General features: G+C 47.0%; 1 long non-coding RNA gene across 1 annotated transcript; it reads left to right on the forward strand.

The window, feature by feature from the left end:
• The first annotated feature begins 33,659 nt into the window (after nucleotides 1-33,659).
• On the forward strand, nucleotides 33,660-37,833 carry LOC140256281 (uncharacterized). The gene is made up of 3 exons (XR_011904676.1): nucleotides 33,660-33,746; nucleotides 34,028-34,130; nucleotides 35,162-37,833. It is a non-coding gene; the product is annotated as an uncharacterized lncRNA (long non-coding RNA).
• Nucleotides 37,834-60,948: the final 23,115 nt, after the last annotated feature.

A 60,948-nucleotide genomic window follows, 5' to 3' on the forward strand; every position in this document is an offset into this window, starting at 1 on the left:
AGAGAACTCTCTCTGCAGCTAACACATCTCCAGGTGTTCTTGCCACAACAATAGTCCCCGCTGTTCGTTTTGTCTCCTTCCAGGGAAAATAAAACGCTTCCTTTTGGTGGGCAGAAATGCTGATACAGAAAAGTTTTTCAAGCCCAGACTCTACTCCTTTAATTTCTCCTCCTCTTGCACTGGTCCCATTTTCCTTCTCTGATTTTTCCTCAAACTCTCATTTTCCATTCAAATTGCCTTCCAAACCACAGAATAAGGCTAAAGAAAAGCACCTCAAGCAGTGTTGATTTCCTGCTTGGTTTCTGAGACATGAACATGCAGAAGACATCTCAAGAGAACTGCCAAGCCTTCTTCCAATCCAAATCTCTCTGTTCTGCAATGAGGCACTGACCCTGACACTGCAGGCAGTGGCACAGACACGTGTGGCACTGATGGCTCTCTCCAGTTCCTTGCAGGTTATTTTTCTCTCACGCATCTACTGTGCAAATTCATGCAAGCTCACTGGGTAAATCCAGATTTTCAACTTTTGTGCAAAGTCAGCGGAAGAAAAGGAAGAAAAATCCCAGCCCCCTGCTCTCCAGTTTTGCTCTGTATGCAAAACCTGTCTGCGCAGCGCTGCCGAGCGCCGCTGCCCTACTTCTTTCCCTCACATAGCTCAACTAAAAATACACCCAGATTTCAAGCGAGGCCCTGCTGTGACCCGTCTGAGCGTGCAGGCATAGCTGCAGCCTGCCCAAGTGTGGATGTGCCCATGCTCTGCTGGGCTCCTGGGGCAATGTGTACCTGCTCTTGGTGCTAACAGGGTGAGAAAATGCCCACAGTCTTCTGAAAATCGATAGCTCTTCTCCCCATCGGGTCAGCTGAAACATCCTGATGTGGGTTTGCAAGAACAGTGTTGGAGAAAGATGTGAGAAAACTTCAGAGCTGTGTTCTACTGTGGCTACTATTAATGCTATTTCCAATAATGTTAATGCTGGATACAGAGGGCAGCTTTAGGCAGTAGCACGTGGGGTTTTTGTACAGCTATGGAAATAGGTGACTGCCTCCACAAAGGCAAGAAATCTGGAGCCCCTGCAAGCCCTGTGCCACCAGGGTTGTATTCGGACCCCAGTGCTGCTCCTCCGGGACTGAGCTGTGCCAGGTGCCGTGTAAAACATGAGCAAAAGCCAATCCCTACCTTCAAGAGCTTCCAGATTAAGGGTTTTTCAATTTGACCACAAAGAGGGCTTCATATTTCCAAAACTGCTCCCAGTGGCTCCCATGGGCCAAGTGTCAGATGGCATGAAAAATGGAGAAGTCCATTTAAGACCGTGGCTGAAATTCTTAGTGCTAGACGTCGCATGCATTTTTATGTGCTTAAATAGAAAGGCAACTACCACGCATATTTTGTTTAATTTGTGTGGTCCCAAGAAAGCATGATAAATAAAGGCTAGCAGAACCCAATTTTAAAAGCAGTAGAAGCTAATAGAGATGATTTGTGTTGAAGCGATGGTCTATAAATTCTTCCACCCTGGAAAAAGTGACGAAACATTACCAGCTGGCTTCTCACGTTACCCTGTGCTGCATTCTTCACAACCACATGTCCTGCTACAAGGCTTCAGCCTGACGCTCACTTCGGCTTGCTTCTCCTTAACTTGCCTTTGCATAGGAAGGGAATTATCTGATGAGACAGGGATTATTTGCAAATGAGGGTGTACGTATGCAGGACTAATTTATGTGATGAATGGCCATTCCTGCTGCAAGTCAGTTCTTTGCACCTGCAGGTGCACTGGAAGCACAGGCTCTTTGCATAGAACTTTTCCCTGCTCAGGACCAGCATTTGCAGTGGCTGGGAGCTGACCCCAAATGGTCCTACAGGTCTCAGGTGTTGGTGGGCTGCTGGTTCCATAACTGTGTAGCTGCTTGCTGCCTGGCATCACGTCCTCCTTCCTCCAGAAACCTGTTTGCAAGGGCAAACAGATATTATTCCCAAAGCCTTATGACAGTTCCTTGTCTAAGAGGGGGATGGGGCTCTGAAGAAAAGCTTGATGTATGGTTGTGCTTCACAGGGCACCCCCTGTTGCAGAAGCCCCTGTGATGCCATTCTCTGGCAGCCTCAATGATGAATAAAGTGCTAGCAAGAACCATAAAGGTATATGGATTTAATTAAGGCTTCTGAGAGCTACTGCATTTTTTCCTATTAAATATTAATTTCCTTTTTAAAACTTTTGAGCTACTTTGACAGCACAACTGGTCCTTTAATACCTTCTAATTAATTAAAAATTTCATACAAATATGTATTAACAGCTTGCTGTGACTGCTGAGGACATTTCAGTAGTATTTGAATGCACTGAACCAGAACAGATTGCATGAACTACGCCAGACCATACAGCCCATGGAAAGGCTCACCCAGCAGTGAGGTCTGGCTCCCTGACCTCAGCATCCTGACAGTGCTCCAGACAGGATTTCAGCCCAGGAATTGGGACATGGCAAGGAAATGGCTGTATCTATCCCTTAATATAGGGTGGGAAGGAGCAGGAGCGGGCTTTGTGAGGCCACTGGTGACAAATGCAATCTTATCCATTGCAGTTGGCAATTGCTGACATCCTTATTAGCGGCACCGTGTTTATCTGCTGAGCTGTCCTTTCTCACCTGTCTTGTTGATTCTTGTGATGTGTTGTTTTATTGGAGATGTTAACAGGAGCTCTGTGACACCCAGAGTCAGCACGAGGACAGAGCTGGTGGCTGGGGACATGGCCAGAACTCGTGTCAGGGTCTCCATCACTAGGTCCATGTTGCATGTGGGGTGTTCAATCTTCTGATGGCCCCAAGGCTGTGTTGAAAATAGGGGAAAGGCAGGGGGAAGGAGGAAGTGGGGTTTTAGCCACAGGAGATGGATGTATCAGTAGGATGTGCTTTCCTTTATGAATTACCTCAGTCGTTTCCATTTTCAGGACGAGTTCCCAGCACTTACGCATTACCCTTCGCCTTGTCTAATGTGGTTCACATTGATTTTTCCCCTTGCTCTCTGCTGACTGTACAGTCTGGAAAACCAGAGAGCTTAAAGTCAAGGTCAAGTTTTTATTCCCTCAGTAAACAAGCTGGGGAGAAGGAGTGAGGGAGTGAGCACTTAGGGCAAATATACATTCAGAAAGCTATGAAACAAATATATCCCTTTTAAAAAACCCTCAGAGGAAGAAACCATACAAAAGATGAATCCTTTCAGTTTGCAAATTCTGCATTAAATAAAATCCCCACTCTTGAGGAATAAATGTTAAGAGGAGACCACTCTGTGTGTGACCAAAACAAAGCCATCCTGCAGTGTTTAACATCAAACACAGCATTAAATGCTGCGTAGCCAGGGAACAGAGAAGCATTGAAAATTTTATTTATTTTTCTGGCTAAGGAGCTTAAATTTTGTCCAAGCACCGAATGCTTTTATTTCTCATTATCATTTAGAATCATTAAGTTTGGGATAGACCTCTAAGGTCACCAAGTCCGACCATCAGCCCATCCCCACCATGCTCAATGGCCATGTCCCTCAGTGCCACATCTCCACAGTTCTTGAACACCTCCAGGGATGGCGACAGCTCCACCTCCTTGGGCCATCTGTTCCAATGCCTGACCACTTCTGAGAAGAATTTTTTCCTAATATCCAACCTATCAAAATATCCAACCAATATCTAAGCATTGATTCCACTACATCATATTCTCACTGTTATTTTTACCAACTGATGACCGCATATATTATGTTTGGCCATTTGTAATTAGAAGCAAAATTAAAGAGAAAAAGCCTGGCTGCTTATCTATAATTCATGAATTCTCCTGAGTCTGTGCACTTGGCTGGGAAAGTGGTAAGAAATGAGTTTGGCTAAAAATTTTGGATGTTTCTAGCTTCACGCTGAACTGGAAGACAAGGAGCTCAAGTGTTTTGGGGCTTCTGCTTTGAGATTCTTCCAGACAGAGAAATGGGTCAGCATGCAAATGATGCTGGAGCTAGGTGGAGATGCAGAAGCTGGTTCCTTGGGCCAGACCTGGCATCATCAGGCACTGACAACGGCAACCCCACAGGTGCTGGTAGCCACAGCCTTCTGAGCATTGGCTTTGTCCCTCCTTGGCAAAACTCCCTTCAAAACCCAAAGTCTGATGATTTCTGCTTTTTGCATTATTTTTCATCAGATTTGTTAATATGTGTGCAGTAATAACTGTGACCTGATGTTCTCGCTCTTTGAGAGCAGTCTGGAAGCTGAAAGCTCCAGTTGGAGGCAGCACCGCAGTCTGGGGACAAAACAAATTATCTTAGGCAATTTGGTTCACCTGTTTTTAACACTAATATAATTAAATGAGACAAAGTCTGCAGGGAGAGGTAATGCCTTTTATTATAACAAACTGATATTTGTTGAGAAAAAGCAGGTGCGTTTTCAGGCACACAAGCTCTTTTGCAGGTTTATTTGCCAAAAAGCCTATCGGTGCATCATTTGGTCCAACCAATGGTATTGCTTCTGTATATAAGTCTTGCCTCAGTCATATCCTTCGACCGTAACAGCTACAATAACACTGCTAATATAATTAAAAGCAGTTGAGGATGACAGAATGCCATTTCATAGCAGAATTGGCTAAGAATAGCAGGGTGGGGCTGTGCTGCAGACACATGGATATTTGTGGTTTTTCCCTTATCTTCACTCTGTAATTCTGAATTGACCTATACTAGTATTAATGGAAGTCATGGGGTTGCCATTGGCGCAGCACTAAAACAGACTTTGGGTTTTGCATACATATTCAAAACACACTTCCCACCTTGTGAAATGTATCTCTAATGCAGAGGATAAAAGTAGGTCATCCATTTTCTCCAGCATCCTGCTATCTCAGTAACATTAACCGAAGGGAACAGTGTGTGCAGATTTTAGCCAGCATCACCGTCACTGTATTCCATCAAATTATGACCTTTTAGTTCCACTGTTGGAGTGATTCCCAAGGAAAAGGAAAAAACAAAAAACCCACAAAAAACAAAAAGCAATAATGTAAATGATGCGCAGATAAGAGAGAAGAAAATAAAGGGGAGAGAAAGAAAGAAAGAAAAAAATGAAACCTCCCAAGGTGGAAAATGTATTGACAATAAGCCAGCTTAGCTTTCCCTGATGGAGAATGCAATGCTGTTTATTTTCATATGATATTTTTAAAGCTAATTTTCCCAAGGCACCTCACAACCAACTTCACATGCAGATACAAATAGAAACAATTTGTACACTGCAGTAATTCTTACAAGTAGCAAATCAAGACTTGTAAGAAGGGAGTCAAGACAGGAAAGATAAGAAGTAGAGAATGATTAAACGAGGTAATTCAGGAAATTTAGATATTAGAATTTGTTCTCTGGGTGAGAGCAAAACACGCCATCAAAGAGAAGAAGATTAAGGAGTTTTTACATATAGGATTAGGCAGGGTGTGCAAAAAATTGTCTTGTAGTGATGGAAGCGGTTGCTGCAGGTGTTGCATGCAGAGCTTTAGTTTTTTTCTTCTGTCTTTTTTTAATTGGGTTTCCAAGGCTGCACTGTTCAGTCCCCAGACAAAATTGCAGGCTGCCTCAGTCTGGGAGGTAGCATGCTGCTGACATGCTCAGAAATGCTCCAAAAACTCTCTAAATAAGCACTGCCAATATTTATTTCTAAACATCAGAGAAGCGGGGAAATAGAGTAGCACTTTGGTTGCATTTGGAAACATTTGTGCAGCTCCAGCACTTGTCTGCAGCACCCTTCTGGGATGGAGCCACAGAGGTACAGCCACTGCCAGAAGTGCAGGCAGAGCAATTGGAGGGGGAATTCCAAAACTCGATGTAATTTTGAAGGAAAGCCACTTAAAAGATAAGACAGAAATGCTGTGTTTCAGACCACGCACTGCCCCAGGGCTGTAACTCTCTCAGGAACCTCATGTGTCTGCTGCTTCTAGGTAAAAATCTGGTAAAAGCACTGTGTTTAAAACTTCACAATATCTTTGAGTTAGCCACGCTTTAGTCATTACCTACTAAAAGACACTGCATGCCCTATAAGTGATGTTATATGACTGGTTGTGTGCATGTGGGTGAGGGTTTAAGGTTACCTGTGTGCATGCTGAGAAGCTGCAAACCAGAGGCAATTCTACTCCTCTTTAGAGCATTTAATGTTAAGCCAGATTTGCCCGGCACTGAAATCCTTAAAACCCAATCTAAAGAGTTTAGTTTAGCCATCATTATTAACGCAGCCACCACAAACACATCAGCACCAGCAGATCTGATGACAGATGTACTTTGTCTGTTCATAGAGCCCCAACTGTGTTAAAAAACAAACAAACAATAAAAACTGGTGGTGTTTGGTTGTGTTTTTCCGCCAGGTTTTTGTCCTCTTCTAGTACTGCAGAGGAATTTGGGACTGCTTGTTTGCTAACATAGCAGAGCAGTGAGGGGTCACTCCTGGATGCTGCTCATTGCTTACTGCCGTGACTGCAGCAGAAACCTCACACTCGCTCTTTTCCCAGGGTACATAATCCAGTGGAATATTATTCTAATGCATTTTTTTTTCTTCTTTTTTAATCTATGATGGATAAATTTGTGTTTCACATGAAAGAGGCTGGGATTTAATAATGCAGACAGTGCCTCATTATGGGAATGAAATCCCTGCCTATATTTGGCCGCACAGATTTAATTTTTGTTAACCTTAAACTGGAAAGAAAGCTGAGCGCATTGAGCAGCAGTGACTGGCAGGGCTGGCTGCACCAGAGACTGTAGTACGATTGCCCTGGGCTGAGACTAATAATAGAGCTGGAAATGGCTTTTGAATTGGGCGGTCCTGGAGAAGGACTTTGTAGAGCAGCAGTGCATGCCCTGGGTCTCTGCAGAGGTGTCACTGCTCCAGCTGCCAGGGGTTGTTAGGGGAGGGGGCATGGGATGGAAAGGGCATGGGCTGAAATAGCTGCTAAAGGCACGAGTGAATGAAACAGAAGACACTGCTAACCACAACTAACAAGATCCAAAAAGGCATTCTGATTGAAGATTAGGAGTGTCAATAGATACTGATGACGAATGGGCTGAAATCTTGCCCCTGCTCTGTTCAACATGACATTTTTCCATGGGTGCTCAGGTAGCAGGGATGTGAGCAGTGCAGATAGATCTCAGCCCTTTGTCACACACTTGTGAAGTATCCTTGGGTTTGTTAAATACCAAAACCCATCTGACCAGGCATTTCCTATGTGTTAGGATAGCCCCAAGGATCCAGGTGACTTCTCTGGGAGCTGTGCCCTTAGGAAAGCTCCCATCATGAGTTCCTTTGGCTCTCACGGTCCTCAGTCCTCGGGGCACTGAGCACAGAGATGGCAGTCTGATGGCAAAAGGGGTTCTTGCCCTGGAATGAGTGCTGCTGGTGGGTTGCTAAGCCAAAATACAGGCGAATCAATGTCAAGCACTGGGGGCAGACAGCAGGCTGTCCACTAGCAGAGCCAGCCCCATGGTGCTATTTTAAGAGCTGAAACTCACACATGGGAAGGGAAGCAGAAAGCAGATTAAGTTGCCATTGGAAAGCAGCGTGGCCGCATGGCTGGGCCTTATCATGCATTTCAGGTAGTGAGCAATAGGACACGACAAATTCGGCTTTGTTCTGCTGCTCCCTTTCTGCGCGATCAGAAGATAAGCGCCAGTGAGGGCTCTCATTTTGTTGGCAGAGCACAGAGCTGTTCATTAACTTGTGCTGTTAAATAACAGCCTGATAAGGGCAGCGCCTGGCGGAGACAAGCCCAGGTGCAGTCAGGCATGGGGGGCGGCTGTGGGGCACGTCTGTGTCCTGCACCAAGGCCACCAGGTCACCCGTGCCTGCACGTCTCCATGTGCCGCTGCTGTGCAAGGTGGGGAGAGGTCCATCCCAGCAGCCCCCATCTGCAGAGAGAACATGAGGATGTTGAGTAAAAGACAGGGTGCATTGCTGGGTGGAAACGATGCTTTTCTTTAGCAGCAGGAGATGCTACATGAATGCTAACAGGGAAGGAGAGAGTTGGATATGGATTGTTCAGTTTGGTTGTCATGTCCGAAAAAAAGCCCCAACCAACTGAAATAATGGGGAAAATGAGTAAAACTAAGCATTTTCCTTAACAGGAAAAGAAATGCTCTTTGTTCTCTTAAAACTATTCCAAAATATAGGTCAGTTTTTAAACCACAAAGCTTGTTTCAAAACAAGAAGTCAAAATATTTTGTTTTGATGCTGTTGAAACAAAACGTCTCGGCTCCTCCAAACCATTTCTTTTGACATGTTGGAATGAAACATTTGTACACTTTTCTAATTTTTTTTTTTTCACCAATGCCGTTGGTTCCTGCATTTTTCATTGAACTCATCCATTTGAAAAATGTCACTCAGCTCTAAAAATTACCATACATATAGAGCTACCTCTGTTACCACATTATGTCTCATGTAAGCGTGCCAAATACGAATTCCTCACAAGGGAGCTGGTTGGGCTTCAAGGCTGACCAATAAAGCCTGGGAAGATGTGTTGCCAATTAAAAGGGTCGAAGTGTTGATAAACTTCCCTTTGACCCACACTGAATGGGTCAGTGCCAGCGAGGCTGCCAGATGCTGCTGTGCTCGCTATGACCCCCAGTGCTCCAGCACAGCACTGCTGTGTTCTTTGGAGTCACTGTCTGCACACACCACAGTTTCATGAGTTCACACTGATTTAAATATAAATCCCCTCTTTGTCTTTAATTCGGGGCTGTAAAGTCCACAGAGCCCCAAATATACCCAGTTAGTCAGCATGTTTGTGAATATTCTGAGATGCTGGAGGTCAGGAGGCAGTTTGTTGGCTTGATGTTAATTATGTTGTGGAAGTCATTACTCTAAAATAGTCTCAAAAATACAAGTTTAGCAAAGCTTGGAACCATTGGAAAACAGACCAAGCTAAACTCACATGAGGGCAGTTGCTGTATAATGGGCAGATACTTTTAACTATCCTTGATGTCTTATAGCCTACTCACATCCAGGAACAGTACTATAGGTGTGATGTTAGAATAAAAATAACTGCCTAAAAACAGGACGCTGAATTTTAGTTTTCATATTCAGATTTATTGAACCTAGGGTCCTTTAAAGAAACAAATCACAGATGGCAGCTATCTGCAGGGGACACCGCTGCCCCAGTGCAGCTGATGAGCTTGGCACCTGCAGTGATTTTTGGGGGACCCCTTTCCTGAGGGCTTTCTCTCAGTCATCCCTAGCAGCTGGGGATCCAGCAGATCCTTGGACACACTGTGTTGTGTGTCTGATGGCAGTGGATAAGCAAAGGATCCCCCAACATTCCTGTTCCGCCAGCACACACACATACATTTTATACACTCCTTCCCCACTCGCTGTGCTCTGCTGCAGTGATTTATGTGTTGTCTGTCATCTGGAGCACCAGGGACGCAAGAGAATGAAGAGCAATAAACAAATAACAATCAGCAAACATAAAACAGGAATGAGTCCACAACTGTGCCCCTGAAAGGGCCTTGAAGGCTCTCAGGTCTCTGGGGGAAATGGGAGCTCTGCAAAGCAGTTACATCCTGCAGAGGATTGGCCCAGGCTACGAGCTTTGAGGATACAGGATGCCAAGACAGGTTGCATTTCTGCAGGGATGCCAAAACAGCACAAAAGGTGACAGGAGCCTGGGCTGTGTTATGGTGAACCACCAAACTCAGGGCCTGCGGGGCTGGCATGAAGGAGCCTGGTGAGGCTCTGACAGAAGTGGGCCCCTTTCAGAGGTTAGCGCCTGGTAAATTATTCCCTCCATTTGTTATTTGTGATGAATAATGAATTATTCTCATAACATTTACTGTGCTGTTCATTTATTATACAGGACGGGGGTATGTTTAGAAGCTAATTATTGCTAGGAAGGCTCTACCCTTGCAAAATACATGACATCTGCATATTTGTTTATCAGTGCTTTCAGGGGGGCTGTTTACTGCTTTAGCCGGACAATTCCTGGCCCAGGGTGATGCTGGAGATGCTGCACAACCGGAGGCTGGCAGCCCCCAGCCCACCAAGGACACGCTTTCTTACCTTAGAAGCATTATATTAGGAGACTTGTGGTGAGTAATGGCCTTAAGAGTGGTCTACCAGCAGCTGTAAATAATCAGAGAGAGTTATAAAAACTCGCAGTGCCGTGCTGCTGCTTACCAACAAATTTATCCAGGCAATTACTTTGAGAAATGTTTCTGAGGAGGTCTGAGTGCAGAGGACACAGCAGGAGGCTCCCAGGGCCCTGCTATGAGGGGCTGCACCATGAGAGCTGCTGCGTGCACCGCTCTCATTTTGCTCCCTCCATGGAGGGGAGCTCTGTGGGTTTCTCATGAGGTGCAGAGCCATGGGGCAGCCCCACAGCTGACCTTGTGAGACTAAGAGGCACCTAGAGTGGGGGTTGAGCTTGTTCTGTGCTTTCTAATGCCTCTCGTATTTACATGATGAGCCCAGTATCAGTGTCCTCCTGTGGCCTGCTGACCTCTGGGTAGCCCTTACCACAGCTGAGCCAGTGAGAAGCTCACAGACCTATGGGGAGGGATAGTTCAGCTCCATCTCCCTGAATAATTGATTATCACTTGTTTTGATATAAACCCGATCTTCAGCGATACCCTTTTGGCTGTGGCCTGCTGTGCCTTTGTTTTCCATTTTGAATCCCCAGCAGAAATCTCTCTCCACCTACTGCCTTTGTAACCCGATAAGAGCACTATGAGCTGCCAGTAAATGATCTTTTATTTTATTCTTCATCCTTGTAAGGGTAAATTATTGTGTCAGCATAGAGACGATGCAGGTGACTAACCTCATAAAATGCAGTAAATGATTAATAAAATCTCAGATAACAATAGCTCATTGGGCAGATCATAACTCGCCCCTCCAAGTAGCTGCATGCCTTTGAAGGGCATGGGGAGAGGTTTTCAGCTGGGAGTCACCGGCAGAATGCCAGCTCAGTGCCAGGTCAGGGCTGTGCTGAAAGGCATATAGGGCTCAGTGGAAGAGCATAGCCACTGCCCCAAGTGGCTTCAGCCCATGTTAGGGGGGCTGTGGCACTGCTGGGGGCTGGGATCCCATCCAGGCAGTGCTGGGAGGTGTCAGACAGCATGCTGGCCTGTTCAATGTGTGGTGATGAAGGGGGCTTTGTTAAGGTTGTAGCGAGGTGGGAGTCGGTCTCTTCTGCCACCTAACTAATGGTAGGACAAGAGGGAATGGCCTTACATTGTGCCAGGAAAGGCACAGGTTGGATATTAGGAACAATTTATTCACTGAACGAATGGTCAGGTGCTGGTGCAGGCTGCCCAGGGGGGTGATTGAGTCACTGCCCCTGGATGTATTCAATAAAAGGGACATGGTTTAGTGGGCATGGTGGGGATAGGCTGACAGTTGGATTTGATCTCTGCTGTCTTTTCCAGTCCTAGGGATTCTATAGTTCTATGATTTTATAATGAGTCTCAGAGTGTCCGCTCCTGCAAATACTGTGTGGTATTTTTTTAATACCACCCTTTGCACATACATGCAAAGATGCTCTTTGTGCTCACTGGATTTTGTAGGGCCTGCAGAACCCAGTGCCAAGTGCAGTATCCTCAGCAGTGTCCCTGATGGTTTGGCACTGACCTGCACAGGCGTGGTGCTCCCACAGCACACAAAGATGCCTTTCATACAGCATCAGTTCCCCGATGGCGTCACCCAGGACTGGAGCCTCAGATGCAGGGAAGTGAGCTGTGCTCTTCCATGCGTCTGCCTTTATTAATATTCCAGCATTGGCCAAGCCCTTGTAGAGCTGTAATGAGAACATCCTCTTACGCACTGTTTCCAGAATTTATGCACAAGCAATACATAAATATCAATTAATGAAGCAACTATGCAAAAATTAATTAAAACATGAGAGGATAGGAGCCTCCGTTCAACTCCCTAAAAAGGAAAGATGTGTTCAGAAAGCCCTCCCTTCTGCTCAGAAGAAAGATCTCCACGCCAACGGAAGGAAAACATTATTTTCTTTTAATTGCACGATATTTCAAAATTAATTTCCATAAAAAGTGAATGGAAGAGGGAAAATCATGAATTTTGTAAGGAAATCAGAGGGCTGCAGTGCAGGCTCTGTGCAGCCCTGTGGGCAGCCACAGCCCAGCCCCACTCCTCCACCATGTCTGCAACCCCACAGCAATGCTGGTGGCACCAAGCCTATACATCTGCAACTAAAGCTGTGAATGTGTTAATTAGCCTGAATTAAATGTAAGAGCTACAGAAGAATACAACTGGAGCTGAAACACAGGCATGTGGAAAGATTCCACTTTTTGCCAGGTGTTTCAGCCCCACTCTGCACATGGTTTTCCCACAGGAGATAGCAGGTGGAGGTCCCACTGGTTGTCACTGCTTGTTTTGCCTGCAGTACCACGTGGGAATGCCAGTTCATGGACACTGCTTATCTTCTGCGTAATAGAACTATCAGCTCTAACACTCTGCACTTACAGCCTTTTATCTGAAGGGCCAAAAGGGCTGGGTGCTCATTAACAACACTCTGTGACACTGCATCTATTTATTTATTGGACATCCAGAATATCATCTACTAACTTCAATGGGTAAAAATCACAATATTTTGCTTGTACCTGGGATTTCCTTTACAAACAGTGATGCCAAGTCTCCGTGTGATCCGGGCAGCTCAGTGCCTATATCACTGTGCACATTGCCACACAGAGCTTCCCCAGAGTGCCAGGCTCTGCCCCCACTCTCTCCCCAGGCAGGAGCAATTCCCACTCCTCTTTTACAACCTGCAACAAATTGCCACTCATTCACAAATAAAAGTGAAGATAGTACCACTGACACCTGTATGATGAGCCACTCCTGTTCCTTTGCATCGGGCTGTTAGTACCAGGACAAGAGATAAGGGCTTCAAGTTGCAGCAGGGGAGGTTCGGGCTGGATATTAGGAAAAATTCCTTTTCAGAAAGAAAGTTGAGGCATTGGCAGAGGCTGCCCAAGGAGTGATGGAGTCACTGTCCCTGGAACCAAGAGGTGTGGCACTGAGGGACGTGGTTTTGGGCATGGTGGGGATGGGTTGGTGGTTGGAATAGATTATCTTAAAGGTCTTTTCCAACTTTTGTGATTCTACAATTCTGTGGTTCTATTCATTCTGCCCACAAGCTCTGATTTGTTCCCCTTGTGCTGAGCCCTCTGTCTGCACCAGCCAAGGCAGCGGCTTGTACCAACTCCCCACCCAGCTAACCTGATTTACCATGCCTTCCTATACTCTGTTTATGAGGCTGTTTTCTCATAATGATTTTTCATGTGGGAGAATTTCTCAACATTTGCCCATCGTGTGACACCAGGTGTTCCTGCAGTGCCAGAGCCTGGCCAGGGCACGGACACCACTTTCTAGGGTGACGATGATGTGGAAGCGGCTGCTCCACTCTGTCTCAAAAGAATGACGAGCATGATATCGTTTCCTCTCTTTTCTCTGCCTGGCTGAGAAACACCAGCACAGGTGTGAGAAGGGCTTGGGTCAAGCAGCAGGCTGCAGATGGACTGGGCATCGGCACTGTGAGGAACTGATGCTTGTCCATGTCCTCTTGTCCCTTCGGGCTCCATCTCATTCAGGATATGCAGGAACTGCTCCTTAACACATCACTGCAGCACTTTCACCTACTGCCCTCAAAACCTGATTTTCCACCCCCTTAAATCTCAACCTCAGAGACATTTTGTGCTGGGCGCCAGGCTGTTAGCAAATGCTGCATCCGACAGTGGTGTCATATTGTGAGATAATGCTGTGGTAGTTTCCAGTGAAGCCCACTCAGCCCCAGGGAAGGACAGACAAAATGTCACTATGCATTTGTGGCTTTGCTGATTATTGTTTTGTTTTTTAATCAGGAAAATAATGCAAAATAATAAAACATCAGAAGCTTATTTCGATATGGGATTACACCCAGCTTTAGCAGAAACACGTGTGGTTTCTCACTTATCTGCCTCTGAGTGCAGAGGACACATCAGTGTCTCCAGACAGGCTGGGATGGAATCGTAATGTAATGTGATTGTGAAACACTCAGGACTGAGTGCACAGGCTGTTCTGGATCGAGGTTAGGGCACTTTTGTCACAGTGATTGGATTCGGTCCATGGAGGAATTACTCTGCCCAGCACTGTCAATAGCCTTGGGTTCTTTGAAGAACACCACTGAAGGATCAAGTGTGTATTTCATACCATTACTCTCTAGGATCAAGATTTTGATCCACTGCTTACTGTCACTATTGTTACCATTTTTATTGCTGTCACTCGTTTCCTTGTGTACTTGAGCTCCAGGGCCTTAAGTTCTGAAGAAAACTGGGACACAGCCCATTGGAAGGAAGGTTGGTGGTAGGGCAATGGTAGCAGCAGTGCCGTTGTAAACACACTTTTCCTGCTCATACCGTGCATTTGTTTCCAATTAACTTATTCCTGGAATTTGGCATACAACATCTCATGTGCAAAGTCTGTGGAAAGTTTTATTAGAAGGGGAAAAGCTGTGAATGAGAGTTGCCAGTCCTGGATTTGGTTCCTGGCTCAGGACTTCCCTGTGCAAACAGCCACTTGGTTGTTTGGCTTCGTGCAGTACTGCTGCGGTGCAGGGCCTTGGTGAGACATCTCTCCGTCCTTCCCTTTACCCAGGTATAAAATCATTCTAAGAATACTCCTCTCTCAAGGTTGAGTTGACATTTATGGGTTCACTTGGAAATCTTGGAGGGGAAGTGCTATTAAAGCACAGAGAATGATTATTAACGGATGGAAAGGTATTTTAATGAAATATGCTGGCAAGCTTCCTGTTACTGCACGGTGCCAGCATTAAACAGGCTGCTTGAAGAGCTGCCTACCTTCTCTTTCTGAGTGATGGCTGAGAAATAACTGGAGCTGCTTCCCTTGAGCATTATTGCTCGGTCGCTCATGCCTCTTGCCATCTCTCTTTCATTTCCTCCCCAATAAATTCACTGTCAGCTCAGACACTGAAGGAATCCGCTGCTGTAATGTCAGCCTCCCCAGATTTTCTCGCCATTTGGCAGTGTTTCTCCTGGTGGTCCAAGTGGCAGGAGTATGTATTATTATGTATTCCTTTACATGATAAGCCCCTGAATTAGGTACAGAGTTTAGAGGCCATGGTGGAGATGGGTTGACAGTTGGACTAGACCTCAGTGGTCTTTTTCAACCTTAATGATTACGTGGTTTTATGAATGCCACCAGTTCTGCCTCTGCAAAGCTTCCACTTGCCCCAGACACTGCTTGGTGCAGCCCACACAGATGGAGCAGGGGGGGGATACAGTGAGAAATGAGCTGTCTTGGGCTAGGTTTCATGTGAAGAGAAACCAGTGACACAGTTGACATGGGTGGCATGAGGACACGGTGGTCATCCATGGAAGCTGTAGGCAGCTGAGCTGCTGAGCAGACCCACAGCCATCAAGCTGTGCCTGGCCCTTGGGGCAGCTGTGCTCAAACATGGAAACTGCTGCAAGTTCTCCCTGTGGGCACATTCCCAGATACCATTTCCTTGTGAATGAGCTTTTCTGCTGGAATTGGACCTAAGTATGCAGTGCCAGGAGGGCCGTTCCCTTGAGCTGCTCCCACCCAGAAGTAATGCTTCTTTATAGCTGTGGACTGAGGAGGACACACACAACCTGCTCAGATATTGCTGCTTCCAGAATATAGCCGCATCCTGTGCGTCAGCAGGGCTAGCAGAAGTTTTTCTTTAGCCATTTACTTTTTCTTTCTTTCTTTTCTTTTTATTTATTTATTTATTCATTTATTTTGCAGAAAGAGGTATCTTTGGAAGAATCTCCCAGTTCCTCATCCTGAAAGCTTCAGGATAGCCAACAAGTCCGGGTACAAGCTTGGTATCTACTTCACTCACACCAGTCCTCCTGAACGTCAGAGTGTCAAGAGCCAGAACTTTGTTTCCTGGCCATCTCCAGCTGTTATTGCACCTCCTGGCACAGGAAACAGGTCAGTAATTCCTCACATGTTCATTCAGCCTCTGCAGTGTGAAATATGAATGGGAAACCAAAACAAACCCACAAACCCCTACAAGCAGAAATTGTTGTAGAAAGATTGATGTCTGCAACCCAGTGCTACCTTCGAGGAAAGCAGCGAGAGGCAGCCAAAGGCACCATCTGTTTGTGGTGGAACGTGTAAATTTATATCTATTTCTGAATTCTTGAGTTATGAAACTGCAAACATTTCAGCTGTGGTGTGCACAGCACATGGAGCAGCATGGGGAGCCACTGTGCGTTTGATCCCAGCACACGTGGAGCACCTGCTCACATCAGAGCAAAATGAGGCAGGACCATAGCAGCCAGCAGGAACCATTGCAAATCTCCTGTGTCTCCAGGGGCACCTGCAAAGGTCTTTCAGTGAATTCGTAAGAGCTCAGCATACAAAAGTAACCACCGCTTGATGAGCCAATTTCCCACACTATGTATCAGGCATTTTCAGCACTCTTGCCCCCTAAATTAGCTGGCTTTCTTACTATGAATGACTCCTACTTGCATTAGGTGGAAGCCTGACTGCAGAGTCCTATTTTCCAGCTCTTCTATTTCCTTTCAGTTGTTTTCCTGTTCTGCTCCTTCTCTTGATCACTGTGTCTATTTAGAGCGATCACTCTTCAGGGCAGAGGTTACCTGTGTGTTTGTTTGTAGGCCAGTGCAGCTCAAATCCTCACTGAATTTTTCCTGTGCTCCTGTATCACAGACAATGATAAAGATGGGAAAGAAAGGGAACAGCCACTGGAGCGTGGAGCATTTCCATAAGCTGTTGCAGAAATGCTAAATGTCATTGGCACACAATGACTGTGACGCTTTCCGCAAGCATGAATATCCTCAGTCTTCAGTGGTCAAGGTGAACATTTTCGTAGCCGTGTTCCAGCCTATTAGTCAGGCTGTGTATTGAGGGCTCACTCCTTCTAATGGAGCTGCCCTGCTTGTTTGTCTCATGAATACATTGCAGCCCCCTTGATTAAAGTTGCATGGAGTCTTCAGCTGTGTCAGTGCTTTAATTTGCATTCTACTTGGCTTGCAAGCCTTGGGGCTTTGTCTTATGTTATATAGAATATGCTATACAGCAATTAGCCTGGAACCAAAACAACATGCGTTTGCACGGTAATGAGCATTTGCTTCTTGCAAAGACTGACTTGCATTGAAGGGGCTGTATTCCAGTCATCTTCCAATCATTTAACGTGATGCTATCCTGCATTTTTCACAACTCTTGGCTGGGCACACTGCCTTGGGATGCTATGAACACAGCTGCTGGGGCTGTTTGCTACCAGTCCCTGAGTGCAAACAATGCAGATCAGGCAAAGAGCTGGTCTGGTCCTTTAACTGTTGTTCTATGTTTGCCTAACATTAGGCTTTGAAGTGTTATCAATTGTTTGAAATAAATGATTTTATAGTTCTGAAGCATTAGTTGGATGCCATGAAAAGCTTTCCCCACCTTTAACATATTCTTGCTGTCTTCTCATTTCTCAGGGTCTTCCCTATTTATTAAGTCTGTCCTTGGATAATTACAGCTCTCCTCCTCTGTGACCCCCTCTGATCATATTATAATTTCCTCTAATCTTCATATAAAATTTCCTTAGATTCAGGATCCGGTATCAATTTGAGTGTTATTGATCACAATAATGTGCCACATCTTAAAAGAGCCCTTAGCATGTGATGCATCTTCTTGCAGCTCATCACAGCAGAATCACTTTGAAACGCAGCCTTGTCCCTTTCCCTGTAATGGGAAGAAATGATCTCGTCTTGATTATACCATTGTTCCCCCCTCTTGATGTAGGATTAACATCAATCAGCTGGACAGCGTGATTGATTTTCTAATTAATAAGGCATTTGTATCAGCTTGCATAACCACACAAAGCTTAATGGGTTCCCTACTGTATCTGAAAAGCTGGTTGTATATGTGTGGATTTGCTCCTGCACCTGGAAGCCCGTTAGCCAGCCTGCCTGGGCTGTCCCTCACACAAGGCGGTGACCACATTAAGGAGTGCTTCACCAGCCTGTACGGGGAGACAAAATGTCTCTTTCATCTGGATGATGACTTCAGTCCCAAGGCTGAGTTCTTCCAGGGTTCAAACAAGCTGGAGCAAAAAGAAGCAGTGCCCTGGGTTGGGAAGGGAAATAAATCGAGGTGTGGGAGGAGGAGAATGAATGTCGATCTGCAAGCGTGTAGAAAAGTGTAATTCCCATTTGGTAGCTCCGTGCTGTTCTGTGAGAGGACAAAGGCACAAAGCTTCGCTCCACTGCATCTCCCCTTGGCCACATTGGCCCCTAGGAGCAAAAGATGAACCAAAGACTGAATCTTGCAGGAAAGCCAAACTATACGAGGGCAGATGTGTTCTGTGATTTCCAGCTCTCTTGTAAATTAAACACAGCACAGGCAGAAGCATGGTCCAGCTCCTTCTCAGTCTTCTGTCCTGACTTATGCTTTTGCTATATTATAAATCTGAGGGTGAGAGCTATACATCAGTGCAGATTTTGGCACTTCACCCTTACATACTGTCTGGAGAAGGAACAAACTCTGCAGTGTTAAAATAAATAGACCCACATACCGGCCTGGGATGATTTACATCACTGGCCACCCAGCTTGTAGCTGCCACAGGTGGGGCAGGGATGGTTGCCGGCTGTGGGCTCACACAGCAACCAATCTTCAGGCCATCAAGCCTTTTGTATAGCAACTTCTCAATGCTCTACATCACCTAGTGAAGGAAAAAAAAGAAAATAGTGGCTGGAGAAATCAGATGTCAAAGAGGCTGAGTCCCTGGAGCAGCGCCTTGGGTTCCAGCCCATCAGATGGGATGGCACGTCTGTGGGGATGCTGTGCGAACCTCCAAAGAAGAGGTTTAAGCTAAGATGTTTCAACCCTCCTTGATGAGATTAGGAGCACATGTTGTGATGATACCTCAGTGACGTGCAGTAATGAATCTGAGCTGTAAGCACTCACACTGCATAGGAGACTTTCCATCAACAAGTAGATGAAGCTCAAACAAGAGACAAAGAAGGTGAGCTTTTGCTTTGTACCTGCACTGGAAGCACCTCCCACCCAATACCCTCCATTTCACAACATGTACCATGGAGTACATGCATCCATCTTAGGAGTGCTCGGATTGTTGCTGTAACCTTTGGTTGAAGCCCCATGGGACGCTGCAGCACTAAGTGCAAGCAGCTCTTCTCACCAGTTGTTAGCTTGATTCTCACTTAGGCTTTATAATTTTCCTATGTTTTATCCTTTTGGAGAATTTGTCATCCCTAATTAATCGCAGATCTTGTAATATTTTGTGTAATTGCCTTATTGATTGATCTAAATGTGCAGCCATTTATTGTTTCACTTACTCCATTGGCTGAGTGGCATTTTCTTTCTTGAGACGTTCATTCTTTGCTCATTGGTTTGAAGTCACTGGAGTTATGCTACGGATTCACAGATTGCTTGTAAAACCAATTAGAAACGTCTTTTGCAAATAGTATTTTTTCATTTGATTTCCCCAGTATGTTAGAAAGAAGGCAAAATATTAACTGGGCTTTCCTAAATAAGATCATCTTCATTTTCTGTCCTTTTTGGCCCTGTGGCAAGAGAAGGCAGTCAGAAGTCCACACGTGAATTTGGTTTTATCCTGCTCCATGCAAACACATTGAACTTCTTAGGAAATTTTCTCCTGGGTGTTCTCTCTTGGAGAAACCTTCTCTCTGTTTGGCTGGGATGTGCTGGACCAGTGGCCCACGTACAGACCTGGTGCTTGCACTGAGATCAGGATGGGCCATGAGCATTGGCTGGAGCCAGGTTTGAGGCCACCTATTATTCCATTGCTGCAACAGCCAGGGATGCAGACATGGATGCAGACAGGCTGCACTGGCAGCCCAACTCACTCTCTCTCCAGCACCAGAGAAATGATTTGTAGACTCAGCCAGACAATTTGGAAGCTGGCCCTGAGTCACCCTGAACATGGTGTAAGAATAGAGGATTGAACCCATTGGGCTCTAAATGAGTACTGTTATTTTCAACATTCACAGATGTCACCTTAACAGCGCAGGGAAGCTGGCAGGGTTTCCCTGACCTGTGAACAGACAGTAAATGCATTCAGGTGTTCCAACCCCCAGGGGCACAGCACCGCACTGCTGTTGGGTTGCTCCCACCACTGGGCCCCAAAATATTTCCAAGGAAGGCTTGTCTTTCTGTAATAGCAGGAGGTTGTGCCATGTCCCCGTGATATTAAAATCTCTCTGTATTTTCTGTGGGTATTCTGTTAATTAGGAGGTTTCTCCTCCCAGCTACGCTGTAAATGGAAAGGGTTCATGCTAAACCGATTGCCCTACTTACGTAGCTACTCGGAGGAATGCTAAGATGGATTAATATGCATAGCAGAAGGCTTATGACCCTGGGAGACACAAGAACCTGAAATAACCTTAATATGCTGTCAACTCGCATTACTGAACCTCAGTGAGCAAGAAGAGCCTATTTAGCAGTCTGTCTTGGAAGAAAAGTGTGTATCTTTTATCTGGCTTTTTCCTCTCTCTTTTCAAATGGAAGTGTTGCTCTTCTCTCTCCGGGCTCTGTTTTCACAAGGCACGATAAAGCCCCACCAATTCCCCCTGCTCATCCCAAACCAACCCACACACACTCACACACGCAGCACCCGAGGTGCCCACGCAGCCCATGGGGATTTCCCACATCTGCTGGGGGAAAATGAGTGTGGAAATAAGTCAGAGATGCAGTGATGCATTTTCCATGCTTATGTATAGGAAGCACTGCATTTCAACATGACAGCCATTGGGTTTGAAAGCCCTAGTAGCAAATACATAACAAAAGAAAACAACAAGTACTTGTATTTTACTATATAAAGGAAAATAGAGAATATACTGAGGAGAAAACCTCACCTGTGATGCACATAGTGCAGTTCAGGCCAGTAGACCCACAGTGAGGTCTGGAAAGTCCACTTCTGGTCTTGGAAAACGGCTGTGGCTGGAGAATTTGGAAACAGCCAGAGACCTTTGTAGAACTTATCCCTTTTTTTTAATACTTATTTATTTTTTTATGTATTTATTTACTTATTTTGCCAGAAGTGAATGTGCAAAGCAGAAACACTGGGAAATGGAGAAAGGAGGAAAACCAAGCCATGAGGTGGGGGGAAGGAGCATGCAGCCCTGTCCTGGTGTGCTGGTGGGGAGCTAAGTAATTGGAGCTGCTTGCTGTCATGTGCCCATGTTCTCACAGTGTCCCTTATGGAACACACTGCATGCTGTGGTGCTATAAATCCTTATTATCTGTGTCTTCACAACCAGAAGATTCCCATTACCCAAAAGAAGGGCAAATCTCCGGGGACATGTTAATGGCATAGAAAACTCCTTCTGTTATCTTAAACCTTGATTAATCAACCTTATTTAGAACATGATAGCGGGATAATTGAAGCTGTCTCCATGTTTAAAAAAATGCAGTAAGTACTTTAGCATCTGCAGCTCCATTTCCTTATTACATCAATATTGATGCTTCCCGGAGAACACTGTGAAATCCCACATTGAGGGACAATTCCAGAGCTCTGTATTTTCAGGACACATTAGCTGGGGGTTCCTGGTGGCAGCAGAGCGGGGGGTTGCTGCTTCTCTAAATCCATTCCCACTGCTCATCCACGACCTGCAGCCTCCTGTCATCTGCCCATCATCTGGGAAAATAATGACTGTGCGATGACAATGTAATGGATTGCTCATTAGCGTGGTTCTGTATGTGAAAAGTGCAACTTGGGGGGTGGGGGGAGGGGCTGCTTCTGAAAAATGGCAAATTATTTTTATGCATCGAACACAATCATGAGCACATCAGGCAGCTGTTATTTTGGAGTTTCTAGAAGCAGGCTTTGAATGAGATGCTTAGAGAATACTTAGAGAGGAATTAAGCTTTGAAAACATAAACCAGAGGGAAAGTGTCCTGTTTCCATCCCATTGCTCTTTGTTTCCACTGTAGAATTAAAGGAAAACCAATACGCTTTCCTGTTTTTTCTCGTTATCCCTAAGGTCCCTGTCTGAATTGGAGTTGCTGAGGCATTTTCTAATGTTTTCCAATTAACATCCCTTGATAGCGTCTTCAGAGGCTTGAGGAAATGCAATGACAGCACAAGTGTGACCCCATCGTCACAGCTTCTGAACTCTGACAGGTGATTTTAAGTAGAAAATGCTGATTTGGGGCCCAAACTGAGGGATCCCCTCCATCTGAGGCAGCTGTAACTGGGTCCAGGAACAGAGCCCAGCAGCCCTAAGGGAAGTGCTTATTTGGCATCTCCAATCTGGGGCTTAATCTGGGGAAAGAAAGCTTAATTTGGGGATAGAACAGCCTTTTTCTGGCAACGAACATCAGCCCTTAATAAACATATTGCTTTTGGCTCTGTGTGGGTGCTGGGGTAGGAAGCAGCCAGAGCAGGATGCTGACAGCTCACTCTGCCTCAGGACTTCAAGCTGAGGACAGAAAAGAGCTGCATCACCGCTGCTCACTGCTGCATGATAACTTGAGCCAATTATATGTGCCTCATTTATCTTTTAGATAAGAAGCAGAGAAAAATGGTTTTTCTATTTCCATAATCATGCCACTAACTAGACAAAACGTGGTAATCCATAATGAGCCAGGGAGGGAATTAAGCAGAGAACAGGGTCTTTTGATGACTTGCCAGTTTTCTCAAGCATCATTCATGCAGGTTATTGACATAGGACCAATTTTTCATCCTCACTTTAACAGGACTTCCACTGCTAGAGCAGAAAAAATGACAGGCACAAATGTTTGCAGGCACAGCTTTGTCCCTTAATTTAAGACTTCCTCAGATTTACAAGTCCTTAATTGTACCTACAAGTCAGGTACCTAGGAAATAATGTTGTGTACAGACAGGTGCAGATATTGCTTCTGCATGGTGGGAAGCAAGGCTCTGGCTCTTGCCCTGGCTATCCACAGAGCAGATTTTCCTCCTCTCCAGGCACTTCCTTACCAGCAATGACCTGGCAATAAATCTCTGGGCCCCAGCCCCAGGGCAGCAGAGGACCATTCTGATGGTCCCTATGTGATGCTGGGAGTGGGGATTATAGAAGAGAAACAATGGTGCTGTAGGGTACAAATGCATTCCCCCCAGCATTCCCCCTGCAGGGAAATGTGCGAGCATCCTTGTCAAAGCTGATCATTTTTCTTCATTCTTCTCTTTTTCTTCAGCCCAAGTGAAGGCTGGGATGCACAGTGCAGTAAATAAGACAACACGAAAAGGGGAGGTTTTTCTGCAGCTGCAGATTGCCTTACAGAACACACAGGGAGAGCAGACTCAGTTCTTTGCAATTCCTTGCTCGCTGGTCCCATCTCATCCTCGTCAAGAGCCCATGTCTTTAAAAATAATGATATTTCTCTCTTAATTCACTTAGCGTCACTCAAACACTAAAGGAGCAGTATCTGGAGATTACAAGAAAGGGATGGAAAAATGGAAAAAGCCTTCTGGGTATGATTTTGTTCTCCAAAACCTGATCTCCATACCTACTTTTTGCTTTGTGGGATAAAATCGCTGCTATTTGGGTGTGTCAATCAACCTGCTGTGGGGCCAGCAGAGATTTACCGCCATCATTTAGCACACCGCTTGTAGATTAAAGGGGCTTGTCCTTTTCACTTTGCCTTATTTACGATTTCCAAATACTAAAGCACTCGGGCAGAAATTATGGCTCTGTGAGGCCGTAGATATGTCCATATTCATCCATCTGAGGGCTGGAAGTTCATCAGTTTGTCTTTGGGAGTGAAGCTGAACTGAGGCCAAGCCCACACTGGACTTGGAGCAGGGTTGGTACCAGCCTTACACCAAACCTTTGGCTTACAGCCTGAGCCCAGTCCTACCTGTACTTTGATCTCGGCTCCACAAAACTCAGAAGTTTCATTTTACACAACAGAAATTGCAAGGCAGCTGCCTGCCAGGAACAGGGCAAAGTTCACCCAGTGAGGTTGTGGGTGTATTCCCATAGCTAGAAACCCGTTTCCTTAGACACGGTGTAGCTGTCACAATAAAAGAAAGCATAGTGATAATAATAAATAATAAAATAGAATAAAATAGTACACAATGAAATATAAAATAATTAATACCACGGGTTAAAAGGGATTAGGTGGATGGAGTCATCTCATTACTCACACAAACACAACAGCAGGAGCTGTAGCCTGAATATGCAAACAGCGCAGAGCCCTAAATATCCTAATGTATTTTAGAGTGGTCATTTCTAATTAGCACTTGAATCCAGCACTCCACTTAGCCTAATTAGAGGCACAACAGAAAGCTGTTTGAGCTCACATGCATATCGGAGATGTGGGATCTCTGGCATCTTGCTGCCCTTCTCCCCTACCAAAGGCAAGCACAGCACGTCAGCACCCAGCCCCAGTGCGGGCTGATCCCACAAAGCCAACGTGCTGAAACACGCACCGTGCGCTCCGTGGAGATGCTTCAGACGTGGAGCAGGAGGTGGGCGCTGTGTTACTGGGAGCAGTCAGGGCAGACCCACATATGGGAGACGTTGCAGTGCTGGGGACAGGAGGGTTAAAGCACGGCGCTGCCAGGCGAGACAAAGCAGGCATCGTTCCCGAATCTCGCTTTTTAAAGGTTTCTTTTTTAATGGCTTTTTCAAGGCGAGGCGGGCACACCCCCGCGCATCCCGCAGGCTCCGTGGTACCCGCCTCGCTGGGAGATGGATTTAGCAAAGCACTGCAAGATCTTGCTGTGAATGAGCAGAGCCAACGCTCCCAGCTCCATGGAAACCCGCACCCCGCTCACAGCTACCACCGAAAGCACAAGCCCTGTTAATATCCAACACTGCGCAGGGACGTGGTAAAACCTAGCAACCCCGCGGCAGCTGTTATGCAATTCTCCATTAATAGCTCAGAGGGATTCAGCATCCTCTTAACATTTGCTCCCCCCTCTGCATTTCTAGATGGGAGTTTTTTGCTTCCCTGCTGCTAAATCTTGAAGTGGGAGGGAACAAAGGGATCGCTGTTGCATAATGCAGCCTCACAGCCATGCCCTGCTCCCACTGCTTTGGAAACCCAAGCAGAAGGCAAAGAGCAGCCATGTGATAGGATCGAATTTATTTATTTTTTCTTCTCCTTTCTTGTATTTTCTAAGTTGCCAGCTAAAGGAACTAATTCTCTCCATAGAATCATAGAATCATTACAGTTGGACAAGACCACTAAGATCACCAAGTCCAACCCCAACCCACTCTCACTGTGCCCACATCCCTCGGTGCCGCATCCCCAGTGGAACATCTCCAGGGATGGTGACCCCATCACTCCCTGGACAGCTGTGCCGCTGCCTGAACACTCTTTCTGAGAAGGAGTGTTTCCTAATATCCAACCTGAACATCTGTTGGTCACTGAGTGTCACAGAGCCATTGAGCACAGTCCATCTTTGGGATGACAGTCACATCACATGGATCCGAGGAGCCAGAATGAGCAGGATGACACATTGCTGTGGTCACCCCATTCCTTAAGGCAGTATGGGGTTTGCTGGAGGCAGGCAGGCTGGGAATGATGCTCTTCAGACACCCAGTGTGATCTTTACTCAACCAGGTAACTCTTAAGCACTTCATTTTTCTCTAACAGTCAAAGCACTGCATGAGCAATGAGGAAAAAATGTCATTTTCAAACACAGTCGTGTCCTCAGTGAGGCTAACATGCATCAAATTGAGAGTTGTTTTCAGAGCGAGAACTTGTCTCAAAAGCCCCAAAATGGAGAGAAATAGGGAAAGAAGTTCAACAGGGTTTCAAATTCTATCTGAGCGTCAGGGCTCTGACCACAAAACAATAGAAGAAGGTGACAGAGGACTCACTAACAGCTCACAGTCCCTGATGGGTAACTAAGAAAGCTTGCAGCAAAGAGATGCTACCATTGCTTCAGCACTCCTAGCTGCTTAATCAGGGATCCCAAGCCCTCATAAATCAAGATCAGATCTCTGTGGGATTCCTGTTACCAGTGAAGGCAGCTGGAAAGACAGCTTAAGCCAGCAAGTTTCCCAGCCTAATGCTGGGAGCCTGGGGGCAGTGATCAGGAGCTGCCCCTTCCATTGCTCAGAAATAAGAAGCACCCCTCCTGCCCTCACCTGCCTCACAACAAACCCTTGCTCATCCAGGGAGGTGATCCATGGTTTGAATATCTATTTTGCACTTGGGCCTAGAGCAAGCTATGGCATCAGCAGCAACATAAGGGATAGAAGCAGCTACAGGGGAAAATGAAAGGGGAAATTAAGCTCTTTAGCACATGGGCAGGAGTCGTGTTTGGGTAGAGGCAAGGATTTAAAGAAATAATAATTACAAACCAGAGAAAAGCACCTCGCCTCCAGCAGAATAAATGCCAAGCAGCTCCATCCAGTCAGTGAATGGAGAAGGTTACTTGGTCTGCTCTGCTGCAGGTTGGACGTACAGAGAAAGGCGCGTGGCAAAACGACTGTGATTTCAGTTACTGTGGTTGATGTTTGGAAATAATCTTTAACTCCTTGTACAAATGGCTCTTACCCCATCCTTTCCTGTGAATTTCTCAACCCGGTGTAATTTATCCTCCAACGACTGGCCCATGACTTGCCACTCACATCTCTGCTTTTCGCTCCCTGTTTATGATGGGAGGTGGAAGCTCTGTGTGGCCAGTAAGGCTGGAGATGGGCACGATGTGCTTTGGGATGAAATAGAAGTCTTGGGGCAGAACAAAAGTGGCCAGGCAGCACCTTCCCAGCTGCAGTAATCAGCAACATTTGATTTTAATACTCCTCAGTGACCCTGTTTTCACCCAGGAATTGTGTGGCTTTTTTGAGCTTATTTATACTTCTCTAACATCTTGTGGCAATCACAGGCAGATTACAAAGATTTAATGCATGTGAATAGAGATATGGGGCCATTATGTTTGGGAAACACTGAGCAAGATTTTATGCATACTTTTCCACCTTAACAGGAGAGCAGGCATCAGATGGAATCTGGCTGGACTCCAAAGCAAATTAATGATGCTGATGTTCAGAAAGGAAACACTGCTGTCCTTAAATAGTCAAGCATTGTTCTCAGACTTCCTGCAATAATCTGCGTCTTTTTACCCAAAAAGATTCCTGTCTGTGTGGGTCCAAATTCACTGTCAGTTCCTGAGCCTTCCCTGATGTCTGCCTGCTGTGTATCTGCACTGTCTGTGGTTTCTGTTCTTTTTTCTGCCTTGAACCACCCTCTGCTGCAGCACTGCCTGTGGCACTGGTGGCACAGAGCACAGTGGATGTGTGCCTCCTGGGCAGCCGGTCTGCTTGGTGTCAGAGCAGTGCATGGTCTGGAGAAGCTCCTCCTGTGATGGCTGGGAAATCATTAAAATAAGTTACCCAGCCCCTGTCCATTTCCACATCTCACTAGGATGGAGGGAATTCAGAACCCAACTTGAATGAGCAACCAGTGCCGTGGCCAAAAGTCATTGCCTGATGCTGGGTGTGAGGAGTGGAAGCCCTTAGTCCTGACTTGGCATCAGTTTTATCTACTGAACGTTTTTTTTCCACCTCTAATTATCAAAATACATTGCAGAATTTGGAGTTCAGTCTGACATTTCTTATGGGTTTCCCAATCCACATATCTTATTTAAGTTCTGCTTACAAATATGCAGTGACCTACAAACACTTCAGTAATGGGTTTGAGCCAGGAAGGGGCTGTGCTTTGCTGCAGTGATTATTTATTCATTTAGCAGGGACTGATGGCTCTGCTCAGCTGGGAACTGTGCATAATTAAAACCACAGTCCTTGCCCCAAGAGGTTTCCAGTCCAAAAGATGAAGCAAAGGCTGTGCCAGAAGAAGCTGTGGGAATCCCACATGCCTGGATCATACGCTTAAAAAATGTAATTTTCTGAACAGTGAGCTCATGTGTACACCTAGGAGACCCAGCCTGCTTGGGGCTGGCAGGTACTGAACAGAGCTTTGTTCATGTGGCTGCAGTAGGGCAGGGTCCTCCCAGGAGCCATAGACACCACATCCTGACCCCCAGCCCTGGGCGGGCTCTGGTGGCTGCAGCAATGCCTGCTGTGTTTGCACTGCCCAGCAGCAGCACTGCATTTCCCTGCACACAGAGAAAGGATTGCGTGCCTGAAAGCTCCACTGTTGGTTTTGTGTTGGTTGTGGGTTTTTTTTTTCCCTTTCCTAATTATATAATTCGACCTAATAAAAACTATTGCCTCCCCATACAAATCTTATGTCTCTTGAATAGGTTGGCACATTTCCAAATAGAACCAGAAAGTGCTTCTTAAACAGAAGTTTGACCATTATTGTTATTAAAATAGAAAAGGAAATGGAGGCTCGTTCACAACAAAGTGATATTTATTGCTCAGTTTAATTGCTTAATGTAAAGCGCCTGACTGGGGATTGGAGGGGGCTGATTTGCAGGCTGGTCACCCTCCCAGAGCCACGTGTTGTGAAATCACATGTTAAAACTCAAGGTTTGAAATGGCCCTGGCAGATGGGAGCAGAATAAGAGCTGTGCAGCAAAACCCGAAGCAAGTTTGAGTGTTTCTGTTGGGAAACCATCCCTACTGGAAGCTGCCCGGCATGCTGGAAGAGCAGCCCATGGCCGTGCTGGTGGCCAGCAAAGACCCTAAAATGTGAGCCCACCTTCCTTAAGCCAACACTCATTCCCTGTGTAGGTGAGGATTTTCCCTAAGGACACCCACACAGTGCTTTGTTGCCACGCTCGCAGTGCAGGCTGTGCCTGGAGCACACTGGTTTTTCCTGCTGTAACCACACAGCTCTGAGCTATTCCCATAGTACTGCCTGCAATCAGCCCTGGTATGCTGAGGGGCATATTTGTCATGTCTCGGCTAGTCTCTCGGAGAAGCAGCCACAGGTCAGGTTAGTTACTGAATTTATGTGTCAAAGGCTGCAGGAATGAACCGACGGCATTTGTTGTATTGTTCCAGACAGCAGCTGGATATTCCCGGCATGCTGCGCCCTAGGAGTTCCCCAGCTTTCTGTGGCTGTTTGCAGTCCCTCCTTATTTGGCTGATGTTGCATCAATTCAAGCAGAAAAAAGGTGCTACCAGCAAAGGGAGAGCTGATGTCTCCCTGTAGGTGACAGCTTCCCTGGGGTGCAGGGAGCTGCAGCAGCACATGGCAGGGGGCAGCCAACAGCTCCAGCTGTGAGGTTGGATTCTGCTTTGGGGACCTGCTCTAAGGGTCAGGCAGCAGCATCCCATCCCCATGCAGGTAGAGATAAGGGCATTGGGTCCCCTTCCAGTAATAGGAGAGTGGGCATTGTTGTGGACAGGAAGCCATTCCTGATGAAAGCAATATCTGAAGCACAGAGCTGTGCAGTGCCTTAAACTCAACAGGATCCCATGGCCCCCATGAGCTGTGGGTGTAGAAAGAAAATAAATCCCAACAGGCATAGGTTGCTATCGCCGTGAAACACCGAGGAGCAAGTTCTTAGCTTTGGTGGGTTTCTTTGCTTTTTTTTTTTCATTTTGGTTTGGTTTTTTGTTTTTTTTTGTTTGTTTGTTTTTTGCAAGGTGAAATTTGGGCCATTGGCTGCTGCTGGAAAATGCCTTAATGTCTTCCATGCCCTTTGTGCAGCCATGCCCTGCAGAAGGGCTCTCCCTGCACCCAGTGGGGAACGCCCCATTGCCGGGCTGGGGAAGTTTGAACCTGAACTCGTCTGTTTAGGTTTGACTTTTCCTGCTGGAGTCCCTGGCCTCGGCCCAAACCTCAAAAGTAATCTACAGCCAAATACTTTTGAAGTTGGTAATGAGGCACTGCAGTGTTCCTTACAAAAGTGAGTCCGGTCGGTCTGCAGTGCCCCGGCAGTGTGTGGGTCTGGTGCATGGGGCTGCAATGTCCTTCTGGGCACGGCCAGGAACGAGCAAAGTTCTTTCTTGTTTCACAGCAAAGCAAACACAGCAGGCTTTCTATTGCATGCCTGTTGCTTGGGGTTAATTGCAAGTGATCACGTCCCTCCACACCCTACATTCCTGCTTGCCAGCATTCTGCAACATGGGACCTTTTTAAGCCCTTCCAAGAGGGTGTGAGCCCCATGAGCTGCTTGTTGCTGGGCTCCAAAGGGACCTGCTCAGGCTAAACTAGACCCTGTGACCCACCTTGCTCTTTGATCAGGAGCTGCTCCTGAACTGCTTTCCCTCCATAATGACATTGGTGTTGTGTTGGCCTTCTATGCAGGTGTGTTTTTTTGCACAGTCTTTTAATGGAAAAGAGTGACCCTGTGAAAGTGTGGCTAAATATTTGGAGATTCTCAGGCTTATAAAACGTCACTGTCTGAGCAATCAGCTGGTGATGTATCTGACACAGTCAGGGAAAGGGTGAACTGCTTTGGTTCCCCCAGTATTGATGGCTAATGCCAATCCAATCTGGAATGAAAGGAATCAAATCTGTCTGCAACCTCTGGCTCTTCCAAAAGAGCGTGTGTTTTAATTAAATGGAGACCTAGGCGGTTAATCAGCACAAGTACTGATGGTGTGATTAGCAGGAAGCACAGGATGGAAAACAGAGAGCAGGTCTGGGGACTCAGGGGGCACCCAGGGAGCCTCCATGACTTCAGGCAGCCCTGGGGATCTCTGTCTGGGGTGCTGGTGAGGCCCCCCCCCCCCCCAGAAAACAGGGCATTTATCACAGTTACCTTTGTGAGGAGTAGTGTGAGGGGTTGCAAAATCTATTTGAAATGCATCGTATTGAAGGGGGGAAAAATAAAGCCACCCCAGAAATAAGCTTTTAGAATTGAAAGATCAATGAAGAAACAGCCGCCTGGCCACCCCCTCCCTGTGCAAAGCACACACTTTCTTCTGATGACAGCTCAGCCTGCAGCGGTTTCAATGGCAGGAGGCCAGCAGAGCACTCACAGAGCTTCAGCTTAAGGTGGAGCTGCTCGCAGTTCCCTGCCTAGCAGTACCCAGCCCCACAAAGCCAGCAGGACCCTTGCTGCAGCAGGGGAGGTGTGGTGGGATGTTCCCTTTGGAGGATGCCCACATGTAGGGGTTTGCTGGCAGCCCCGTGATCTGGGAAGCCCTATGGAAGTTCTGTTCCCAGAGGCCTCCTGCAGCTCCACTGGCAAACACCCCCCACGCTTCTGCTGCTTCCTAGAAGTATGGCCATGCTGTGGCACCAACACCCCAAGAAATGCTTGGGGAGGAAGTGTTCACAGCTTTACCATGGAGTGTTTGCTCCAAAAACCAAGAGGAATGTGGGCAGCCCATGTAGAGACCCATCCTCCAATGTGTCACTTGTTATAAAGTCGAACCTGCCTGGTATAGGTATTCAGTCAGCAAACTTTTACTCCTTGTGAGCCCATAGCTCAGCTGGTGCAGTGTATGTGCCTTTTGTAGTCCTTTTGCTCACAAAGTGGAAAGGGCTGTTTGTATGTTTCTTCCAAAACCAAACACGTATGTGCAACAAACATGGGGTGGGTGCAGCACTGGGATTGCAAAGGCCCTGCCTTCCAGAGGAGCACTTTGTTCGGATGGTGTTTGCCTTGGCTTTGATGTTATGGGGCAATCAGTATGGCTGTGATCATTTTCATCTCATTGTCCATAATGGCTTGGATGAGAAAGCCGTGCCCAGCATGCAAACAGCATCCTCAGCCATCAGCCCTCCCAAGCATGGACCAGTCACCCACTTCTTCCAAATTACAGAGCCATCCACCCCAGTGAAATGCCACTTGCCACGCATGCAGACGGCACTGCCTCCATCTTAATCTCAGTACAAGTCATTCCATATCTCATCGGTTTATAAGGTGGTACGTGCATTTCAAACCACACCTTTTGCAGAGCCTGCCCTGCAGAGATGCTTGGTGTGCTTTGTCCCAAAGAGCCGCACGGCACCAGGTGAGCACGACCAGGAGCTTTGCAATGCCCAACTGCCTCTGCACAGCACCATCACTGAGACCGGAGAGCTGCCAGCACAGAGCCTATAAATCCCCAATGGTGCCCCATTCCTGGCCCTGACTCACAATTGTAATAAAAAGAAAGAAAACATATTGGGTCTTTTAATTTGCCTTTTGGAGTCGGTGCCTTCGGGCACATATTCCAGCTTTTCTAAAACATGCGGGCTAGGAGCTTCCTTTCATTTCTCAGTGAAAGCTGAGAGCCTCACTTATTACTCGCATCCAAGAGCAGAGCTTTATGAAAAATTCCAAATATCAGAAGATGGGTAATAAAATCACAGGGGCTGGCGATGCAGAGACTCCAACTAGATACATAATATCCCTTTTATAAGCCTCCAAGAAAAGCACGCGCCGCTGGGATGCTGCTCTGCCACGAGAGAAACGAATGCAATGAGTTTGGGTGAACCGCAGCAGACACAGGGCTCAGATGGCTGCTCCTTGGCCAGGGCTCAGCTTGCATGGCTGTGGGCTGAGGCAGTAACCGGGTAAGCAGAAACACACGCAGGAGTGGAACTGGGAGAAAGAGGGGCAAAGGTGACTGGCACCCACACAAGGATTTTGGCAATCGCGGTGCCAGCACCTGGCAAAGGAGAGTGGAGAGCTGGGAGGTGCTGGGAAGGCGGTGGTTCATCAACCCCTGCAGATGTGGAGGCTCAGCCAGCCTGCTGAAATTATGGGGTATCTGAGAGCATTTCTTGTTCAGTTCCAGCTTATGCTGCTATTAAAGCAGCTCTGCTGACCCACGCCAGGCCCCATGATCAGCATCCCACCCAGCCTTAGCATTATTCCCTGGATGCTCCACACAAGGGAGCCCAATGGGGCCACAGGGAATGAATGCCCTCACCTCCCCATTGCCCACCCCCTGCATAGGCACAGCAATGGCTGCCCTCACCTTCATGGGGAACATCTCTTGTCACTGTGCATGGAAATGGCAAGATAACAACCTCGACTCTTGGTTCCTTTAATGTAATTGGAAATGGAGTTAAGCTGTGACTCTAAAAAGGAAGTCTAAATTAGGTTGCAAAAGAGAAAAGGATATTTGACAGCAGGAGCAGGCTCTGGAAATGCAGTCATTGTTTCTACTTATGGGTTTTGAAATGTAAATAATTTAACACCCAGCTAAGCAGAGGAAAATCTGCTATTTTTGGTTTATTCTGAACAAAGACATCTGTGTATTCTAAAACATACAGTTCAGCATTAAAAAAGAACCACAACAATGCAGCAGTAATGCCTGCGGGAATGCCCTTAGGTATTTAAGACTCAGTGCTGGGGTCTGGCTGGCTGTGCCCCACATTACACCGATACCCTCACAGCAACCTCCAGCCTCACCAGGTCATCGCAATAAACCCATAAATAAATGATTTCTATTGGTGAATCCTGGGGATTCCTTACAGATTTCAGCCAGAGGATGAAAGCACAGGGAGGGGTTGGGAAGGCAGCACTCGAGTCTGAGCTGACCTAAGTCAGGACACTTGGAGAACAGCTCTGGGTTGGGTGGGATGTAGGGATGTGTAGCTGCCACCAGGCATCAGCTGCTTGAGATCCCAAGTGGTGCTAAGAACCACACTGAGATTCAGACTGGTGCCATTTAGAAATGAGGGCTACTGCATGCACACAGGTGTTGCTCAGACGCAGGATACAGCCTGCTCCTTTAGAGATCTTAAGTCAGTTGCTTTGCTTTGGGTAATTAGCACAATTAAGCCTGATTCGGTTTGCTGCTCTCTCAGCTCTATCAAACACACTTTTTCTTAATAACTTATTTAGAGAAAGGGTTAAATACCTCCAAGCCGTATAAAACTACCCCCAGGTGCTTGTGCCTTCACAGCTGTGCTGAGAGACCTGCTGGCATGGGGAGGCATCTGGGGCAGGAAGATGGGATCTTGGAAGGATGAGAGGTAGTGGCCTGAAGTTGCACTGGGGGAAGTTTAGGTTGGATATTAGGAAAAAGTTCTTCTCAGAAAGAGTGGCGATGCGCTGGCACAGGCTGCCCAGGGGGTGAGTGATGAGGTCACCGTCCCTGGAGGTATTCTAGAACTGTGGAGATGTGGCTCTGAGGGAGGTAGTCAGTGAGCATGGTGGGGATGGGCTGGTGGCTGGACTTGGTGGACTTGTTGTCACACAGCAGAGTGGAGAACACAGCTCACATCCCTCACTGCTGCTCCTTTCTCCAACCCAGGGCTACCACCTCCCCTGGCCACCAGCACCGTTCAGCCAGCGTGCATGCTGAGGGACCACAGAGCCCTGCAAAGGCCTTCGTGTGAGATGGTTCAGACTAACAGGTGAGCTCAGAACATTGGCTGTGTTTTCCCCCACCGAGCACAGCTCCATCTCCCATCCCTCCCTGCCTGTGAGCACAAAGGAGGGTGAGTCACCGCAGGGAACACCACGTGCTCCCATAGTGCAGCAGATGGGATCAGGGAGTCTGGTACAAATTGTCCTTTTTTCATTCATTGAAACTCTCTTAACCCTCCTGAGGCTGTTCTCTGTATTGTTCGTGAGCTGGAAATGAAGCAGCTCCTTCACAACTCGGGGTTTGCTGTGCCAGATCTAGGTGTGACTTTGCCTCTTATTAAGAAAATGGTGGATGTTGCTGAAGGTTTCTTATGAGCGTGTGTGTTGGGCACTGGCATTAGTTAACTGGGTGAGCTGCCTCCTTTCTTCGTTCTCCACCTTTCTCTGAATGCTCACAGGGTGCATCGAGCTGGAATTGATGTTTGCAGCACGTTGACTTTTGTAGCAGGAAGAAAATCAATGGGAGGCTTCTATTTCTCTTTTCAGACTGAATCATAAACATTTTGAGCCAAAGCAACAGAATTTGTCATGGGCTGAGGGAGAAACAGTCAATCAAAATTATCCCAAACCCATGTTTTGGATTTCCATCGCAGTGACACAGTCAGGCTTTGCTCAATCCTGTTTCCTATAACAATGAGTCACAACACAAGTTTTCATTTTCAGTTCCTTCTGTATTTAATGGATGTGCATAGGGTACTACAAGGCCTTTGGGGATGTTGGCAGCTGGCTGCATTCCTTCCCCTTTTCCCTGCAGGATAACTTTTCCCCTACTTTTGGTGATATTCATTCATAAGACTTGCATAACCTCAGGCTCTTGTCTGAGATCTGTGAGATTTGCTCTGGGTAAAACTTAGTTTTTGCAATTACTATTTTTTTTTTCCCCTGCATAAATGCATTTTAATGGAAGTTTCCCCAGCTACTTTTATGTTGTGCTATTTGCAGAAACACAGATCAGTGTTGGGGGGGAAAGCTATTCTGGTGTTTACTCATTTCAGCCCTATTTTGATGTCTGAGCCAGGAAACAAACCCGACATCCTGAGATCAATGCCAGGTGAGCACCCAGCTCAGGAAAAGTGAGAGTGAAAAACCAGAATCCACTGCCATGAATGGAATGAGTTAAAATCACTCCAAGCGATGCCTGGCTCCGGTGAAGTCACAACCTGCTGGCAGGGACTCTGCAAGGAGAAAAACATCTAAATCCATTGGATAAATTATCTGTTGCAAATTATTTCTCCAGCTGTAATTAGTAATCTTCATTTTACACAGTAGGCCTCTAATGACCTGCTTGACAACTATGATGCCTGATAGACAGTAGGGATTTGCATGAAAATGAGTGTTGTTTCCTCCCTTCGAAGCCATAAAACAGCAGCAGCAAGGATGCTCTGCTTTGCTGTGCAGAAGTGGGATAACCATGCAGAGAGCTCTGGGTGAAAGGAGATAATTCAGCTGTATGTGAGGAAACAGAGAAAGAAGGAAGCACTAATCTGAACCAGAAATAATAGCACCCAGTGCACAAACAAGCCTAATCAGATCGGTTGCTAAGTGGAGTCATGTGAATAGCAGATGATGGAGCAGAAGCACAAGATAGAGCTCAATGAAAACATGGGGACCTGGCACTGGAGAGGTCTTGCTGTGTTTTCTGTCATTGAATTAACTTTTGCCTTTATATAGGGAGGGTCTTTAAATTTTGGACCTGTTTCAGGAGTGTTATCGTGTCCTGTCTGCTCGTGATTGACAGGGTTTGGCTCTTTGTCTGCCTTGTATTTCGTGGATTCATACAGACGGTGCTATTGCCAGTCAGTAGAGCTCAGATAGGGTTACAAAGAGCAAGAGAAAATCAGGAAAAGACAAGGAGTCTGTCCCCCCGCAGCTCCAAGGGCTTCTTCCTTTCTCTGGGAGCTGCAGTATTTTTGGTGATTTCAGCAGTGTTATTCCCAGCCCGGCGCAGCTCTTCTTGTGCTCTGACAGCTCAGTGCACCTGGAATTTATTACTTGACAAAAACTGGCAACTTCTCTCAACTGGGAAGGTGTTCTGGAGGCAGGGATTTATCCTTCCTTGCCTTCTGGATAACTCGCTGCAGTGAATCCAGGAGTGGTCGGAGCAGCTGGGATCAGGACCTGAATAACATCACATCAGTTCATGAAGAAAAATGCAGGTTTTAGTTGCTGGTCAGCATCTTCACTTTGATTTTTCATTTAGCAATTTGGTGGGAGATATTCCCAGCACAAAATATAAAAGGTGGAAGAACCCACCTCCGGCTGCTTACCCACAGGTTGATCTCTCTCCTTTGTTGTGTGTTGCTGATCTGAGTTCTTGCTAGATGGATGCACTGAGCACACAGTATGTGTCATCTAGGTTGGCCTCTGCTCCCTTCCTCCACCTCCCCAGTCTGCTGGCAGGGCTCATTGCTGGGTGTGCACCATCCCAAACAAGCAGTGCAGCAGCAGTGGCCATGGGCTTATGACCTCATAGGCTTTCTATCAAAGCACATGGGCTACTTTGGGGGCCAATGCATTTGGCATCAGGATGTACCCAGCGGGCTGCATGGACGGTGGGGGAAGATCCACTGTAAAACAAGGAGCCCCTGCTCAGATCATGTGCATTAGAACTGGCCTCCCTGTTGCATTGGAAGTGTTTTGATTTTTGTTTCCTCTGTGGAGCACAAACAGATTTTGAAACCTCAGAAGTTGTCATGAAACAAACTCGCTGTTTGCCAGCCAGCTCTCCTGACGGGTCACAGCTAGCCCTTGCTCGAGCCTTTTGAAGTCAGAAATTACACAGAAGCAGCATCTGTCTCTGCACGGATTTGTATGGAGAAACGTGACTTGTGACCATCTTTTGAAACAAACTTAACTCTTAGGTTTATGACTTTCCATGTTCTGTCCCTCCTTACTCCCAGCAAATACCTGCAAGAAACACCACACCTTACATGTGGGAAGAGAGCTGCTGCCATGTGGCACGCAATGCGAGCATGGCAGTGCCCTCTGCTTCTCACCCCCAGGAGCAGGGGATGCCATCTGCCAGTTTATATTACCAGGCTCAGGGTTTCATCTAGGAGAGGATCATAATTTCAATGTTTGATACAGAATGCTCTGATGCTGCCAAATATAAGTGAAGGACTTTTTATTTTTTTCCAATTAATCAGTGCTGCTCTTAACCTGAATTCAGGCAGTTGGGGTTTTTCATTCCCCTCTCATCATGATTTCATTTTCTCATCCCCGTCACCACGTGGATTGTTCTGCAGTGACTAATTCTGAGGAGTGTAAGCTTGCTGCTGAAAAGCAGCGTCAGAAACGTATGGTTATCCAGGATAATGGGTGCCAACGGCACAAATCCTACAGCTGTGTGTGGGGGGGAAGATGACAGTCCTCTGAATGCAAAATTGTTTGCATCCCATCGTCACCCGACAGCTTCTGCAAAAGAAGAGCAATCCTTTTAAAGTGTCTGAGAAATAACATCACAAGGCAAACGATTCCAAGTCACTGTTAAGGTTCCTTTGTGGTGATTGCAGCAGTCCCTCAGAAGGGTTTGCTCTGAAGGTTTCTTAATTTTGTGAGGATAACTCAGGAAGTGGCTGCGACTGCGCTGGGTTAACACACAGCTTTGTTTTCTCAGTGAGCTTTTCTCAGGCAGCCTGAACTCTGTCTGGTTTCCATTTTTACATCCGCATTTTGGTGCGCAGTGACAAATATTTCTGGTAGGTGCAAGGAAGCACCGCGTTTTTTCCTTCAGAACTGAGGTTTGGAGTAATTTCTATGTACTTTGAAGTAGTCTTAATGATGATGGTCATCCTTTGAGGAGGAGAATTGCCTCCTTCATTCCATATTTTGCCAACGTAATCTTTTAAGTATGGCATCTCCGCAGGAGGTTCACAAGTGTTTGCAGCCTTGCAGGGCTTCTCTGCTGCACTTTTCAGGAAGGAAAAATGTGATGTGATTGTACTGGGTGCATCGCGGTTCATTTTGGTTATCTGAAAGAATCTGAGCAATCATTGCAGATCCCTTTATGGCAAGGAAAGAACTTCATTCTTCTCATAGAGAATATAAATAAAGCTCTCGTGTTTTGCCCACAGAAAATCTTCAAGCCAGGAAAGAAGGGCTCACATTCCTTTGGTAGCTTCCCCCTGTGTTCTTAATTGCTACAATAATCCCATAGCCAAATCCTTTGCTATCTGAAAACCATTGCAGTTGTGCAGTGGGGCTCATGTCTCCTGAACCCTTGCTACGTGCACTCACAGGCTTTGCTTCTGCACGGCTGTGGGATGGGAGGGGTTTCCAGCTCCGTTCACTCATCTCAGGGCAGATGCTTCCAAAACGCAGAGCGCTGGGCACACGTGTTTCCAATTAGAGTAAGAAAAAATAATAATACATTTTTAGAGGTTTCCAGATTTAGGCCAAAGTGTTTATAAAACTGGTTTCAGCTTTTAAGAATGTATTTCCTGGCTCTGGAACTAAGAGGAGCCCCTTGACTCCATGGGACTTTGAATGGGATCCCTGAGCATTCCTGGAGCTCAAGGGAGCGGAGCAGAGGCTGCTCCCAGCTGCGGGCAGCTCTGCTTGGTGTTACACTTGTATTGAGATCTAGGAGCTAAAATCCCCAAAGTCCCCCCAGAATGACAGAGTAGGGAGGTGGGGCAGAGGATGGGGCCTGTCTCCTGGGCACCAATATTGGGCTGCTCCATGACCTCCTCCATGTTTCTTCCAGTCTCATTGAAAATTACATACAAAAGCACTGGCCCATTTTTTGGTCCAAATGGAACGGCTTTTAGTATCCATGTTTCAAATATATACCCTCTCCTTTTCCTCCTCTTTGTTGTTTTTTTTTTGTGTCCGATGTGAGTGGTGAGAACCCATTTTGTGTTTTATTTTCCTTCATTTCAGCATCTATCTCCATCCCCTGAAAGCTGCGGTTATTCCATAAAGCCAGTCACTCAAGTAAATAATAGTGATCTCCCCCCATAAAGCTGCTGAAACTGTTGAAATACGTTAAAATATTGGAGTGATCATTATTAACATAAACTACAAGAAACGTTAGCTGAATCCGTTATAAAAGCAGGGAATCTTTTCCGAGTTGGTTTTAATTTCAAATAAATAACAGAAACCATTTTTCCCAGGAACGTGAAGGATGGCTCCATAACATCAGCCCAGCAAAAATAATGCCCCGTCAGCCCTGTTCCCTGCCTGCAAAGCGCCGCCGTCTCTTTTTCAGATACAGAGGAAAGTCCTGATAATAAACATTCCATAAAAGCACAGAGACCTTTATCAAAGGAAGAGATGCATAATGCGTCTCCAGAGTTGTTACAGCATTTGCCTTTACACAGTTATTGTTTGATGTTTAGGTTTGCTTGAGAGGAACATCTGAAAAAGATCCACTAAGTCAGAGCCAGCACTTTTAAAAGGCACTTAATGAATTTTTCTTGCTGTGTTGATATTGAGAGGTGATTTATTTGTAGATCATCCCTCCTTTTGTTTCTTCTTTTTCTATTTTTTTGTGTGCAAAGCGTTCGGGTTTTTCAGAATTCTATTAGTAAAATTACTTCTTCTGATGGAGGCGATCCTGTAGGAGCTTCGTGTGTGTTAATTTAGTGCTGGTGAATGAGGCTCATCTGCCCTCCCTGCACAGTTTTTTTGCAGCCAGCAGTGAATCAGCACTGTGACATCAGGGCTTGGAGACACCCTATGGGAACCTAGAGCTCAGCCTCCCTGTCCTTGGCACCCTTTGAGATGAACCCTTTGCAGTTCTCAGAGTGCCCCTTCTCTGAGCTGTGGGGAGACACATGGTGCTATTTCAAAGCAATATTAAAGTTTAGGAACCAAATCTTTTAGTTTGTCCCTAATCGTGACATTTTCCAAACATTCATTTGCTGTGGAACTCCTGCAAAATCACATGTGGGAAGAAGGGAATCACTGCAGTAAGGGAGAGCTTCCCCCACCCTGACAGACTCATGTGGGTTGGCTGCAGCAGCGCTGCGGTGATGGGTGATCGCTGCATCCCTCCGGCAGTTCAATTTAATTGATGTAACATTAAGAGGTGTCACATCACTATTAAAAATAAATGGCATGGAGCAGACATCAGGTAATCAGATAGGAAAAAGGGTTATTTCTGATTTTCCAGGCAGCACAAGGAATGTCACTGACCCATGGTGGCTGCTCTGCCCGGCACATCCCTGCCCTCGTTAGTGGCCAGGAGGTAATAATGCTGTTGGGTGAGCTGACAGCTCTACCCCTGAATTTTACATATCTCTTTTAGCAGCTCAGCTTGTCAGACATTTTGGGTAGAAAGAGCAGAAATGTGTAATAGAGGTGTCTGATTAGAGCTGCAAAATTCATCCAAACCTGAAAGGATGCAGAGCCGCTCTGGAAACCCCACGCAGATATGTGAGGCCATTATCAGGCATCAGGGCTGATTAGGTTGTTGCCAGCAGTAATAAACCCATGTGTCTCCATCCCAGCTGCCTCCGGAAATGAAGCACATTTATTTCATGGTGCTGGCACAGGCTGTGGGTACCCCATCACTGGAGGTGCTGAAGATCATGCTGATGGGACCGTGATATGGGGGATGGCAACCAGCCCATAGCAGGGGCTAGAACTGGGTGGGCTTTAGGGTCTCTTCCAAGCCATTCTATGGGCTTCTTGCTAATGTTTGGTGACTTCCTAAGGGAACAGGAATGCTGTGGGTTGAGCACCCCATCTACCAAGTGCCCACTCAGTGTAGGGCTGCTGCTTCTTAAGGCCCCCACCTCTCTGGTCCTATCTTGACAGCATCTGCATTCAGCTCTGGGACTGACACTGATGTCACCACAGCCCAAGCAAGCCATAGAAATCAGGTCAGCTTCTTTTGGTGTAAAGCAGCACACCTTTGCTGAAGCCTGTGGAGTTAAAAGAGCGCAAGAAAGACCAGAATTAGGTCAATCAGATGCACGGCTCCTTCTATGCAGCAGTGTGACCCTCTTCTTCCTTCCCGTACTCCTCAATGCACTCAAGTAGGTCAGGAGTACCTCTGCCAGGCAGCCCGGCCCACCCAGGTCACTGAGATACTTCCCAGAACTGCAGAAAATCAGTCTCTTCCTGATGTGCACCAGTGTGCAGCCGGAGCACCAGCACCTGCTGAGAAAGGAGCATCACTGAAACAAGGCCCAGCTTTGTATTGACAGCACCCAGGGGCTGGCCTGGGGTCAGCAGAGCGGTGTGTTTGCAGAAAGGCCTCTGCAGTTAGTTACCACTCGCAGGTGAATTAGTCATCTCCTCGCCATACCTGAGAAAGCAGATGCCACAAAATACCTTCAGTGCCATCTAGCTACTAAGTCACAGTGAGATGCACATTGCAAGAGTGCTGGCTGCCATCAGGCCCTGGGCAGCACCCCGCTCCAGCTGATGCTCTGCCCTCGGGGCTCTCATCAGAATGGTGATGAAAGCCACAAGGATAATTTGCAGCTGCAGACAGCTCTGCTTCAAATAGATGTTTATCTGAAGTGCTGCAGAGAGAATTCCTTGGAAGGAAGGGAAAATAAATAATAAAAAAGGCACAGACCCCAAGCCCATGGAATTTATTCTGCAGCTCATGAAGGCACTTCGGTACAGCGTGCATCTCTGAATGCTGCCAATATGGAAGACCAGCACTTCTTGGCTTTGGCTTTTGTTTCATGAGGGTGAAACAAAAATGCAAGAAAAGCAAAATATAATTAATTTCAGAAAGGTGTTGTTCTTACGGTGGGCTGTATTTTGGTGAGATTATTCCATTCACAGTGTAATCTGTCCAGATAAAACCTGTCTAAGAATGACCTTATGGCCTGGGTATGAGGAGCTGCAGAACACACATCCACGCTCACTCCGTGTCCCACGGCAGTGTTTGGCTATGGCTCAATGGGTGCAACCTCACCACTCTGGCAGTGCTGGCTCAAATCTAGAGCGGGTTCCTGGCAGCTGGAGCCATACCCATATGACAAAGTGGATGCTGGACCTCAGCGCTGTGAGGTGGGTCACGATGGGAACATCCATGTGCAACCCATAGGGAGACTTCGAGAGGATACATAAAGCTTTCATCATGGAAGTTTCTACCCTGGCAAAACATGACAGCTCCAGCAACCAAAGGCTGCAGCTCTCAGCTGTCCTCTGAGCCAGAATTACCGTGCAGACACTTAAATAAAAATGAGAGCGGTGCTCAGACCTGACACCACATCTCAATCCTGGCTGGTTTACACCTGCCGAGCACAGAGCTGACCCTGGGGCCAGATCTGGCCCACGGCTCCATTCTGGCAGCCACAGTGATTTAAAGGCATGTCTGTGTCAGTCAACCGGCAGTCCCTCTGAACACCAGATTTATCTTGCAATCTGCACTGGGATGTGGGAACGGCTCCTTCTGCTCCTGCGTGGGATAAATCAGCCACATGCAGCCTTGCAATTTATTGGGCACAGCATCAGCACGGGGACCTGTGGCCTGTGAGGGTATAGAGATGTTGATGCCCACCCTGCAAAAGGAGCTCAGGTTTTGGGATCATAGCAGCAAAACCAACCCATAAGGCGGCTGCTGTGCCCATCTCTCCAAAACATAATGCTGGCAGAAGCCACAGTGGGTCCTGTGCTGCTCCTGGTGGGAGCAGTCAAGTCAAGGCATTTTTCCACAGCTGAATGACTGGCTTGTCAAGCGTGTAAAGCGCAGTCGCTGAAATTGATTGTGGCCCTACATGGATAATTTCTACCAGTATCCTGTTATTGTGTTGAAACAGTAATGCATAATGTATGGCCGTGCGTCCCTGCAATAAACATTTTACGTCTAATTTAGAAACATCTGAGTCATTAAAAAAGTTCTCTCATTAGGTGGCACAAACCTTTGCGGAGTCAGCAATAGCAAAGTCTTTGGGAAGAAAAAGCTAATGAAGAGAGTTGGAGCAGTGCAAAATACCTGTGCTGGGAAGGGGAGCAGGGCTGTGCTGGGCCCAGCTTGAGGGATGCCCATGCTGTGCACTGACTGCAGCTCCCCAAAATGAGACCTCCCTGTGACAGGACTTCAGAAAGCAGCCTACAGCTTTGAGCTTTGTTATTGCTGTTCCTCTCCAAGGGAGGTTTTGGAAGGTTTAAGGAAATAAAAGCACTGGGGAAAAGTAAAGCGTTGGGATTCCAGTTGGCACACGGAGCAGCACCATGGAACCTTGGGCACCCAATGCCATTCCCTGCCCTGTCCCCACCCTGGGTGTGTGCAGTGCCTCAGGCACCACCTCCCATCTCGTGTTATTTATTCCATGAAGTATAAAATCACACGGAAGATATTTGAGGTTATCTGGATGTTGACATAAGTTAATCTCTCCTAAACTACTTCTGATTCATTTCTAAGAAACTTGTGCTCCTATGACCACATTTCCTTTACAGTCATCAGTGAATCTGGAATTACAGAGTGGACATCATTTGCTTTGCAGGGAAGGATGCCAACTGTGAGTTTTGTCCAAGGATTTGACTCAGCTGCAAGAAGACGTTGCTGACATACGTGAGTCCATAACAATTAATGACTGTATTTGGGGGTTTATCGCTGTATTGCAGATCCCACCATGGGTCCGCATTGCTTTTTGGCAGAGCTAACAAAGGCTGAGGTTGTGTATCTTTATACCCAGTAATTGCCTCCCCGTCCACACTAACTTTACAGAGATGCACTGTTTTTCAGCATCCACGTAAGGCCTTGACCTGTACAATTCAATTTCAAACGGTAAAAATCCCCTGGTCACCATAGATGCTGGTGACAAACTAATGTGTTATGTTCCATAACCGTCTGCTCTGAGCACTGGCTTGACCTGTAAGTGTTCAGGATATAGCCTGACTAAAACGGGTTTTATTATTTTCCATTAGTGCCTGCCACAACAAAATCAACTGGCAGTCCACAGAGGAAATAAAAGTATTTTCCTCCTCTAGATAGCATCTGCTGCAAATGTAAACGGGCCTTTCCCAGCCCTCTCTTTCCTTCCATCACACCCAAGGATCCTTCCCAAGGTTCACAGATTAAAGGTTTGCCTGGTGCTCTCTCCCTCCCCAGCAGCACCCCAGCTTTTTGTGCCTCCCAAATGCCTTCTAAGCTGCCCTTGTTTGAGCTTCTCTCCTTTCCAAAAACTTCTTTCTTTTCTTAAGGCAAATTATTCAGTTAAAAAATAATAAATAAATAAAATAAAAATCCCCAGCATTAAAACCTTTCTCACATTGTCTCGTCTCAGTAAAACAATGACATTTTCCTCTCTTTGATGCTCAGATCTAGCTCTGCAGGAAATTTTACTACCACGACTCTTTCATCTCTCTCCTGGTTTGAAGATAAATGATCCTTGGACTCTTCTGGACCTGCATAAATCACAAAAGCAATCTACTAAGAGAGCTGCCTGTGGCACTGACTTCAGCTAGAATTGAAAAGGACAGCCAAAAATATCCACAGAGCTTACACAGAGAGGAACCCAAACAATCCTTTGGGAGGAAGTAGGGTGGCCTGGGGTTATCTTACACCCCTGCACTCCAAGTGATCTGGGAGGTGAAAATGTCCCATGCACCATTCTCTGCCACCAAGTGCAGAGGGCATCTCCGTTCCAGGGAGCCTGCAGGCTGCAGCCAATGCCTTCCCATGAGCTGTGATGCAAAGAGCTGCAGTGTGCAGCCTCTCCCGGGTGCCTCGTGCTTTCCCGTGGGTGGGACTGTGGGTTGTGAGCTATTTTTGCATCTCCCCTCGCTTTCACCTGATTGCAACCGGATACCACAAGCCCCATCAGCCACAAGCGGGGCGCGCTGCCTTGCTAATGTAACACACCATATGCTGACGGGCGAGAAGACAGAATTTTGGGCTGCCAGGCCAGCATTTGTTTTTTCCTTAAGAAATTTTTTGAAGCCGTACTTGTGTTACTCAGAGCTCCTCGTAATTTGGGGACATCTGCAGAGATCATTCACAGTGTCATTCTTCATTAACAAAGGTGTTATCTTGAAACTGGAGTTAACGCAGCTCCCTGTGATGCTCAGCTCCTTCCAGTCTGATGCCTTGCTTCACATCCCATTTCCAGTCATATGATGATGATCCATAGCAAAATCATTTCAGTGCATACACATACCCAGATACTTAAAACAGTTATTTGCAACACCGTTTCATCACCAATTCAGTGGCCACTCTACAGACAAGTTAAATAAGCATCCATGATGTGTAGCGTATGTGCCTGTTGACTCTCAAGCAGGGACAAAGCAGGGCCAGAGTTATGCATGCAGATTTTTTTCACAAACCAAGTGTGTTTATGTCATGGAAATATCTTCTCTCATCAGGTGATTTTCAGTGAAAGAAGAAAACGTCAATGAGCTTCAAGGCCCATCCAGTTGCACATGGGAAAAACAAACAGTCATGACCAACCCAGGAGGCTCAGCCAGCAGCCAGGACCAGTTTCTATGACTCAGGTAGGTGCAGTCCTCTAGCACCATCAACCTGATTGAGCTGTAGATGTCCCTGTTCATTGCAGGGGAGTTGGACTAGATGACCTTTAAAGGTCCCTTCCTACTCAAATGATTTTCTATGACTGTACGATGGTCTTGCATCCAGCTGCATACTGGAGATTAACCCAATGCATCCCTGTGGGCTCCAGAGTGAAGTTCTATGACTATCTCCTTTGTTCTTAACTCAAGTGGGTGGTTGCAAAACATACTGAAGCGTACTGTTTTTCACCCTTTAGTGCTTCCAGAACTTTGTGCTCATCTATCTTATGTTATTTTTCTTTCTATTTGTGGTTTTGAGGTCATGGCTCCAGAAATGTTAACCCTTCAAGTGAAGGTCAGAGCCAAAACCAGATTCTTCTCAGAGGAAATGACAATATTTCTGCTATTGACTCATAGCTGGAAAACATGGAAATGTGTGCACAGTAATTGATTTATCTCGCTGATCAAAAGGTGCCTCAGTGAAGTTATGTACTCACGGAAAATGCTGTGTGATAGCATTGGGTGGATAGTGCAAACAAACACATACTTTCCCACAAATATTTGCTTGCCTTATATTAATCTGCTTGGCTCAGCTCAGGGTTCTCCAGAGTTTATTTTCCAACAAATATTCTTACAACAGCTCATTGGCAGGAATACCCATAGAATACACTCAAGGTAATATCTGAGGAAGCTGTTTTTGAAGGTCCTTCTTCAGGCCAGAAGCCCTGAACCAGTGCTCCTTCCTTTCCCCTCCTCTCTCCTTTCCCTTTCTTTCCCTTCCTTTTCCCACTTAGGAGACCAAGACCCCACTGTAGCAGGCTGTAACATGAATTCTCCTGACAGTTTATGTATAGCTGTGGAGAAGGGAACAGCGTTACTTTGAGTTCATGACTTAGTCTTCATACTCCTTGCAGCAACCACAAGGCAGTTTGAGCTAGACTTGTGCATACAGGGCTGGGAGCATCTCCTCTCTTCCTCATGGTGCAGTGAACCTTGCACTGCAGAGCCTGAGACCTGAAGGTCTGGCTTCATCTTGACACAGAATAAAATCTATGAAATTCTCTTCCAAGCCAAAGAAGGCTCTGGATATATGAAAGCATTTCGTTTTTATTAAAACTCCTTTGTTTTCTATTATTATAACAGATAAGAAAGAAACTGGAAAACCATTCCAGAATGGGGAAAAAAAACAAACACGTTTCACAATATTTTCATTCTTTCCTTCTTCATTTTCTTTTTTCTTTTTTTTAAAGAAATAACTTGCTTAGCCTTTAGGAAACACACATGGTTTTGAAAGCAGTTTGATGGAAGTATGCATTTCTCTGGGAAAGTGTTTTGAACTTCTCCCATCAGCGCTATTAATAGTACTTAGCACTTATTCGGGTATCTTAAGCAGCATCTCTCGAAGCACATTATGAAAGTATATCATTAGCTCTGCTCCAGATCGATCTGTCTAAAGCTGAGCTGGAATGTTTTTAATTTGGCTTCTAAATCACCATTGCCGATATGCCTCTGTGAGTTACACTTGTACAGGCAGGAAATGAAACCATTTCTCATGATGTATGTCAAAATCAGCCAGCACGACCTGGCTGCAGCCCCCAGGACAGGACAACCACCATGTTGGGGATCAGGATATTCTTCTCTGTCACCCCATTCCTGCGAGGCCATATGCAACACTCTGCATTGCACTTCTTTTTTTCTCCTTTTTCAGTCCTCTGGAAAAGCACCGTGTCCTCCCTCTGTATTGAATGGAGAAGGCAGAACGGCGTGTTTGTAAAGAACCTGTTTTTCATAGGTAGCTCCTTCCTTCCCTGGTGGCAGACCACAGACTGAGAAGAGCTGACTGCCCTTCCGGCAGCAGTAATGCAATGACGTTATTCATAGCGAGAGGGAAAAACACCGGCTGATTTCTTTGTGTCGTGATCTCCTAACCTCAGAGTTAACCTTGCTGGACACAGATCTGTTAACTTCTACCATGCTCCCCCCAATTAATCTACCGAAGGCTGGGACAGAAATAGCTCTCCACAGCTGTTATAAATTGATGTGTTCCCTGACAACTCTTGGCACTGCTGTCAGAAAAAAAAAAAACAAAACCAAAAAACAAAAAAGCCCTTATTTTATTCTTTGCAGTGAAGTTAACTTTCTTATTTTATTTTTTACTATTTTTAATACTCTTTCTTTGCAGTCTGATGACATTAGGCTGCTCTTTGTTTGACTCTGCTTGGGAAGGAAGGCAGACTTGCTACTTGAGGATGCGCCATAGCGGTAACTTCATCGCTGTTATTTTGGTTCTAGAAAAAGGAAGGGTGGGGGGAGCTTGTGGGGCACGTGGCTCAGAGGGCACTGGGTTACACCGAGTCCTCACTGCATTTCCTGCTCTAGCACAGAGCAGCAGGCACTTCAATGCCCTTTGCCCTGCTACAGCGCCTGAACGGAGCAGCGGGATCTGGCTGGGGCAGCACCCCACGAACCTGCCCACACGCAGCACCAGCTGCATCAGTGCACACGTGGAATGGAAATCCCCAAATGTGCAAACTGTGGAAGTCAGCAGAATTCCCAGATCTGCAGAGCCACCTCTGCTAACCAGAGCTGTGTGCGAGTACCAAGCAAACACAGATCTTCAGATTCACATTCAGTCACACGTCTCCCATCCTCCCCACACCCCTTTCAGGCTTCCATTCCTGACAGCCAACCGTTGGGCTGTAGGACATTTAATCACATGTAGAATGTCACATCCATGGGGTAAAGATTTCATTGGTCTTTGTGGAGCTTGGTTAAAATATTAACTTAATTACGAAGAATTAGGTGGTGGTTTTGGGGTTTATGAGCACTCTTTCTGACCGTGTGAAACCAGAGGAAGGGGAGGAGGTGGCTGAGTCTTCATAACAACTGGTTATGACTTTTATACAGGGGTTGAAGTGTTTGGTTATGAGTGATGTAAACCATAGTTACAGAAAACAAAGCACAGAAAGGTGTTTAAAGTGACAACAGTGGCAGCAGAGCTTACGCATGGCAATGTGGTTGCACAAGGGATGCCCATGGTAGGATGCTTCACGCACAGCTGCCATGCCAGCCTGACAGCAGCAGCTCCATTCCTCTTCCAACAACATAATGCTGATGGCTTTGGTTTTCCTCTCCATAATTTCCAGCACTGCCTTCATTCAGAACAAATGAAAGTACTGTGCCTCCCCAGGCTCCAAACAACTCATGTTTTCTCATCTCTGCCCCCTGCTCCGCACATTACTCTTCTGCTTGTCTTCCCTCGCCCTGCATCCAGGGGAGAGATTACAAGTTGCACCATCAGCAGCCAAGCAAGGTCTAAGCCACAAGGAAAGATCTGAGTCATCTCCCCGAGAGAGTATTTTAGCCATACATCATTGTTTGTTTTCAGGCAAACCAGTACAATTATGCAACATAAATTCCTTTAAAGCATTTGGGACTTCAGTTCAATTTAAAATCCTGTAGGTTTTATGGCCAGAATGAGTGATTACAAAGTGTGTGCATACAAATGAAGGCTGGGGAAGAAGCACACGGGGATGGAAGGGTGAACACAGCCCTGTGCACACTGCAGCAAAGATGGGAGAGCTGAGGAGCCCGTGCTGGAGGCTCGTGTGGTATTTAGGGCTACAGAGCACTGTTTTGCTCTCTGAGTGCTGCGAGTATTTTCTGTGTCTGAGATCTCCTGCAAACACTTTTCCATTGGCTTCACAGATGAGGGTGACTGCTTGGATTACCTCCTGATTTATGCTGGCTTAAATGGGGATGAGAATCTGATCTATTTAAAAACAAGACTCTATCATGGCAGGAATAGAGGGAGACATTAAGACGTCTCCAACCTGAGTAATTTATCACCCCAGGAACGTGCTGAGCAGGGGCTTGAGGCTCAGATGCAGCCCTTGGGCAGGAAGGACAGGCTGAGAGGATGTGGCCACTGTGTCATCAGGTTCCCATGGGGAAATCAGAGCCACCACTGAGCTGCCTTCAGCGCCGCCCTCTGCCTCCTCTCCCTCTGGAGGTAGGACCGCACCACCATCAGAGACCACTGTGCTGTGGGTGAGGTCCCACAGCAACAAGCAGAAAGCAAAGCGCCCAAAGCTCTGCTTCGTATGCTTTTTCAAAACAAATAATACAGAGTTTACAATGCCAGTACCTATTTGGCTTTTTTTTTCTCCCTCCATTTAGAGCAGTTTACAGTATTTGTTTTTCTCATTTAAGGGAGAATACAGATAGGTTTGTGTCTCCTTGTTCCATTTTTACTCACATAGATGTAAATTCCACAGCAGCAGGGGGAATTATTGACAGCAGATACTGGGATGATCCAAGGCCAGACTCTGACCTATTGATTTTGCCAAGATTGCACAGGATGTATGTAGCTCGCTGCAAAATACAGTCTTTGTTTGTTTTGTTTATTGCTCAATATATAACAATGTGGACTAAAGAACAATGCCAGACTGCAGAAATGCCAGAGGATTTCTCTTTAATTGAAATCAGGACTGGGAACATCCTTGTAAATCACGAGCAGTCAGCCTTTGAGAAAATGCTCTGCTTTTCCAAAGTTTACATTCAAATGGGATTTAGCTTTAACTCTTCACCTCTCACAGCTCAGCCAAATAATCTTTAGCGATTTCTCTGGAGCCTCCATAGTTTGAAAACTCCCATGCACAACAGATGCTGGTCAGGATTCTTATTTCTACTGTGAACAGCGATGGAGAAAAATCAAATCCAGGTAAAAATTAGAGACGCCCTTGGCATCAGTATAGATCTACATTCTTGAAAAGCTGGATGCTCTTCCAAATCAGGATTTTGGTTCAGTCCATTAAAAACCTGCTGGCTCACCTTGTAAAATTATGACCTACATCTGCATTGTACTGGAGTGCAATGGCACTTCAGATGAACTTTTAATCCAGAACTCTGCAGCCGCGGTGCCATAGGAGCACCCAACCCCAGATCCCACCATGGGTTGGCCCCAGCCTCGCTCAGTGCCTCAGCCCCAGGAGAAGGGAGCTGACCGGCATCAGCAGAGCAGTTCTGCAGCTCTCATGTCCCCACTGGAGCCCCTTCCTTCCCACTCTGGAGCTCCCCGTCTGTCATGAAACACGCAAACACTGCTCTGCTCAGCTGAAGATTTCACAATGGGACTTTACTTCTTCATCTTTATTTTTCCAAGCCCACATTTTCAGAGGCTCTTGTTTCAGCGTGTTTATTGGATTGAGATGTCTCCTAATTATTTATAACAAAAGAGCTCATCCTTCCAGCTCATTGTAAATGGGCAGCGCACTAAATGCTAAGTTAGCAGCAGCGGGCTGCAAGAGGATGAAGCTATTAAGATTAATGCAACAAATTTGAATTCTTCCATCCCCACCCTCCAGTAACCCATCAGCGTGTGTGGCTGGGAAGGAAAAGAAAGGGCTCCTCTGCTCCAGAATAATAGCAAGCGCTAGTGGAGAGGAAAAAGGAAAGCCCTGTTTATCCCTAGCAGGAAGATAATTGATCTCCAGCCTGCACACAACCGGTCTCAGAGCAGCCGGGAGCTGCACAGAAGAGCCTGTAGCTAACCAGAGCCCAACCAGCCTGTCAGACAAAAGCTTTATAAGGACACCAGGGAGAACAAAAGTAGCACATTTCGTTCCTTCGCCATAAATCTCCCATCTTTATTGTGCGGAGACGCCGGCTTCGAGCACTCTGCGTTGCAGTGCGGGGTTACCCCGGCTGCTCTCGGGGTGCTCAGACGGCTCCTGGGCTCTGGCTCCATCACTCTCCCTTTTATGTGTGCTGGAGGTAATAAAATAACCATTTCTAAATTTAACTAGCATTGCATAATGCAGCTATTTATTATGTAAAGCTGCTGTTTACAATGCCCGGAATATTGATCACTCTAAAAAATGCAATGCAGCGAGAGCTCGTATAAATTACCATTACTGTTTTCCTTTCTTTTTGTTTAAAGGATCAATCAAAGGTCTAATTTGTTCTCATGAATTCACCCCTGCGTAGCATGCAAAGCACCAGGCAGCGCGTTGTTTACTGTCATTCATGCTCGCGTACAGCACTCAGCTCAGAGCCTGGCAGAGGATATGTAAAGATGACAATTTGTTCATTATCCGAACCATTGCAAAAGGCAAATAAAGCACACTAACCTGCTTTATTTCAAATCAGGTCATTTTTTTTTTCCTTCTTTCCCCTCAGCTATAAAGCAGCAGTAGCAAGCACTTAAAAATTCCAGCTTTATGGCTGTATATCATCATTATCACCTCCAGTACATTATGAATAGGTGTTTTCTTACAATAGCACTGAGAAAATGAAAGATGCTCTCCTATTCTTCAGGCCTTTTGGGGGTAGAAAGAAGGTGGAAAAAGAGAATTAAATATTAACAGAGCGAACAGATCACTAAACAAAAAACAATTAAAGAGCACAGCATCCATCCAACAATAACACCAAATCATGATGCAACTGCTGAGCGTGGGGTGACATACTAATCATGGATTAAAGGGACTGACTTGTGTCTCATGAGTATTCATAGGCAAAACCTGATATGTGGAAACTGAACGCAGGGAAATGTGTTTTGTGGGAAACACGAGGTTGTAGTGGTGTCTGTGCAAAATGGTGATGGCTTTTCTTGACTGTGCCTTAGGGAGAAGGGAAATGTTTATCATTTTTTCACTCGTTTTCTTTTTCCATGGGGTTGTTTTCCTCCTCTCTATGCGACCTGTTTCCTTTCAGTTACTTCAGCTCAGAGTGTAGGAAAGTAAAAAGTGTTAGTGGACCAAATTATGGCCCAGAGCAACGAGGCCACCAATGACTTCAGCAGCACTGAGGAGGCCACCGCTGCTGTCTGACGTGCGAGTATCAGAGAGCAGTCTGACACAGCACACTGGTTTCTTTTCCCCATTTCACAATTTGGAAAGTCCCTGATTCCCCCAGCCATATCCCCATCTGACATTAAGCAGCAACGTCACTGCAGGACTGGTTGCTAACATGGAGATCGGTCTTCTCCATCAGCTTCTGAGCTGCATCTTCCGTTTGGCACGGTGAAAAACCCAGCGCTAAAGCAGCACGTTGCTATGATCTTGATGGAGCTTGTGTTTTAAAGTTCAAAGGAGCTAAAACAGTGGGAAAGCCCCTGTGGAAAATCCTGTGTTTTCATGTGCAAGTCAGGTTTTCAGTCATGTATCAGTTGTTATTTTCAGCGGCTGGTGTTTCATTTCTGCACAGAAGCAAATGTAAAAAAGCAAGCGAGCAATTTATAATGGACTAATCGATGCTGGTGGTGGATTCGCTGGTGCCTGTGCACTTAGCCTTGCCGATGATCAGAAATTTCTCTTGAGGGCAGCATTTCTTACAGAGATGGATGGCTTTATTTTCCATCTTCCAAATGTTTACCGGCACAGCCAGACCTGCTCCAGCCCTGTTGCTGGCAGAGCAGGGGCATCGTGAGCAGGGGGAGCAGCCCAAACCCAGCCATCATCGCCTTCCCACTGGGACCAGGACATGCACCTACACCAGGTGACAAGCACAGCTGGGGATGGCTGATTAGCTGCATGGCCATGAGGATTTAACTATCCTGTGACCTGAGCATGTGAAGAATATAGCTGAGGTTAGAAAGAAAGTGATAGTGAGCAGAGGACTGAAGAAATGAAGCTGTGTGAACGAGACCAGAGCAGGAGCAAAGGGAGTTCCTGCAGGGAACAGTCCCAGAAACCTGGATATTACACAGGATAAGCTGAGGAGCTCTGCATCAAGGAAAGCTCACAGAACTCCATGCCAGGCGGGATGCCAGGAGCTCAGTGTTTATCAACAAAGCCGTGGAGACAGTTGTGTGTAGAGCTAGCCTAACACACGAGCTCCAAAATAGGCACTTCTGAAAGCACGCTGAGATAAACCCGGGCCATTTTTGGAAGATGGCCTCTTCTTTTTCCCCTCTGGTTAGCTCCAGACTGTCTGGAAACTGATTTTCATTTTCCTTATGTGATTGTAAATCAGAAACAAAGTTAGAAAAGGCAAGAAGGTGGCACGGTATTAGGCTGGGCTGCTTGAGAGCTGTCCTTTCGGTTATTAGCGAGGGACGTAAAGGAGAGGCAGGTCATCATGCAGCCTCTGTGTGCTCTGTAATACAGAATCCCGGCCTCATGGCTACTCAAGGGGCTCCTTCACCTCTTTCTCCTATGCCAGGGCTCTGCTCCCAGCTGCAGTGCTCTGTACTCTCTTGGGGGAAGCGAGATAGGTCCTTATTTCCAGGATGACAAAAAGAAGAGCTGCAGAAAACATCTTAAAGGCTGCCCCCTCCTCCTCTGATCTGCAAGTAAACATCCTCACTCAGGTGTGCCTTTACCATATCAAAAGCTGCTTTCTTTTCGGTAATCACCAGCTTATTGCTAAAGAAACTGCAGCGCTGCTAATAGCCAGTGACCCATAAATGCAGTACAGCACCAAAGGTCACCGAGTTATCTCATGCAGCGAATTCCCTCTTGATGAATTGGTACCATTCCCTGGAATATTCTTACAGTGATTTTAAGAGTCATAACATCTTACCACGTGCTGCACCAGTTCTCTGACATGCAGCTAAAAATAGCAAGTGCTGCAAAGCCTCGGAGAGCAGCTTCCAGCTCAGCCCCAAGCTGAAAATCCCTGCTGCTCTCATCGCTGTTTTGATTTCAGCACACCTTGAACACAAGGTTAAACCAAGAGCGTTGGGTACGAGTCCGGAGCAGGCAGGGCATGGGTACAAGGGTGGTGAGGGTGAGACGCTCTGAGCTTTTGTCTGATTCCTGAGGAAACTGAGATGCCTGGGCCATTTCTGTGTGCTCCAGTGACTTCCCTCAGGCCCAGCCCTGGGTTTGGTCAGGATGGCCTCGCAGTGGGACACTGCAAGGAGGGGGTTCTGCTATGGTTACATTTCAGAGCAGGACTGCCAGCTTGCAACGTGTTGAGTTCTGCACAGCGTAGGCAGAGTGAGCACCCTGCCATTTGCTGGGGATTTATACACCCAGATTGGCTTTCCCCTGCCTATTTCCTTTTCCTATGTTTTTATTCTTTTTTAAGGGATAGTGAAAATTTAAATGACGTCTTCTGTTGTGTTTGATGAACCCTAGGCAAAAAAAACAACAACAAAACACACGGCTGTGACACAGTTCTCTGCTTCAACCCATCCGCACATCCAGGTTTTCTAAGAGAGAAAAGTGCAAGGATGGGTCCTGCTGGGGGCACAGCAGAGTGATTAGCAGACTGGCGGTCTCAGAAGCTGGACAAATCCCAGCTTCTGCTTTTTTTTCCCCCTAAGGATCTATACAGCATTTGGAGTTAGTGTTGGATGCACGTGTTTCAGAAGGCTGGCCTCGCTGGGTGAGGAGCTGTGTGGGTCACAGAGGGTATCTCCAAGGCTCTCAGTGCCCAAACCCTTGGGTTAGACCAACAAAGCCACAAGCAGGGTTCCCTGATTTGGTGCATCTCACTGTTAGCCCTGCATCGAGCCAGCTCACAGGGCACGGCCTGGGCTTCCTCTCCGAGCCGCTCTCTGCCTTGTGGCTCACTTAGACTAAAATGATTTAATTGCCACACGTGCCTTTGTGTGACGGCCCTGGTACCATTTGTTTTTCTTTAAGCCAGTCTCTCAGACGGGGGAAGTTTTGCTCACAGCACCTCCTTCAGATCCCAGTGCACCATTTGAAATGCAGACGGATGGTTGACCTGTTGTGAGGAGCTCATGGAGCCACCGACGTCAGCTCCACGAGGGTGAAAGCAAACCTGAGAAGGGGACCCGGCCCTCACAGCCTGTCCCTTGCACTTGATGGCCTTTGTTTCTCTCCTGGCAGACTAATTAGTCCCACCCACTCTGCAGAGCTGCACGCGGCCACGTGATCCCCGTGCCATGAATTATAGATGCCCGACATATCGCACCCGGCTGTGATGATTAGTTTTTTCCACGAGCAAGGCATGAATTACGAAGAGGACACTTTGCATGTGTAACACTGCCCATCCTGGGCACAGGGCCGGGGCACCACCGCCCCACCAGGCCTTCGTGTAGCCCTCCCTGGCCTTGGGCATGGCGGATAACACAAATATCCACCTGGGCTCTGTGCTTTTAGGGATAACGACGCACTTTGCGTGTGGGCAGCCTGGAGACGCTCCTGTCGGGGCTGAGTTACCGCTCAGCAGCAGCCCCCACTCCCGCACCAGCTCCCTTCCCTCGCGCGAGGCGGTAGAATCGGCCCCGCCCCCTCCTGTTGTTTTTAGAGGCGCCTCTTTTCGGAGCCGGCGGTAACGCGCGTCGTGCTGCGCCTCTCTTCTAGAACGGCGGTACCGCCGCCAGCAGCCGGGCAATGCCCGCGCGCCGCGGGTGACGTCACCGTGTTATTGACTTTCCAAGTCTGAATGACTGAGCACCCGGGAGGGGGCGGGGAGGCCGCGCCGCGCGGCGCCCGGCCAGGCGGAAATGGGAGCGAGAGCCCGAGAGGGGGAAGGGCGAGCGGCGGCCGCCAGAGGGGGATGGGAGGGGGCGGAGTGTGGGGGCGGCGCCGCGCTCCCCCTCCCCCCCTTTTCAGCCCGGCCCCGGCGGGAGGCGCCGTGAAATGGCGGCCGCGAGCGGCCTGGGCTTGGGGTGGCTGCCTTGTGTTCTGTGAGTGCCCCCGCGCTCTCCTCAGCTCCAGGCTGCACACGGGCACGCCGCTTCTTTCTGGAGCTGCCCGCATAACCCCGCCGCAGGCCGAGGGGCCTCCTGAGGGGCCCGCTGCGGTGCCTGGCGCTGGGCCTCCCCCTGCCCTGAGCCGGGGTGCGGCCCCTGTGACCCGCACGGCACGGTTCAGTTTGCAGGAGGGCAGGATCCGGGGAGGACTGGTTGGTCCCTACTGCTCCGTGAAGGGCTGTAGCGATTTGGGGGCCGACCTCTGCTCCCAGGTAACAGCCATAGGATGAGAGGGAATTGCCTACACTTGTGCCATGGGGGGTTCAGGTTGGATGTTAGGAAACGTTTAATCTCAGAGTAAGTGTTGATTCGTTGGCACAGGCTGCCCAGGGATGTGGTGGAGCCAGTGTCCCTGGGAGTGTGTAAGAAACGTGGAGATGTGGCACTGAGGAATATGGGCAGTGGTATGGTTGGATGGGTTGGGGTTGGACTGGGTGATCTCAGAGGTGTTTCCCAACTCTAATGATGGCGTGATTCATTTCTAGGTGAGCGTGGTGCTGTCATTGTGATCAGCAGGCATCCAGCGTGAGCATTGAGCGCAGCTATCTGCAGAGAGGTTCAAATTGCAGGATATGGAAGCACCTAGGAGCAAAAACCCCAGTATTCATTTCAATGTATGCATAGAGAGTCCAGAGCCCAGGCAGTCACCTACCACAGGACAGTGCACGGAGAAATGGCGGCGTTGTGGCTGAGCCCTCCTGTCCCTGACCAACAAGGCATTGGGACGAGGCAGACACACGTATGAGGCAGACACACGTATGATACACGCACTCACGAGTGCAGCAGAAGGAAAGGAAGACTTCTGTCAACGATCAGAAAGCAAGCTGCAAAAACAGCATTTGCAGTAGCTCTCCTGGGCCTTGAGAGTGCTTCGTGAGGCGTGCTGAGATGGATAGGATTTATAAACCATGGATGGGTATTTCCTACAGTGCAGCGCTCTCAGCAGCACTATTCTGTGAGGCTCTCTGTAGAAGACATATATGTTCATGAAAACATTTTATAGCCCTGTTGTGCTGGGATTAATATCAGATAAGGAAGTTCAGACCACATGTATTTTGTTCTTCCCAGCACATTTCGAAGTCCGCAAATAGAAAGGAGCCCACGGGAGCTTATGACTATTAAGTAACTAATATACTTCCTAGTTGATGCCATTTTGGCATTTCATACAGTTTTCACAATAATTTACAGACAGTGCATTTCTTCAGAAGCAGACAGCATCTGTGTGCGCTCTGAAAGATGGTGTCTCAATCTACAGATACACAGCTGTGAGTGATGTGCCTCGGTATATACAAGCTGCAAGTCAGCACTGTGTGTGCTGTTACACTGAATGTCACTGACTGAGCCGGGTGGTACTCAGTCACCCAGATGTGCTCTGCTTTCCCTTCACACTGCCGTAGGGGTGTACCTGATAAAGCACCACATCTCCTTACAGCAGTGATTTGTACTGGACAAGAGCAGCTCACGCTGCATTACGCATTGCATTGCCACAGCCAGCAGTGCACACACGGAGCCTTTCTGTCTGCCTTGGGGAACTTTTGGTAACTTTAGGCCACGTCCTGCTTTGATGGAGTCAAGTGTCTGAGCCAACCCAAACCACATGAGCTGTGCTCCCAGGAAGGGCTATGGTAAGCTGAGCGAGTTGCGGGGAAGCTCTTAAAAGTGGAACTGAACTCATTGTGCTGAACGTGTTTTGTTTTATATTAGGCTAATAATTTCAGGCCTAATGTTTGGTTTGGAAGCTCAGAGCCATGCTTGAGCCCACAGCTGCCAGCTCAAGAAGAGGCTGTGGTGTAATAGTCATTTAATTCCTCCGTGCTGTAATCTGATGGTGGGATGTGCTCCCAAGCTGCTTTTAGGTCTGACTGGGGAACAAAATCAATCACAGAATGCACGTTACAAGAAAAGTGCTGTTGGTGTCAATTACCTAAGCTCTGTGAACGTAACTCTTCTAATTTCCTGTTAAATCAGTAATGTTACCAATCTTAGTCTATTATTTTAATTAGGACTGTGACTGCAGTTGCTAGGAGCCGAGCAAGTGCAGACAAATGTGAATGTGTAATTAGTCCCACAAATGAGTGGCAAGTGGAACGTGTCAACAGCACGGGTGGTTACAGCACAGGGTGCAGCAGGAGGCTGCATGCTTTGGGCCAGGTTCTGATCCTGTTAGCTTCAGTACCGGCCCAGCATGACTCCGCTGAGCTCGGAATCACCCCAGATGTGAGCGGGGGGGGGTTGGATAGTCTGGGGCTGGCCCACAGTCATGGTGGTTCCTTGGTGCTGCACCGTAGGCTATTTTTAAAGCACCAATGTGACCAATCTGGTCAGATATTTTTGCTGGGATGTTAACTGTACACCAAATGCTGCAGGCTGCTTGAAGGATGGGGGTGATCCCAGCACCAGCAGGCATCAAATTGCAGCCCTCTAGCAGAACTGCAGCTCCCAGAGCAGGCAGGGGATGTCTTGGCTCCCTGCTCTACCTTTCGAGCTGAGGAAGAAACCTCCCAGCTTCTGTCCCATCTGACTGCCTCGCACACCCCTGAGTGTTGACAAGGGTGACAGTGCACAGGCAGCAGTCACTACCGGCCTTGCTCAAGAAACAAGCTGAGGACAGAATCCCCAGCTAAATATAAAGCTGAGCTGGGGGAGAAAACAATGTGGCAACGCAGCTCAATCAAAATTAAGAATGAAAATCTTAAGTTGCTGATGGTGTATGACCGTGGGCTGCTTGCAGCAAGCGCCATATGCCTGGAAGTCCAGCCTGACTCCAGTATGCAGCGCAGGGTGGCACAGGAGGGAGAATGCTGCTTTTATTAGCACTTGGCTATCGGTCAGCAGTCCATGCTCCACAAATAAATGAACGGGCTGGGTTCATGTCAACCCAGTTCATATGTAACAGAAATAACACTGGACTGGAACCAGAGTTAACACAGCTGAGGCTTGGGATGCTGCTGATTTGGAGGACAGAGGATGGCAGAACCTTGTTGGGTGCTACCTGCTTTTGGAGGCAGACCTGATCTCTGCAGCCCAGCCTGTCATCTGCAGTCTGATTTCCATGCGTTAGTGTATCATTCTCCCACTTCACTTAATAAGGTACTTCTTTTGGAACAAGAAGACTCAGAAAATGTCAGAGGTTAAATGAATATTAGATTTAGTCACCTTTCCAAGACAAGAATGTTACAGAAATAGTTGATAGAGAGCAAATACTGAGAGGTTTTCATGTGAAGGTTGTTCACAGGAGACCAGGCACGCAACTACCGGGCTCTCCCCTCCTGGCGGTCAGTACAGGATGGTACAGCATGGGGCACGTGTGCTGGTGCCCTTTTGCTCCTGTCTGCCATGGGAAGGTGCAAAGCAGCTGCCCTGTGCTGGCTGGGTGAGCTTTTAGTTGAAAACTGGTATCTCAAGATTGAGGCGCATGTGACATCATGTATATAGAGAGTCATCCATAGCCGTAAGATTGCACAGCTAGCATGTAATGTGCATGTTAATAAGGCCATTAAGGTTTACAAATATTCTGTTCTTCCTTACAGTTTATAATTTAATTAATTGTCAGTTAATTGTCTTATTCTCCCGCTGTGATTGATGTCACTGAGTGGGATTAGGCAGCATCAGATTATAGAGAAGGCAGCAATGAATGCAGTGTCCTGTGATGGTGTGAAAGGAGATGTTTTTATGGACAAATCCTTTCCGACATGGATGAATACCTCCATGAGATATCACAGAGTATCAGCTCCATACATATTGTAATGGGATCATTAGTGGAGGTACCAGCTGTGTGAGGTTTGTATTCACGAGCCACAAGTCAGTATCAGAGAAATATTCTCTCCTTGGAAATGTTTGCCAAATGTAAATCTTTCCCTTTTTACAGAGCCAATGTTCAGTTTATATAAAGTGGGAAAATACTCTATTAGGCCCATGGGACTTCTCCAGCTACCCCTGTAGTCAGAAACGTCAGGGGAGTCTTTGGCTTCTGTGGTGGAGGAAGGAAACCTAAATGCAGTCCTTTTCAGTAATATTATTCCCAGGGGGAAAAGTAGAGAGGAGGGTTTTTCATCAAAAGGCAGGTGAGATGTGCATGAACCGGGCAGCCCTTGTATGAGAGGCACCCTCATTCCTAGGCAGGAAAGGTGTGAAGGCTTCCATCCTCACAGAGCACAATTTGCAGGCTCTCGCCAGGTTTGTTCTCATCTCCAGATGCACATTTGCACCAGAGATGTCCAGATGGGCTGCCGGCAACACTCCTACAGATGCTGTTCTGTATGCAGGCTGGTGCAAGTCTTAATCATGGTAGTCCAATGGGTCACCGGGCTCCAGGTTGGCTTTTAACCTGCCCTCTGTGGAGCACCAAACTGGAGGTGCTGTAGAAATTGCTTCAGGCATTTTGCCTTCCTGCAGGCCTTGTGGATGAGCGAGGGCAGCACGCTCTGGTTGGAAGGGTGCGCCGACAGCTCCAGGGCTGGCTGTGGTGCCAAAGAAGGGGATCCAGGGTAAATGAAGCCCTGGTCCTGTGTGACTTTTGACCACACTTTGATGTCATTTCAGCAGAATAAACGCTGGAGTGATTCCAGTGACTTTGATGTGAGTAAAACCAGACTCTGAAACTCTACCGAACAGAAAATAACCCGTATGTTCCTGTCTGGGTGGGTGTGCAATGAGTTAGAACCCCTGCATAAATCAGCACAAGCTAAATAGGTTATTTCTGAAGCTGTAATCAG

This window comes from Excalfactoria chinensis, chromosome 9 (genome assembly GCF_039878825.1).
Source record: "Excalfactoria chinensis isolate bCotChi1 chromosome 9, bCotChi1.hap2, whole genome shotgun sequence".
NCBI classification, from domain to species: domain Eukaryota; kingdom Metazoa; phylum Chordata; class Aves; order Galliformes; family Phasianidae; genus Excalfactoria; species Excalfactoria chinensis.